The 71,041-nt window shown below is 43.0% G+C and overlaps 2 protein-coding genes, 3 long non-coding RNA genes, 8 other non-coding genes and 2 pseudogenes across 13 annotated transcripts; 8 read left to right on the top strand and 7 right to left on the bottom strand.

Annotated features, from left to right (window-relative positions):
* Nucleotides 1-6,621: 6,621 nt before the first annotated feature.
* On the top strand, nt 6,622-6,804 carry LOC120744996 (annotated as a pseudogene).
* Nucleotides 6,805-8,740: 1,936 nt separating this feature from the next.
* Nucleotides 8,741-8,904, top strand: LOC120744990. The gene has a single exon (XR_005698516.1). It is a non-coding gene; the product is annotated as a U1 spliceosomal RNA (small nuclear RNA).
* Nucleotides 8,905-9,023: 119 nt separating this feature from the next.
* Nucleotides 9,024-9,187, top strand: LOC120744994. The gene has a single exon (XR_005698520.1). It is a non-coding gene; the product is annotated as a U1 spliceosomal RNA (small nuclear RNA).
* Nucleotides 9,188-16,946: 7,759 nt separating this feature from the next.
* On the bottom strand, nt 16,947-18,566 carry LOC120744936. The gene has a single exon (XM_040049514.1). It carries the CDS (start codon nt 18,423-18,425, stop codon nt 17,292-17,294), a length of 1,134 nt encoding a protein of 377 aa, XP_039905448.1. The 5' UTR covers nt 18,426-18,566; the 3' UTR covers nt 16,947-17,291.
* A 4,682-nt stretch (nt 18,567-23,248) lies between these two features.
* LOC120744992 lies at nt 23,249-23,435 on the bottom strand. Its single transcript, XR_005698518.1, has one exon. It is a non-coding gene; the product is annotated as a U2 spliceosomal RNA (small nuclear RNA).
* Nucleotides 23,436-25,028: 1,593 nt separating this feature from the next.
* LOC120744993 lies at nt 25,029-25,141 on the top strand. Its single transcript, XR_005698519.1, has one exon. It is a non-coding gene; the product is annotated as a U5 spliceosomal RNA (small nuclear RNA).
* A 1,105-nt stretch (nt 25,142-26,246) lies between these two features.
* Nucleotides 26,247-26,428, top strand: LOC120744997. The gene has a single exon (XR_005698521.1). It is a non-coding gene; the product is annotated as a U2 spliceosomal RNA (small nuclear RNA).
* Nucleotides 26,429-31,180: 4,752 nt separating this feature from the next.
* Nucleotides 31,181-31,375, top strand: LOC120744991. The gene has a single exon (XR_005698517.1). It is a non-coding gene; the product is annotated as a U2 spliceosomal RNA (small nuclear RNA).
* A 2,572-nt stretch (nt 31,376-33,947) lies between these two features.
* Nucleotides 33,948-34,084, bottom strand: LOC120744995 (annotated as a pseudogene).
* Nucleotides 34,085-37,960: 3,876 nt separating this feature from the next.
* LOC120744961 lies at nt 37,961-51,928 on the top strand. Its single transcript, XR_005698505.1, has 4 exons — nt 37,961-37,973; nt 43,243-43,254; nt 44,512-44,516; nt 51,745-51,928. It is a non-coding gene; the product is annotated as an uncharacterized LOC120744961 (long non-coding RNA).
* Nucleotides 45,808-47,262, top strand: LOC120744959 (calponin homology domain-containing protein DDB_G0272472-like). Its single transcript, XM_040049550.1, has one exon. It carries the CDS (start codon nt 45,992-45,994, stop codon nt 46,862-46,864), a length of 873 nt encoding a protein of 290 aa, XP_039905484.1. The 5' UTR covers nt 45,808-45,991; the 3' UTR covers nt 46,865-47,262.
* trnaq-uug lies at nt 51,094-51,165 on the bottom strand. The gene has a single exon. It is a non-coding gene; the product is annotated as a tRNA-Gln (tRNA).
* A 2,147-nt stretch (nt 51,929-54,075) lies between the features above and the next one.
* Nucleotides 54,076-54,147, bottom strand: trnaq-uug. The gene has a single exon. It is a non-coding gene; the product is annotated as a tRNA-Gln (tRNA).
* Nucleotides 54,148-56,105: 1,958 nt separating this feature from the next.
* LOC120744960 lies at nt 56,106-68,304 on the bottom strand. The gene is made up of 3 exons (XR_005698504.1): nt 68,294-68,304; nt 64,132-64,136; nt 56,106-57,543 (listed from the first exon to the last, which is right to left on the bottom strand). It is a non-coding gene; the product is annotated as an uncharacterized LOC120744960 (long non-coding RNA).
* LOC120744962 lies at nt 64,251-66,746 on the bottom strand. The gene is made up of 2 exons (XR_005698506.1): nt 65,945-66,746; nt 64,251-65,730 (listed from the first exon to the last, which is right to left on the bottom strand). It is a non-coding gene; the product is annotated as an uncharacterized LOC120744962 (long non-coding RNA).
* Nucleotides 68,305-71,041: the final 2,737 nt, after the last annotated feature.

Genomic DNA, 71,041 nt, shown 5'->3' with positions numbered 1-71,041 from the left:
ACTGGCTCCACCTCACAAGAAATAGGATTCAGAGCTTTTGATATGAACAAAAAATCAGTTTGGGAAAAGGATTTCCCATTGGACCAAGTATATCCTGGGTCTTTTAAATTAAGTGACTTATAAACATCATTCAAATTACCATCAATAATTAAATTTTCTAACACATAGGAGCTCCCATCCCCTCTATCCACAGGGTTCTCACTCCATCTAGCTCTTTTTTTAGGGTACAATTAAAATCCCCCCCATTACTATATTTCTTCTACTACAAAGAAAGGGCTGCAAAGTTTGAAAAAGTGCAGTTCGTTCTTTTTTGTCAGTATATCCATAAACATTGATAATCCTAAATTTGACCCCACATCTTTCCGCATCAACAAGTAACACTCTCCAATCCATCACAGTCTCCACGTTTTCTATATTAAAGGTTCTATTATTAAATAACACCCCCACTCCAGAAAAACGGTTTTGGTTATCCCCTGACCAAACAAATTGTCCATATACCCATCGTTTCTCAAACTTTGCATAGTTGTCCATGTAGGATATTGCACACTCCTGAAGTAAAAAAATGTCACTACCAGCTTCATGTAACAAGTTAAAGACTGACTGACATTTCACAACATCATTCAGCCCTCTCGTATTTATGGTAGTAACTCGAAGTGTGTTCATTGACCCCTAAAGGAGAAATGTTAATTCTGCTGGACCTTTGCCTTTTTCTTCTTCTTCTTTTTGGATACTAACCAAACCCCGGATGTTACTTTCCCTACATTATCCCCCACTTTGGTTATCTGGGTAGTTTCCTGGGTGACTTTCGAAACTTGCTCCTCAAACTGGGGTACTGGTGAGGGGGTGGGGTGACTCGTACCATCCAATTCCACCTTTCCAGTTGAAGATTCCGTTGACGTATTTATTTGTCGTTTGAGTGAACTTGACACATCATTAGACCCAGGTTGTATTAGAAGTTCTGGGGGGGCTTGTCTTTGCTTGCATGCACAGGTAGAGGAAGAAAATCTTTACAGCATGTTTTGTTCCCTCCATAGGAAGGTCTGGGAACATAAAGTCCAACAAATCTCTACACTCTTTCGATGTTGAAGGAAGGGCGAGGTCTGGGGTTCTTAGAAAAACTTCCATCTCTTCCTGAATAGTTTCAATTCTATTGGACTCTCTAACATTTCCTGCTTGACAAGATGAGTTCCCATCAGTTCTCCAGAGTTCTCATCTCTTTTCAGATGTACATAGAAGCGATATGCTCCAGTTCAAATCCCATCTTCGTCTTTTAAATCCAATCCTCTTAACACCGAACATTTAAAGGACAGCCATGTTTTAATATCTTCGACTCTCACATACTCTGAATGCATAATCACAATAATGCTTTAGGCTCTCTGCCTGATAGTGAAGTCATCTTGATATGAGCCAGCTGGGGGCTGGATTGTCTCTTTCTATTAAAAATGTTAATACAAGACTCATACAAAGTTGTCGTGGCAAAAATCACTTCATAAATTCTTCTTCCAGGCAAGCCAAAAATGTGTCCATGTGTCTGCTCTTCTGTTGGTGTGCCCTTTGAACTGGGACAAAATGCGATGGCTTGCTCACGTCATTGGTTTCAGGCATTATGCGTGTTAGGCACCATTTGAGATGCAAGGGGATTGTGAAATGGACCGACTACAGTTCAGTAGGATTGTTATCCAGAAAGAGTTGGGATACTCGCCAATGCAGATCGACTACATCTTTGGCTTGCCGGGAAAGAAAAGTTACGAGGTGATTTTTGCCACCAGTACCTTCTACGAATCATGTCTGAGTAAGTTTAACAGACTCAAACAAACTAGACCTCAGCTGGAGAACATCAAAATGACACCGTTGTCCGGTAGAGAGACCAAAGCTGTGACAGTGATTATGCACTCTGAATACGTGAGAATGGAAGACATTAAGACCTGGTTGTCTTTCAAATGTGTGGTGAAGAGAGGTTTGGACTTAAAAGATGAAGACGGAATTAGAACTGGAGCATATCGTTTCTACGTCCACCTGCAGAGAGATGAGACCTCGGGTGATTTGATCCACCTGCCCCCAATTATCCAATTGGGAGCAATTAGAGGATATGTTTTCTACCCGGGGCAACCAAAGACATGCCGCAAATGTGGCGGTAATGACCATTTAGCCGCAGAGTGTGAGAATGTAGTCTGCAAAAACTGTAAAAGTGAAGAGCACACTACAATTGAATGTCCTGTTCCGCGGAAATGTAAACTTTGTGGGGGTGATGGACATACCTTTAGGGCATGCCCCCAATCCTACGCAAATAAAGTGAAAAAACCTCATCAACAACTAATTGAGGAGATGCCAGTCTTAATTGGAGGAAGTCTGCCAGCTGTTGAAGAGGTAATTAACAATCAAGTCAACGAGTCCCAGCAAGAAGAAGTTGAGGACCAAACGACCTTTAGCTGGGGTGGGGAACAAGTTGAAGTGCCCCCCCCCTCCCCTCCTCCCAAGTGATCACCAGTGAGGATGTAGCAACGGAGGAGAAGAAAGTATTTCAAATAGATACGGAGCCTAAGACACACGACGAGATCCACGAGGAGATGACCGTGCCTTCGGGTACCCATACCACTTCACAGCCGTCGACATCCCAAGAGTGCAGAGACATGCTTGACTACATGTTTTCTGAGATTTCAACGTTACAATCAAACAAAACTATCACTTTGGAAGAAGAAGGTTTTTCATTACCACCTTGTGACATTGAAGATAACATAACTATTTTTTTCTGAATTGCTACCACAAGTAAACGTAAGTGTAGCACCGACATCACAAAAACGACAGATAAACACTTCAACGGAATCGTCTACAGGGATTTTGGAATCAGAAAGTGGGGACCAAATAGACTCCTCGTCAATACCCGTACTGGAAGAACAAAGACTGATATCTACTCAGGGAGTTGTTCATGAAAGTCAACAGGAAGGTAATGACGTGAGCGCCCCCTTTACGGCATGGCTCCCACGGAAAAAGAAAAAGAAGAAGGTAAAAACATAGTAAGAGACTTTATTAATAAAGCCAGAGAGTTAAAGATTCCACCTATTTAGTACAAACATAAACTCCTTCTATGTATCGACAATCAACACAAGGGGGTTGAACGATGCAGTGAAGTGTCAATCTGTCTTTAACGTATTACACGAAACAGGTGGGGACATTTGTCTTCTACAAGAATGTGCCCTTCCCTTTATGGACAATTATACTAAGTTCACAAATCGATGGACATATGGCCAATCTCTTTGGTCAGGGGATAATCAAAATCGGATGTCTGGTATAGGTATTTTGATCAACAATAAAACAGTTAAGATAGAAAAAGTGGAGGTTGTGGTGGACGGAAGAGCTTTATGTATGGATGTAGAAATAAACAGGAGTAAAATCAGGATTATTAACGTCTATGGACACACAGAGTCGAAAGAACGGGCAGCATTATTTCAACTGTTACAACCATTTCTTTGTAATAGAAGACAGGTAATATTGGGTGGGGACTTTTAACTGTACACCGGAAATAAGTGGAATCCAGGGCGCGGCCCCAACAGTGAAGAAAGATTCAAGTACTTGCGCTTTAGACAACCTAATTAAAGACGGTAAATTAAAAGACGTGTTCAGAGTTCTTAACCCGTCAGACCCTGGATACACCTGGTCTAATAATAAGTCCTCTTCACGGATTGACTTTGTGTTTGCCAGTGAAAGCTTAATACCCCTATCATGTAAAGTGGAACCAGTACCTTTTTCTGATCACCATAAGGTCATGTGTGGATTCAGGATTCAATCTTCCTTTCAGTTGGCCCCAGGGCCATGGAAACTAAACCTGAATCTTTTGAAAGACGGTAAAGTGACGGGAAGATATAAACTTAAATTACAGCAATGGGTCTCCCTACAACCACTATATGAATCTGTAGAGGAATGGTGGGAGAGTATAAAGATTAGGACCCAAGTATTTTTTAGTCTTGAAGGGAAAAGGCAGGCAAAGAGGAGGCGACAATGGTTATTGAGAAAGCAAGCAAAATTACAAAGGTTCTATAACCTTCTGAATTTGGGCTTTGATGTTAGCGAAGAGATTACGAATCTGAAAAAAGAAATGATGGTTTTTTTTAAATGAGAAAAGCAAGGGAGTATTAATACGGATTAGAGTAAAACATGTGGAAGAAAATGAAAAATGCACGAGATACTTCTTTAAAAAATTGTATAAAGCTAAGCCTGCAATTGACACCCTTATAAATGAAGAAGGGAAAGAAGTGAAAAGCACTCAAGAAATTTTAAAGGTAGTACATTCCTTTTACACCAATTTGTACAAAGAACAAAGTATGGATGAGGAGACTGTAGAATCCTTTATCTCTAAGTTAACACAAAAATTAGACCCAGAAGATAGTATAATTTTAGATGAAAGTATAACATTAGAGGAAATCACAAGAGCCATGGAAAATATGCAAGATAATAAGTCACCAGGTATGGACGGCTTACCTAAGGAATACTACCAGGCCTTTTGGGAACAACTTAGCCCCTCGTTGTGTAAGGTTGATAAAGAAGCGTGGGATAAAGGCGTATGGTCAACGTCCATGAATACTGGAGTGATTTCCCTACTATGGAAAAAGGGTACCAAAAAAAATTTGAGAAACTGGAGACCACTGACATTGTTAGGGGTAGACATTAAGATTTTATCTAAAGCCCTTTTCCCCCGTCTACAGACAGTAGTATCTAAGTTAGTTGGAACGGAACAAACATGTGGGATACAAGGTCGTAAAATGACAGATAGTCTAGCGATTATAAGGGACAGTTACCTCTATAGTTTAGAGCGGAACATCCCCCTTTGTATGTTAGGTCTGGATTTAGAAAAGGCCTTTGACAATGTCAGTCACGCCTTTCTGATGAAAGTTCTTGATAGTTTAGGTTTTGGGGAAGGTTTTAGGAGATGGGTCCAGGTGTTATATACTGGATGTAGTAGTGTTGTTGTGAATGGGGTACAGACCGCTACGGTCCCAGTGAAATCAGGAGTAAGACAGGGATGTCCTTTGTCCCCTATTTTGTTTATATTGGTGATGGAGCCACTGGCATGCGCACTAAGAGCTTATGATCTAATTAAGGGGCTGATCCCACCGGGTAGCGGAGGGTTGGAAATAAAATTCTCCATGTATATGGACGATATAACTCTGCTGCTTACAGATAATAAGTCGATTGAAGCAAGTTTGGCAGTTTGTGAAGCCTTTACAAAAGCCTCAGGGATGAAAATTAATAAAGAGAAGAGTGAGGTGATTTACTTTAAGTGGCGTGAGATCAAAGAAAAAATGGGATTGCAAGAAAAATCAGAAACGTTGAAAATTTTAGGGGTGGAAATAGGAGAAAATATGAGAATTAAGAATTGGAATTCAAAATTACAAAAAATACAAGGGAAACTGTTGAACTGGAAAGATAGGGAACTCTCCTTTATAGGTAAGGTTCTGGTAATAAAAGCTGAAGTAATAGCTTCTATAGCATTTTTGGCAACGACGTTGCCAATCCCTTATGAAATATTAACTTCATTGAGGAAGGCGATGTTTCATTTCCTTTGGGGAGGTCAACATGAGAGAGCAAAGAGGGAAGTTATGTACAAACCAGTAGGGAAAGGGGGGAGAGCGGTACCAGAATTAGAGTCCAAGTGCAATGCGATGTTTATCACCCCAATTCTTAAGGCATGTTTTAGTGATCCTAAAGATAAACTTTGGCCATACTTTACTAGGTTTTGGGTGGGTCGGAAAGTTTTGCAGACGTGGGGTGTGCGCCCCCCCATTAACGTGCCCTTCTCTGAACAATATCCTGTAATCTACAAGGTAGTGTTTAGTTTGCTGAAACGCCTCCAGACTAGGATAACCCTTCAGGAGATAACGCGCGCAACTATAGAGGAGACATTGTTTCCAACAGGTAGCATGTCACCGATAGGAAAATTGCGTGAAACTCACACTAAAATGGCTTGGGGTAACGTAAATAACAAATGCCTGCTAAATCCTCATAAAGACTTAGCGTGGCAAGCCGTTCAAGAATGTTTGCCGACAAGAGCTTTTTTGAAAAAAAGGGAGTGCACGAGGAGTGCACAATGTCCAAGAAAGAGGTGTGGGGGTGACGAAACGGTTAAACATGTATTTTGGGAATGTTTTTTTGCACAAAAAGTGTGGGGCCTATTAAGACAGTGGTTGAAATATTTAAGTAAAGAAGAGTTGACATATGAACTTATAATGTATGGGATTTTGGAAAAAACCGGGGAAAAAAGGGAAATGTGTTGGTGGATAATGGTGAATTGTGTTAAAGATGCTCTGTGGAGAGCGAGAAACATTTGTGTATTTAAAAAATATGAAATATCTGAAAGAGTCGTAATCAATAGCATGAGTTGTTTGTTAAAGGATTACATTATGAGAATTTCAGTTGGAGATAATGAAGAAGACAAAAGAAAGATGTGGAAAGTACCAAGGAAGTATTTGAATATTTTGTATGTAGGATAATGTGAGAGTATTGTGCGTTTGTTTTACTTGACCTTTGTGTTTGGTTTTTTTGTTTTGTTTTTTTCCCTTTGTGGGTTTCCCCATCTTGGGTTTTGATTTCAGAGTCTTGGTTGTTTATTTGTTTTTATTTTTCTTATGAATGAACAGATGTAATTTTGATTTTGAACAATAAAACTCTTTGAAAATTGAAAATTGGTTCACCCAGGGCGAGGCTCAACCATTGCACTGCGGTTGTGCTGACCCCTGTGAATTCTCCAAATGCGGGAATCTCAACTGCATAATTTGTGGTAGTGGGGGACTGCGTTCGCGCTCTCCCCTCACTCTTGTGTCCAAAAGCAAAGATCCAGGTGTCTGCTCTTCTCTCGGTGTGCCCTTTGAACTGGGACAAAATGCGATGGCTTGCTCACGTCATTGGTTTCAGGCATTATGCGTGTTAGGCACCATCAGCCAGAGTGCTGCATGTGGAAAGGGGAGCCCTGCCTCCCACGCTGGCAACTCATACTTACTTGAAGTATGAAGTACTTGAAGAACAAAGACTGATATCTATCCAGGGAGATGTTCAGGAATGTCAGCAGGAAAGTAATGATGTGAGCGCCCCCTTTACGGCATGGCTCCCACGGAAAAAGAAGAAGAAGATAAAACCATAGTAAGAGACTTTATTAATAAAGCCAGAGAGTAAAAGATCCCCCCTATTTAGTAAAAACATAAACTCCTTTCATGTATCGACAATCAACACAAGGGGGTTGAACGATGCAGTGAAGTGTCAATCTGTCTTTAACGTATTACACGAAACAGGTGGGGACATTTGTCTTCTTCAAGAATGTGCCCTTCCCTTTATGGACAACTATACTAAGTTCACAAATCGATGGACATATGGCCAATCCCTTTGGTCAGGGGATAATCAAAATCGGATGTCTGGTGTAGGTTTTTTGATTAACAATAAAACTGTTAATATAGAAAAAGTGGAGGTAGTGGTGGACGGAAGAGCTTTATGTATAGATGTAGAAATAAATGGGAGTAAAATCAGGATTATTAATGTCTACGGACACACAGATTCGAAAGAACGGACGGCATTATTTCAAATATTACAACCATTTCTTTGTAATAGAAGACAGGTAATAATGGGTGGGGATTTTAACTGTACACCGGAAACAAGTGGAATCCAGGGCGCGGCCCCAACAGTGAAGAAAGATTCAAGTACTTGTGCATTAGACAACCTAATTAAAGACGGTAAATTAAAAGACGTGTTTAGATTTCTTAACCCGTCAGACCCTGGATATACCTGGTCTAATAATAAGTCCTTTTCACGGATTGACTTTTTGTTTGCCAGTGAAGGCTTAATACCCCTGTCATGTAAAGTGGAACCAGTACCTTTTTCTGATCACCATAAGGTCATGTGTGGATTTAGTATTCAATCTTCTTTTCAGTCGGCCCCAGGGCCATGGAAACTAAACCTGAATCTATTGAAGGACGGGAAGGTTACGGGAAGGTATAAACTTAAATTACAGCAATGTGTCCATGTGTCTGCTCGTCTCTCGGTGTGCCCTTTGAACTGGGACAAAATGTGTGTTAGGCACTGTTAGGTTTTGTATTGTTCATTGTCATTTATGCTTAGAAATATTTACTCATATATGCTTAGAAGTGTATAATCATTTGTAGATTGAAAGAATGTCTCATCCTAGGAGGTCTGTAACAACTCTGTGTAGCATGAAGAGGGGAGTGCGTTCACTCCTCTACAGAGTGTTCTGGCATAGATCACACACCTCCTAGGAGAGGTCGTATCTTCTCTTGCTGATATATGGTTTAGCAAACACACGTATATTTCTTTAAGTATAAGAGCCTTTTGTTCAGATGGAGCCCTAGACTCCTGGCACCAGCTTTGGGGAGTCTTCACAGGGTCACATCTTGACCACACACACACACACACACACAGGCAAAGTACTCTTTGTGTGTATGTAGACGTCATATGTTAATGACCCTATGCATATTCATGTAACCACAATAAAAGGAGTGCTATGGGGGACCTGGCTGAGAGTCTGACGGATGTCAAGTGGTGGAACGACACTTGGCTCCAGGCAGGTCTCCCTCATGCATGAGTAACATGAAGAACTTTGCCAACTTCGGGTCTTGCTTGCTGTGTAATTATATTGCCTTCAACGTTCCAGCGAATAGGTTCAAGCTACAAACCTATCAGGCACCATCAGCCAGAGTGCTGCATGTGGAAAGGGGAGCCCTGCCTCCCACGCTGGCAACTCATACTTACCTGGCAGGGGAGATACCATGATCACGAAGGTGGTTCACCCAGGGCGAGGCTCAGCCATTGCACTGCGGTTGTACTGACCCCTGTGAATTCTCCAAATGCGGGAATCTCAACTGCATAATTTGTGGTAGTGGGGGACTGCGTTCGCGCTCTCCCCTCACTCTTGTGTCCAAAAGCAAAGATCCATGTGTCTGCTCTTCTCTGAATGTGCACTTTGAACTGCGACAAAATGTGTGTTAGTGTGGAAAGGGGAGCCCTGTCTCCCACGCTGGCAACTCATACTTACCTGGCAGGGGAGATACCATGATCACGAAGGTGGTTCACCCAGGGCGAGGCTCAGCCATTGCACTGCGGTTGTACTGACCCCTGTGAATTCCCCAAAAGCGGGAATCTCATCTGCATAATTTGTGGTAGTCAACGAGTTCCAGCAAGAAGAAGTTGAGGATCAAACGACCTTCAGCTGGGGTGGGGAACAAGCTGAAGTGCCCCCCCCCAAGTGATTACCAATGAGGACTTAACGACGGAGGAGAAGGAAGTACTTCAAATAGAAACGGAGCCTAAGACACAGGAGGAGATGGCCGTGCTCTCAGGGACTCATACCATTTCACAGCCGTGGACATCCCAAGAGTGCAGAGGCATGCTTGATTACATGTTTTCTGAGATTTCAACGTTGCAATCAAACCAAACTATTACCCTAGAAGAGGGAGGTTTTTCAATACCAACTTGCGACATTGAAGATAACATAACCATTCTTCCCAAATTGTCACCACAAGTAAATGTAAGTGTAGCGCTGACATCACAAAAACGACAGATAAACACTTCAACAGAGTCGCTTACGGCATGGCTCCCACGGAAAAAGAAAAAGAAGAAGGTAAAACCATAGTAAGAGACTTTATTAATAAAGCCAGAGAATAAAAGATCCCCCCTATTTAGTAAAAACATAAACTCCTTTCATGTATCGACAATCAACACAAGGGGGTTGAACGATGCAGTGAAGTGTCAATCTGTCTTTAACGTATTACACGAAACAGGTGGGGACATTTGTCTTCTTCAAGAATGTGCCCTTCCCTTTATGGACAACTATACTAAGTTCACAAATCGATGGACATATGGCCAATCTCTTTGGTCAGGGGATAATCAAAATCGGATGTCTGGTGTAGGTATTTTGATCAACAATAAAACAGTTAAGATAGAAAAAGTGGAGGTTGTGGTGGACGGAAGAGCTTTATGTATGGATGTAGAAATAAATGGGAGTAAAATCAGGATTATTAACGTCTACGGACACACAGATTCGAAAGAACGGACAGCATTATTTCAAATATTACAACCATTTCTTTGTAATAGAAGACAGGTAATAATGGGTGGGGATTTTAACTGTACACCGGAAAAAAGTGGAATCCAGGGCGCGGCCCCAACAGTGAAGAAAGATTCAAGTACTTGTGCTTTAGACAATCTAATTAAAGACGGTAAATTGAAAGACGTGTTCAGAGTTCTTAACCCGGCAGACCCTGGATACACCTGGTCTAATAATAAGTCCTCTTCACGGATTGACTTTCTGTTTGCCAGTGAAAGCTTAATACCCCTATCATGTAAAGTGGAACCAGTACCTTTTTCTGATCACCATAAGGTCATGTGTGGATTCAGGATTCAATCTTCCTTTCAGTCGGCCCCAGGGCCATGGAAACTAAACCTGAATCTTTTGAAAGATGGTAAAGTGACGGGAAGGTATAAATTTAAATTACAGCAATGGGTCTCCCTACAACCACTATATGAATCTGTAGAGGAATGGTGGGAGAGTATAAAGATTAGGACCCAAGTATTTTTTAGTCTTGAAGGGAAAAGGCAGGCAAAGAGGAGGCGACAATGGTTATTGAGAAAGCAAGCAAAATTACAAAGGTTCTATAACCTTCTGAATTTGGGCTTTGATGTTAGCGAAGAGATTACGAATCTGAAAAAAGAAATGATGGTTTTTTTTAAATGAGAAAAGCAAGGGAGTATTAATACGGAGTAGAGTAAAACATGTGGAAGAAAATGAAAAATGCACGAGATACTTCTTTAAAAAATTGTATAAAGCTAAGCCCGTAATTGACACCCTTATAAATGAAGAAGGGAAAGAAGTGAAAAGCACTCAAGAAATTTTAAAGGTAGTACATTCCTTTTACACCAATTTGTACAAAGAACAAAGTATTGATGAGGAGACTGTAGAATCCTTTATCTCTAAGTTAAAACAAAAATTAGACCCAGAAGATAGTATAATTTTAGATGAAGATATAACATTAGAGGAAATCACAAGAGCCATGGAAAGTATGCAAGATAATAAGTCACCAGGTATGGACGGTTTACCTAAGAAATACTACCAGGCCTTTTGGGAACAACTTAGCCCCTCGTTGTGTAAGGTTTACAAAGAAGCGTGGGATAAAGGCGTATGGTCAACGCCCATGAATACTGGAGTGATTTCCCTACTATGGAAAAAGGGTACCAAAAAAAATTTGAGAAACTGGAGACCACTGACATTGTTAGGGGTAGATATTAAGATTTTATCTAAAGCCCTTTTTTTTCGTTTACAGACAGTAGTATCTAAGTTAGTTGGAACGGAACAAACATGTGGGATACAAGGTCGTAAAATGACAGATAGTCTAGCGATTATAAGGGACAGTTACCTCTATAGTTTAGAGCGGAACATCCCCCTTTGCATGTTAGGCCTGGATTTAGAAAAGGCCTTTGACAACGTCAGTCACGCCTTTCTGATGAAAGTTCTTGATAGTTTAGGATTTGGGGAAGGGTTCAGGAGATGGACCCAGGTGTTATATACTGGTTGTAGTAGTGTTGTGGTTGTGAATGGGGTACAGACCGCTACGGTCCCAGTGAAATCTGGAGTAAGACAGGGATGTCCCTTGTCCCCTATTTTGTTTATATTGGTGATGGAGCCACTGGCATGCGCACGAAGAGCTAATGATCTAATTAAGGGGTTGATCCCACCGGGTAGCGGAGGGTTGGAAATAAAATTCTCCATGTATATGGACGATATAACTCTGCTGCTTACAGACAATAAGTCGATTGAAGCAAGTTTGGCAGTTTGTGAAGCCTTTACAAAAGCCTCAGGGATGAAAATTAATAAAGAGAAGAGTGAGGTGATTTACTTTAAGTGGCGTGAGATTAAAGAAAAAATGGGATTGCAAGAAAAATCAGAAACGTTGAAAATTTTAGGGGTGGAAATAGGAGAAAATATGAGAATTAAGAATTGGAATTCAAAATTACAAAAAATACAAGGGAAACTGTTGAACTGGAAAGATAGGGAACTCTCCTTTATAGGTAAGGTTCTGGTAATAAAAGCTGAAGTAATAGCTTCTATAGCCTTTTTGGCAACGACGTTGCTAATCCCTTATGAAATATTAACTTCATTGAGGAAGGCGATGTTTCATTTCCTTTGGGGAGGTCAACATGAGAGAGCAAAGAGGGAAGTTATGTACAAACCAGTAGGGAAAGGGGGGAGAGCGGTACCAGAATTAGAGTCCAAGTGCAATGTGATGTTTATCACCCCAATTCTTAAGGCATGTTTTAGTGATCCTAAAGATAAACTTTGGCCATACTTTACTAGGTTTTGGGTGGGTCGGAAAGTTTTGCAGGCGTGGGGTGTGCGCCCTCCCCTTAACGTGCCCTTCTCTGAACAATATCCTGTAATCTACAAGGTAGTGTTTAGTTTGCTGAAACGTCTTCCGACTAGGATAACCCTTCAGGAGATAACGCGCGCAACTATAGAGGAGACATTGTTTCCAACAGGTAGCATGTCACTGATAGGAAAATTGCGTGAAACCCACACTAAAATGGCTTGGGGTAATGTAAATAACAAATGCCTGCTAAATCCTCATAAAGACTTAGCGTGGCAAGCTGTTCAAGAATGCTTGCCGACAAGAGCTTTTTTGAAAAAAAAGGGAGTGCACGAGGAGTGCACAATGCCCAAGAAAGAGGTGTGGGGGTGACTAAACGATTAAACATGTATTTTGGGAATGTTTCTTTGCACAAAACGTGTGGGGCCTATTAAGACAGTGGTTGAAAGAGTTAAGTAAAGAAGAGTTGACATATGAACTTATAATGTATGGGTTTTTTGAAAAAACTTGGGAGAAAAGGGAAACGTGTTGGTGGATAATGGTGAATTGTGTTAAAGATGCTCTGTGGAGAGCGAGAAACATTTGTGTATTTAAAAAATATGAAATATCTGAAAGAGTTGTAATCAATAGTATGAGTTGTTTGTTAAAGGATTACATTATGAGAATCTCAGTTGGGGATAGCGAAGAAGACAAAAGAAAGATGTGGAAAGTACCAAGGAAGTATTTGAATATTTGTATGTAGGATAATGTGAGAGTATTAGTTGTTGTTTACTTGACTTTTTTTGTGTGTGTTTTTTTCCCTTTGTGGGTTTCCCCATTTTGGGTTTTTGATTTCAGAGTCTTGGTTGCTTATTTGTTTTTCATTCTTTATGAATGAACTGATGTAATTTTGATTTTGAACAATAAAACTCTTTAGCGAAGACCTAAAAAGATACGCGGTGACCCCTTTGTACAGAAGTGATTACAGAATCTTAACTGTCCACATGTACAATCCGTGGGTATCGGAAGAGACGATAAGGTGCTTCCTGGAAAGGCACGTCAAAGTGTTTCCAGGGGTACGAATGATAAAAGATGGATTAAGCATATGGACAGGCAAGAGACAATTCCGGATACAATTACAAGAAGATTTAAACAGTGAGGACGGTCTCCGACACCCGCCTGCGGTTTTCTCTATCGGTGCCGATAGAGGATTCCTTATCTATGCGGGCCAACCCTTGAGTTGTAGGAAATGTGGTGGCAAAGGACATGACGTTGAGCACTGCAACCAGGTGAGGTGCCGAAGCTGTAATGGCATGGGCCACAGTACAAGAGATTGCACAGAACCAAAGAGGTGCCACTTATGCGGATCTGAAGAACACATGGCACGAGATTGCACGAAGCCCAGACCCTATGCGGCAGTAGTAAAGGGTTTTCTGGGGCAAGAAAAGGATAGCAGGAATGAAGCTGCGAGAGCACCTGTGGCGGATTTGGAATCACCGACAGGTGAAGAGAATAAGACTGATGAGACAGAGGAGGAGGTAGAGAAGAGGACGAAGGGCCCCCTGCTGGAGGCCGAGCGGAGACACGTGGATGGAGGGAAAGGAAAGAGTGAGGACATGGAGTCCGCAGAGCAGCCGTGGAAAGTGGTTAAGAGAACAGGGAGGAAGACTGCAAAAAGAAGGAGGAGATGGGACCCGACCACTACCCCGGAGGGGGGAGATGGGAAAGAGGTAGGAGCGGAGCCTTCGACCAGTGAGACGGAAGGGCACGCACCGAAAGGGACCCAAACTGAGTGCATGCACACTCCTTTGAACGCCACGATGAGCGAAAACGAAATGGAAGATGGAAGTGAGACCGAAGGTGTTTTGGATAATTTTATAATACGATCATTATTTTCCCAAGAAAGCTTGGGGTTGCAGTCTACACCATGAAGGGCAAAGTAGAGGGAAAGAAGGGCTGTGCTCACTCTTATTTTGTGGCGCAAGCTCCTCTGGCCCTGCGGGGTGCTATATCCTGTGACCTTAAGTCATTGTTTGGGTCAGCGAGTAAGTTTTTGGAAACTGGTCTTTCCTTGACCCTTTTATAAGCCAAATGGGTGAAATTAAAATAATGTCTATAAATGTTAGAGGATTGAGGAATTTCTGGAAAAGGAGAGCGGTATATGAATTTTTGACAGTGTGTGATTTCGATATATGTATGGTTCAGGAAGCACACTTAAGAGATGAAGGCGACGTACTCCTTTTCACTGAGGAGTGGGGAGGAGGTGAAGCAGTATGGAGCGTGGGGAGTGTATACGGATCAGGGGTGGGAGTCCTGTGCGGGAGGAAAAGTATCAAAATTATAGACACTTTTTCTGTAATTCAAGGCAGAGTATTGGTGGTGGACATCAAGAAAGCTGGACTTCAATGTCGCGTGGTCAACATTTATGCACATGCAGAACCACGGGCCCGCAGAGAACTTTTTGCTGGCCTGGACATTTGCTTTATGACAAGTAAGGTGACCTTTGTGGGAGGCGACTTAAACTGCTCGCTAGATAAGGATGGTGGATCGCCTTTGCTTAGAGATTTTATGACTAAGTATAGACTGGTGGATGCAATGGGAAAGATGTTAGGCAAACGGGTTGGTCACGCATGGGAAAATAGTCGGGGAATGAAGAGCAGATTGGACTATATATTAGTAGGAGATAAGGAAAAGGTAACGGGAGGGGGGACAATTTTTGCCCCCTTCACAGATCACAAAGCAATCTGGGCAATGGTAAGGTTTGGAGAAGCGACTTTTGGTAAGGCTTACTGGAAATTGAACAATAATATTTTGACAGAACATGAGTATAGGGAAAGATTTAGAAGAATTTTCGGAAATGGGGTGGATCTGAAAGATTTGTACGAAAACAGAGGAGGTGGTGGGAAGAAACAAAAAAGAAAATAAAAACCTTCTCAATTGCTTATAGTACGCAGAGAGCGCAGGCTTCTAAAGAGGTTTTTAAGAAGCTTCAGGAAAAGATTGCAGGGATAGAAGCTCAGAGAAATAAGGAAAAAAACTGGGAAGAGAGCGAGGAACTGAATATATTATTAAAGGAACAGGAGGTTTTGTTTCAGGAGAGGGCGAAAACAAGAATGTTTAAATTTATGCAGGAGGAGTATATGCAACAGGAGAAGTGTTCGGCCTATTTCTTTGCTCAAATGAAAAAGAAAGAGGAAAAAGGGGTAATTATGGAACTGGAAAGGGAAGGGAAACTGGTTACTGGACGGGATGCTATCATATAGTTCATTGTTTGGTGTGGAAGAAGTAGATAGAGGGGCTCAAGAAATGGTTTTAGGTTTTCTGAAAGAGAGGTTACCAGAGGACGCAAGGAAGCTTTTGGAAAGGAGCATAACAAACCACGAACTATACGAGGCGATAAAGACAATGAAGAATAACAAGGTACCTGGGATAGATGGACTCACAAAGGAGTTTTACATCACCTTTTGGGATCTCATCGGAGACCACTTGTTGGAGGTATTTGAAGAAATGTGTGAAACGGGTAGAATGCCAAAGAGTATGAGGACGGGTGTGATAAGTTTTCTACATAAGAAAGGCTCACCTGCTGTGCTTTCAAATTATAGGCCTCTTTCAATGGTCTGCGTGGACTACAAAATTTTGAGTCGAACTCTAGCAAGACGCCTGGCCCGAGTCTTGCCTGCTATTATTAATGCAGACCAGACATGCGGGGTAAAGGGCAGGCAGATTGGTTGGAACTTACAATTACATAGAGATGTGCTTACATACATCGAAGAGAGGAACTTGACAACAATATGCGTAACACTTGATCAGGAAAAAGCTTTTGATAGGGTCAATCATGATTTCTTATGGAGGGTGATGAGAAATTTTGCTATAGGAGGAAAATTTTTGAATTGGATAAGTATGATGTATACTGACTGTCAGGGACCAAGCAGTAAAGCATAAAGGACACAGGTGGTTTTAATTCAAAAAACGGGTTTTATTGACCCAAAAATATGAAAATATATTTAACAAAGCCAAAACTTAAACATGCAGACCAATAAAAGAGGTCAACTCAATAGACTAAACTCAAGATAATAATTAACAAAACCTCAAACAAACATACGATAAACTGACCTCCTGAAATGACACACAGGGGAACTTAAATACCGGTTTAGCTAAACCAAATGACACACACGGGGAAAACAAGATGGCTGCCATATAACCAACTAATACAAAACAATTAAACAAACATGAAACACTCCCCAGGCAATGAAGCATGTGGTGCAATCCAATTAGGCTGTCAGTGGTACTTCAGGTCTCCCAGCCCTTTGCCACACCTTTTGCCAGACAGGAGGAGACACCAACCCCCAGGTAACTCAAACAAAGAAAGATGTATTAATATAACATAAAACAGAACTTTGACCTTGCAAGGTTAATATGTGTGCACGCCATATAAACATTGGAAGGTGTGATGGAAAAATAAATACATTTAATAAAGAAACAATATTGAACAATAAGTAGAATATTTTAAAGTAGTGACTGTAAATTAAACTAAAGTGAATCAGCGGGTGGTGAGGTGTGGAGCTTACCATGTGTGGCATGCCATCACACTGACATAATTTGCAAGATCTTTCGAAAAATTTTATTGACACTCAAACATAAAAACCAAACACAATCATCTCATAAAATTCAAACTCCCACCCAGTTTAAAAAATTGCTTTTTATTTCCCTTCCCCCTTTTTTCTTTCTTTAAAAGGGCTTGCACAGGAGCAATATACCCCTCTTTTTTTAAAAAGAAAAACAGTTTGTAAGAGCCATCCCGTCCCTTCCCAAGCTGCTGGTGCTCAGAGGGGATCCTCGCCACCTTGCTCCTTCCCACCTACCTCTCCCGGAGAGCCGCTGCTGCTTTGACCTTTCTATATGCGGTTCCGACTCCTCCATCCGAATGGGCACAGAGGCGATTCTTCTTTGTGGCATCTCTCAAGGCTTGATGTTTGTGGCACATATCTCTTTTATTATTGCTGTTGCCATTCGGAGAGCAGCCACGGGGGGGATCTGCATGTGCTTTCTTACCAGCAAGTTTCTGGAGGTCCAGATGGCGTCCTTTATAGCAGCGAGGGCGAGCCACTGCTTTTCAAAGCCTTTTCTTTGTGCCTTTGCTCCTTGGCTCACCCCATAGAGTACTAACTGTGCTGTTAGGACCTCCCTTGCTGGTAAGTACGGGAATTGCGAGGAGCCGGCCATTTCCCACAGGTCTACGGCAGCACTGCACTCCCAGAGTAGGTGCCTCACCGTCTCTGGCGCGCCACAACCAGGTCGGGGACACATAGCTGTTGCAGACATGCCCCGGGAGTGCATGACGGCCCTGACTGGGAGGATCCCATGGGCCACCATCCAGGACAAATCCCGGAGCTTGTTTGAAAGAATGGGATGGTTCACCATACGCCACACATCTGTGGCTTCTCCAATAGAGAGGCCGCGAACTGGAGTCACAGATTCTCGCTCCTGCACAACAGAAATGAGAGACCGGTGTTTAGTTAAAATGTTCAAGTCTTCATTTTCCAAGTTAAAGGAGACTAAAAAGGACTTTAACTCAGCATAGGCTGGAGGGAGACTAAAAGAGATGGGTACTTTAAGATCCACTGGTATCAGTTTCTTCTGTCTTAAGTAGCTCCCCAACCAAAATCTGACCCACGCCTGTGTTTGGGAGTTACTAGAATGGGCCGTAGCCTGCCTCATGTGGCTGCTCGTATAGAGACTTCCTACAAACAGATACAAGTCTGGGACCCCCTTTCCTCCATTCTCCTTCATTTTCTTCATTGTCTCCCTTCTAAGTCTTTCCCATTTAGAACCCCATAAGAAGTAGAAAATGGCCCGTTCCAGTTCTAACAGCACTTTTCTGGGTGGGATAAAGACTGAGCTGACTAATAGAAGTAGGGGTAAAATCACTGCCTTGATGATTAAAACCTTGCCCCCCAAGGTCAGCGTTCTCAGTCCCCAGTACCCCAGACGTTGCTTCACTTTCCCTATAATTACAGGCCAATTCGTCTTACCTCCTCCTTCCTTATCAAACTTGATCCCTAAAATCCTCTGGTCGTTTTGTGTCACATTCATCTCAAGTCCGGTCAACTCTGTAGCCCCCCATGGTCCATAAAATTGTGCCTGAGTCTTACTCTTATTAAGCTTGGAAGCCGAGGCCTTCCCAAACCAGTCAGTCACTTCAAAAGTCCTCTTCACCGACGAAAGGTCTGTACATAAAATGGCAATAACAGAGGTCAAACGTTTACTATAGGTCTCTACCAGGTTTGCACACACAGTAGCTGGTATTTTGGCCCATTCCTCCATGCAGATCTTCTCGAGAGCAGTGATGTTTTGGGGCTGTCGCCGAGCAACACGGACTTTCAACTCCCGCCACAGATTTTCTATGGGGTTGAGGTCTGGAGACTGGCTAGGCCACTCCAGGACTTTCAAATGCTTCTTACGGAGCCACTCCTTTGTTGCCCGGGCGGTGTGTTTTGGATCATTGTCATGTTGGAAGACCCAGCCTCGTTTCATCTTCAAAGTTCTCACTGATGGAAGGAGGTTTCGGCTCAAAATCTCACGATACATGGCCCCATTCATTCTGTCCTTAACACGGATCAGTCGTCCTGTCCCCTTGGCAGAAAAACAGCCCCATAGCATGATGTTTCCACCCCCATGCTTCACAGTAGGTATGGTGTTCTTGGGATGCAACTCAGTATTCTTCTTCCTCCAAACACGACGAGTTGAGTTTATACCACAAAGTTCTACTTTGGTTTCATCTGACCACATGACATTCTCCCAATCCTCTGCTGTATCATCCATGTGCTCTCTGGCAAACTTCAGACGGGCCTGGACATGCACTGGCTTCAGCAGCGGAACACGTCTGGCACTGCGGGATTTGATTCCCTGCCATTGTAGTGTGTTACTGATGGTGACCTTTGTTACTTTGGTCCCAGCTCTCTGCAGGTCATTCACCAGGTCCCCCCGTGTGGTTCTGGGATCTTTGCTCACCGTTCTCATGATCATTTTGACCCCACGGGATGAGATCTTGCGTGGAGCCCCAGATCGAGGGAGATTATCAGTGGTCTTGTATGTCTTCCATTTTCTGATGATTGCTCCCACAGTTGATTTTTTCACACCAAGCTGCTTGCCTATTGTAGATTCACTCTTCCCAGTCTGGTGCAGGTCTACAATACTTTTCCTGGTGTCCTTCGAAAGCTCTTTGGTCTTGGCCATGGCGGAGTTTGGAGTCTGACTGTTTGAGGCTGTGGACAGGTGTCTTTTATACAGATGATGAGTTCAAACAGGTGCCATTCATACAGGTAATGAGTGGGGGACAGAAAAGCTTCTTACAGAAGACGTTACAGGTCTGTGAGAGCCAGAGATTTTCCTTGTTTGAGGTGACCAAATACTTATTTTCCACCCTAATTTACGAATAAATTCTTTACAAATCCTACCATGTGAATTCATGGATTTTTTTTTCACATTCTGTCTCTCACAGTTGAAGTGTACCTCTGGTGCAAATTACTGACCTCTGTCATCATTTTAAGTGGGGGAACTTGCACAATCGGTGGCTGACTAAATACTTTTTTGCCCCACTGTAACAGTTTCACCCAAGAGATAAACTGTTCTGGAAACCCCATTTTTTGCAGCACTCTAAAGAGATACTGATGCGAGATCCGGTCAAAAGCTTTCTCAAAGTCTAAGTTTAAGACAATTAACCGAATGTTTCTATCCCTCGCAAAACAAATGGTGTCCCTGATCAATACGAGGCTGTCTGTGATCTTCCTACCCTTAACAGCGCAGGCTTGATCCGGGTGAATTATCTGGCTTAGAACAGGTCGTATCCGTGCTGCTAAGAGTTTACTAAAAAGCTTGCAGTCGCAATTTAAGAGCGCAATTGGTCTCCAATTTTTTAAATCGGTCTTGTCTTTGCCTTTATGAACAAGAGTGACTACCCCTATTCTAAAACTGTCAGGCAGTCTGTCAAGTTGGCTAAAATCTATAAAAACAGAAAGTAGGTCCGCGGCCAAAATGTCCCAAAAGGTCAGGTAGAATTCAATCGGAAGTCCATCTATCCCTGGGGACTTCCCGCTTTTAAAACTCTTAAGACACTGATTGAGCTCGGCCAATGTAAAGCCTTGACTTAGAAAACCACTATCCTCAACAGTCTTATCAATAAACTCCAAGGTTTGTGTGATATTCTCTCCGTTAACATTTTTCTCGCCGTACAACTCTTTGTAATAATCTTCAATCACCTGCATGATATCCTCAGTATTCTCAACTTTTTGTCCAGCTTTGTTCCTTAGCTGAGAAACGAAACCAGATTTGCTCATAATTTTCTTGAAGAAATATCTTGTGCATTTTTCACCTTCTTCTCTCTCTTTCTCCCTACTTCTTAAAATGACCCCCTACTTTTTATGTCCGCAATTACCTGCATTTCCTCCTTGACCTCTTTAATTTCTTCATTAAAATCCATCCCCAATTGGTTTAAGCGATAGTACCTCTGTAATCGTTTCTGCAGCCCCATCCTGCGTCTATCCTCAGCAGCCTTCTTCCTTTTTCCCGCCTGTTTAAAAAATAACTGTGTCCTTTCTTTAACCATTTCCCACCACAATGCACGTGTTTCATAAAGGTCCTGGAGGGTCTGCCACTCACGATACCGCTCCTTGTACTGGCTGATCAGATTCTGGTCCTCCAGCAAGGAGCAGTTAAGTCTCCACAGTCCTCTCCCCGTCGTCACACCCGAAGCCAGTGTGATAGTACTGGACAGCATCGAGTGATCGGAAAAGAAAACAGGCATCAATCTAGCCTCAGTTGGTGAAACGTCTCTCACAAACAAGTAGTCAATTCGAGAGGCCCTAGCGCCATCCCCACTAAACCAGGTATAGCCCTCCTCCCTGGGGTGCACTGCTGCAAAACAGTCTGTTAGTTTAAAATCTCTAACCATCCCCTGCAATAAGAGTGACGTCTTATCGACCTTAAAATCTTGACTGGCTCGTTTCCTGTCTTTCCTGCTTAAAACACAGTTAAAATACCCCCCCAAATACTAAAGGCACCCTCCCCAACAAGTGGGGCTGCAGTGCCTCTAGGAGATCATATCTCTCGTGTTTATCATTAGACCCATAAACGTTCAAGAGGTTAAAATCCTTTTCCATATATTTCAAATTGACTAAAAGCGCTCTTCCTTCTCTCACCACAGTGCTCCCCTTTACCAGCACGAGGGGGTTTTTAACCAAGACGGCCACTCCATCATTTTTATTCCCGTTTGATCCACTCCATATTGACGATTGCGGCCACATATCCTGCCACTGATTGTATGCTTTTAAGAAAGGTATTGCACATTCCTGAATTAAAATCACATCTGACGTTACACTATTCAGAAAGGATAACACACTTTGGGCTCTCACTTTGGTCCTAACACTTCTAACATTTATAGATGAGAAGGTCAGAGCCATAAGGAGTAAAACAAGAGGCAAGCTAGTCATTATAAAACTAAAGGGAGTTTGTTCTCCTCAAGAAAGGCTCAGCCCAAGCTTCGAGGATCCTAACGTCAATTTATTTCTAGTGAAAGGAGCTCTTCCTTCACCTCACATGGTTCAGGAGGGAGGACTGTCGCTCTATTCCCTTTACAGACTCTAGGTGACGGCCTTTGTCGCAAAGCTGCATTCGCCATACGATCCTTGGGAGTTGACTGTAAAACTATGTTAAGGAAGGAAACCTCGTTTGGTGAGTCAGAGGGGAAGACCCTGGAGTCCTCCCCTGAGGAACTCCCTGACGGTGTTTCAAGCCTACCCCTCTTCCCTGAAACAATTGTTCCAGAAGACAATTCTGCTGCAGTCCTCTTTGCCAACTGGGTGTCGGGGGGGGAGTGATCTTGGGCATTGTCACTTGCACCGCTTTCCCCTTCTTGAGCTCCACTCTCCACCTGCCCGCCCATCCCCTCCTCTGAGGTTTCTGGTTGGGCCGGCCTTCCATGCTCCTCCCCATTTCCCGCCTCTCCCTGTTCCTCACCTCCATTCACGGGTTCTGGCGGCAAGTTCAAATTATCAGGCCCAGCTGCATCAATCAAGACAACCTCATTGCCTATTGCACTCAGGTTTTGCTCGTTAAACAGGTTTTTCCCCTTAAGTTTATTTGCAAATGACCTCGGGCAGTCCCTGAAGAGATGCCCTTCTCCTCCACACAGATTGCACTTACGGTCATTTTTGCATTCAGCATACGTATGCCCTCTTTCCTTACATTTCCCACAAATGATTTCCTCGCACGCCTCTATCAGATGCCCATGCTCCCCACACCTCCGGCAGAGCTTTGGTTGGCCCTGGTAATGAATGTAACCTCTATTATCCCCCCAAAACTATCATGGATGGGAGGTGTTTCAGGCCCCAGAACCCACGGGGGTCTTCCCATTGCTGTATGGGGACCTTCCATGCACAGTTCCATATTCCATCCACATCCCTCACCTTCCTCGCCTGGCCCTTCACCGTGCAGTATCTCCCCAGCCACACACAAATATCTTGAGCATTAACCGTTTCATTAAACATTCTGACAATCACCGTTTTCAAGGTATTGTCCGTCAGTTTCTCAACATTGAAAATGCTTCAAATTGTGGTCTCACATTCTCGTACCTCATCCAAAACTCCTCCAACAATGCGCTTGAGCAAAAACTTACGTCAAAACCCCTGTTGAAAGGGAGAGTCAGGATACAGTTCAAGTCGTTTGGTGAAAATCCCAACACCTGTTGAATCATCTTCCTGGAAAAATCCAACCTGGACATCTTTGGCAATTCTCCAACATTTTCAGTTAAGCTAAAACGCACACTGTGGTGCCTCCGCAAGCTGGCATGGTTGGCCGCCATGACGGAGGCACCACAAAGCTAACAGACGCCTTTGAAACAATGAAAGACAAGACACAACAAGGAATGCTTTCAAAAAGGGCAAATAGTAACGACACTTACCTTCAAAGTGGAGGGAATACCAAAGTTTTTTAGTTGACCAGGCACCCAAAGGAGACGATCGCAGTCTTAGCCAAGGCCGAGAAGCAAGTGCAGTCTGATAAGAACAGATACTACACTTGATCTTAGCCAAAAGGCCGAGGAGCGAAAAAGGGGCAATTATGGAAGTGGAAAGGGAAGGGAAATCGGTTACTGGACGGGATAATATTTTGAAGATGGTAGAGGAGTACTACAGTTCATTGTTTGGTGTGGAAGAAGTAGATAGAGGGGCTCAAGAAATGGTTTTAGGTTTTCTGAAAGAGAGGTTACCAGAGGACGCAAGGAAGCTTTTGGAAAGGAGCATAACAAACCACGAACTATACGAGGCGATAAAGACAATGAAGAATAACAAGGTACCTGGGATAGATGGACTCACAAAGGAGTTTTACATCACCTTTTGGGATCTCATCGGAGACCACTTGTTGGAGGTATTTGAAGAAATGTGTGAAACGGGTAGAATGCCAAAGAGTATGAGGACGGGTGTGATAAGTTTTCAAATTATAGGCCTCTTTCAATGGTCTGCGTAGACTACAAAATTTTGAGTCGAACTCTAGCAAGACGCCTGGCCCGAGTCTTGGCTGCTATTATTAATGCAGACCAGACATGCGGGGTAAAGGGCAGGCAGATTGGTTGGAACTTACAATTACATAGAGATGTGCTTACATACATCGAAAAGAGGAACTTGACAACAATATGCGTAACACTTGATCAGGAAAAAGCTTTTGATAGGGTCAATCATGATTTCTTATGGAGGGTGATGAGAAATTTTGATATAGGAGGAAAATTTTTGAATTGGATAAGTATGATGTATACTGACATAATTTGCAAGATAAAGATAAATGGACACTTAACAGAGGAAGTACAACAAACGAGAGGGCTACGGCAGGGTTGTCCCCTGTCCGCCCTACTCTATGTTATATATGTAGAACCTTTGGCATGTGCAATAAGAGGAAACGAGAAAATTAGAGGAGTGCCCTTGCCAGGGGGGGAGGTGTTGAAGATCTCCCAGTACGCTGACGACACAGTTCTTTACTTGGAAGATGATGGAAGTGTGAGGGAGATGATACGAACAATACAGACCTTTGAGAGCGCTGCGGGGTCAAAGGTCAATGAGGAGAAATCAAAATATAAATTTTTGGGACGATGGGCAGGTAGGAGACAGACGCTTTGCGGGCTTTCTTTGTGTGAAGGGCCCATGCAGGTCCTGGGCATTGATTTTGGAAATCCAGCAAATTACAACTGGGATTTGAAGATAGCGAAGATCTTAAAGAAATTGGGGATGTGGTCAAAAAGAAAGCTCACTATAACTGGCAAAGTTTTGGCCGTAAAAGCTGACATCTTACCTGCCCTACTCCATTTGGCATATGTCTTTCCAATGCCACAGACTCATAGGAAGGTGCTAACACGGGGAATTTTTAAATTAATATGGGGGGGGGGGTATGAATATGTAAAAGAACAACTATGTATCAGACAATATCAAAAGGTGGGAGGGATGTCCCATACATCCCTTTGAAATTGGATGTGATGTATTACAGTAACATATGTGCTCCTCTCCAGTCACCCCTTTCCTGTCAAAGTGGAACTCTGGAGCAGAGCAGGCGGGGCCTGAGATCTGCCCCTTCAGCCAAGCAAACAGGGCCTACCGTGACGCCGGAAGCCGGGACGAGGAGTCACTGCGGCTTCCTGCGAGGCCAAAGAAACACACACTCTGGCTTCTCTTCAAAACGTACAAGTCTTTCGCCTTTTACTAAAGACTTCCGTGAAGAGGGAGGTTAAGGAGTCGCACCTATTTTTGGCAGGGTCTGCCGTCTGGCTGGCCCCTCTCCTCGTTGTTCAAAAGAAGAACTAGAAGAAAGCGCGTGTAGCAGATTTCAAATGGTTGACTGCGTTGTGACGACAGACACAGACTGGCTGGAAACTGGATTTATTTCTAAAAGACAAAGTGCAGCAGCAAAATCAGTGTCACACAGCAACAGCAGGCTTCTCCTCATCCCAGTGTGGAGTCCATGCAGCTCTGCTTACAATATATAAAAGAAAATACAATCTATCAAAACAACGATTCTCCCAACAGCCACTTTAAAGTCAAATGTTATAGTGGGGTAAAACAGAGACAAATATGAAGCCACTAATAATAACTTGTAATATTTAAATCCCCACTAAGATGGATCAATTACACAATACATATTCAAACAACTTTAACTTTTCTCAACATGGCTGAAAATACTATGCAGTGTGCAGCCTCAGGTGATGAACTCATTATACACATAAAACATAACCTATACATTTACACATACCTAAAAGACAAAGTGCAGCAGCAAAATCAGTGTCACACAGCAACAGCAGGCCTCTCCTCATCCCTGTTTAGCACAAGTAAGGACCACATAAACGGATGGTGTAACAGATAAAACGCAGTTCCAATTACTATTTTTCTCGTTCAAAGCAATCAAAAACACTTTGGGAGCTTTTAGCCATGAGAACTAATACTTAGCAAAGAAAAATACACCAAATTTAAATGTATAATTTAGTACAGGGAGAGGAGCTACAGAAAGTGTGCCTCACCAGTGTGGAGTCCATGCAGCTCTGGCTGGGAAACCCCACACACGCAACATGTTTACAAGTGGCGTCACACTGATTAATGCCCCACTTCAACAGTGACACGTGGAACCTTAGTTTTACATAAATTAAATTTACACAATAAAAAATAAATAAACTATATACAATACAGTTTTGAGAATGTTCACACTCAGTATATTATATCTCAGCTACACGCACAGTTCCAGGAAGCTCCGCAGGCCTCTGAGGTACTGTAGGTGGGCGGAGATTTGAAGCGGCTCCCTCCCTGTGAGCCAAGTGAAAGAGCGCACCGTCACAAGCGAGAAGTGTCCCGAGAAGGCGGCTCAGCCAGGAACCTGCGGGAGGCCATTGCTTCTCGGCCTTTTGGCTAAGATCAAGTGTAGAATCTGTTCTTATCAGTTTAATATCTGATACGCCCCCGATTTGGGGGCAACGTATTAAACGCATTTTTAGAACAGGGAGCCGAATAAGGGGTTCGCTCCACGCATCGACCTGGTATTGCAGCGCCTCTGGGAACGGTGCCCCCTTTGCTGACTTTGTGCAAAAGCAAGAAAGCCAAAAAAAGTAAGGTCTGCCAAAACAAGAGCCAGAAAGCAGCCGCAAGCGGCGAAGAGTGCAGGGATAGAAGCTCAGAGAAATAAGGAAAAGAACTGGGAAGAGAGCGAGGAACTGAATATATTATTAAAGGAACAGGAGGTTTTGTTTCAGGAGAGGGCGAAAACAAGAATGTTTAAATTTATGCAGGAGGAGTATATGCAACAGAAGTGCTCGGCCTATTTTAGCTAGGGCCTCTCGAATTGACTACTTGTTTGTGAGAGACGTTTCACCAACTGAGGCTAGATTGATGCCTGTCTTCTTTTCTGATCACCTGATGCTGTCCACTACTATCTCATTTGTTTCGGGTGTGACGATGGGGAGAGGAGTGTGGAGACTTAACTGCTCCTTGCTGGAGGACCAGAATCTGGTCAGCCAGTACAGGGAGCAGTATAATGAATGGCAGACCCTCCAGGACCTTTATGAAACACGGGCTTTGTGGTGGGAAATGGTGAAGGGAAGGACACAGTTATTTTTTTAAACAGGCTGGAAAAAAGAAGAAGGCCGCGGAGGACAGACGCATGAGGGGGTTGCAGAAACGACTACAGAGGTACTATCTCTTAAATCAATGGGGGATTGAATTTAATGAAGAAATTAAAGAGGTCAAAAGGGAAATGCAGGGGATTGCGGACATAAAAAGTAAGGGAGTCATATTAAGAAGTAGAGAGAAAGAGAGAGAAGAAGGTGAAAAATGTACAAGATTTTTTAAAAAAAAATTATGAGTAAACCTGGTGTTGTTTCTCAATTAAGGAACAAAGCTGGACAAAAAGTTGAGAATACTGGGGATATCATGCAGGTGATTGAAGATTATTACAAAGAGTTGTATGGGGAGAAAAATGTGGACGGAGAAGTCATTACACAAACCTTGGAGTTTATTGATAAGACTGTTGAGGCTAGTGGTATTCTAGGGCAAGCTTTCACATTGTCCGAGCTCAACCAGTGTCTTAAGAGTTTTAAAACTGGAAAGTCCCCTGGGATAGATGGACTGTCGATTGAATTTTATCTGACATTTTGGGACATTTTGGCTGTGGACCTACTTTCAGTGTTTACAGATTTTAGCAAATTGGACAGATTGCCTGACAGTTTTAGAATAGGTTTAGTCACGCTTATTCACAAAGGCAAAGATAAGACTGATTTGAGAAATTGGAGACCAATTACGCTCCTAAATTGCGATTGCAAGCTATTTAGTAAGCTCTTAGCAGTAAGGATAAGACCGGTTCTTAGTCAGATAATCCACCAGGACCAAGCCTGCGCTGTAAAGGGCAGGAAGATCGCGGATAGCCTTGTGTTGATCAGGGATACCATTTACTTTGCAAGGGATAGAAACAAGCGATTAATCGTCTTGAATTTGGATTTTGAGAAAGCTTTTGACCGAATATCACATCAGTATCTCTTTAGAGTGCTGCAGAAAATGGGCTTTCCAGAACGACTTATTTCTTGGGTGAAGCTGCTATATAATGGGATCGGGAGTAGAATTGTTGTCAATGGGACCCTGACCAGTGAGGTGGGGGTACACTGTGGTGTACGGCAGGGATGCCCTTTGTCTGCTCTCTTATATGTTATTTGTATTGAACCCCTGGCACAGATCTTGAGGAAAGATAAAGGAATAAAGGGGATGGAAATACCTGGGAGTGGTGGACAAACAGCAAAGTGCGTTCTGTACATGGATGATATTAACATTTTATGTACAGACCTTCCATCGGTGAAGAGGACCTTTGAGGCTACTGACTGGTTTGGGAAGGCCTCAGCTTCCAAGCTCAACAAGAGTAAGACTCAGGCACAATTTTATGGACCATGGGGGACTACTGAGCTGACTGGACTTGAGATGAACGTGGCACAAAATGACCAGAGGATTTTAGGGATTAGATTTGACAAGGAAGGAGGAGGTAAGACAAATTGGCCTGAAATTATAGGGAAAGTAAAGCAACGACTGGGGTTCTGGGGACTGAGAACGCTGACTCTTGGGGGGAAGGTTTTAGTCATTAAGGCAGTGATTTTACCCTTGCTTCTACTAGTTAGCACAGTTTTTCTGCTACCCAGAAATGTGCTGCTAGAACTGGAACGGGCCATATTCTACTTCCTATGGAGTTCTAAATGGGAAAGACTCAGAAGGGAGATAATGAAGAAGTTAAAGGAGGATGGAGGCAAGGGAGTCCCAGATCTGTATTTATTCATGGGTAGCCTCTATACAAGTAGCCACATGAGACAGGCTACGGGCCATAGTAGCAACCCCCAAACACAGGCATGGGTCAGATTTTGGTTAGGTAGCTACCTAAGACAAAAGAAACTCATACCAGTAGATCTTAGAGTACCCGTCTCTTTTACTCTTCCTTCAGCCTATGCTGAGTTAAAATCCTTTTTAGTCTCTTTTAATTTGGAGAATCAAGGCTTGGACATTTTAACGAAACATCGCTCTCTCATTTCTGTTGTGCAGGAGCGGGCAGTTGTGATACCAGTTAGAGGCCTCTCTATTGGAGAGGCCACAGAAGTGTGGCGTATGGTGAATCATCCCATTCTTTCAAGCATGTAGGAAATGCGGGAGTGTTGGACATAATGCGGAACAATGCGACCAGGTGAGGTGTAGGAGTTGCGGCAAGCTTGGACATATCACGAGGGACTGCAAGGAGCCCAGAAGATGTCACTTATGTGACTCGGATGCGCACATGGCGAGAGATTGTACTAAGCCACGGCCTTATTCAGCCGTGGTAAAGACTGGACTTATTGGGGAAGAACGTAGTGAAGAGGAAATAGACTCTGGTGTAGGAGCAAGGCCACAGGAGCCGCTACCAGCTGCTGGAAATCAGGCTAACGAGGACAAAGTGGAAAGTGTGGAGGAGGGGACGTGCGACGTGAGGAGAAGGGAGAGAGGAGTCTTGAGCAAGATGGCGAGAAAGTACAGCAGGGGGAGGAACCCCAAAAATGTTGGGAAGTGGTCGGAAAACCACGGAGAAAGTCTGCAAAAAGGAGGAGAAAGGTGAGTCCAGCTGCTTTCTCTGAAGATGGTAAGCTAAGAGATCAGGATGTTAGGGAGGAGGTTTTGGAGGAAGGTGGAAATGTGGAGGGGTATGTGTTGAGGGGAACACAGACTGAGTGCATGCATACCCCTCTAAGTGATGTGACAAGCGATGGAGATATGGAAGAGGGAGGCGAGAGCGAAGAAAAGTCAGAGGACTCTTTCATAAAAGACCTTTTGTTACATGTCAATATGGATAGTTAGAGAATCCAAGAGAGGAGGTAAAATATACCAAGAGACTCATTGTAATTTTTTTTCTCTTTATTTATTTATTTTTTTGCCCTTAGTGCTCCACTTGCTTTTTGTTTATGGTATGGGGAAAATACGGATAATTACCCTGAATGTTAGGGGGTTAAAAAGTGCCCAAAAGAGAAAAATTGTTTATGAATTTTTATTGAGCTACAATTTCGATGTTTGTTTGGTCCAGGAAGCTCATCTGAGAGATGAGAGGGATGTTGCTTTGTTTACTGAGGAATGGAGGGGAGGGGAAGCTTCTTGGAGCATTGGGGGGGTACATGGGACTGGAGTTGGGGTGTTATGTGGGGATAAGGATATTCAGATAATTGAGAGCTTTACTGTAATACAAGGAAGGGTAATGGTGGTGGATATTGATAAAAATGGGACTCAATGCCAGATAATAAATGTATATGCACAGGTGGAGCACGGGCTACGTAAGGACCTTTTCCAAAAAATGGATACTTGTTTTTTGACTAGGAAAGATATTATTGTGGGAGGGGATTTTAATTGCTCTTTGGAAAGGGAAAAGTTTTCCCTCCCCTTTAGGACCTTCATTAAGAAATATGGATTAATTGACGTAATGGGGAAGTTACTGGGAAAGCAAGTGGGGTATACTTGGAAGAACACAAGGGGGGTGAAGAGTAGGTTAGATTACATTTTAGTAGAAAAAAAGTGCAAAATAATAGAGGGAAAAACAATACCAGCCCTCTTCACAGATCATCAAGCAGTTGATGTGGAGCTCGAGATAGTAGGGCCAGACTTTGGAAAAGGGTATTGGAAGTTTAACAACGACGTCCTCGCAGAGAAAGCCTATAGGGAAGGCTTCATGAAAATCTTCCCGATATGGGCCGAGATGAAAAGCTTATACAGTAACAACGTGGTTTGGTGGGAGGACATAAAGGAAAAAATCAAAAAGTTTACGGTCGAATATTGTACAGAGAGGGCAAAAGTCCTCTCTGTCCGCCCTGAAATCACTTCGTTTGGGGTTAAAGGAGTGGGGAAAGAACAAAACAAAATAATTTGTATGCTGATATCAATTGTAAAACTTAAATTATGGAAAGCAAGGCAGGGACATATAACTGGAGTGTATAAATGGGGAGAGATAGGAACAGTTAAGGCAATAGAGTAAGAATTTGAAAGTATATACTGGCACGAATTAGAAAAGTGGGGAAGTGATACAATTAAGGATAGGTGGAAAATCACCTTTTTAAAACCACCAAAAAAAAGGTGGTAAGTGATAAGGAGCGAGATAATAGAAATGCGATTGTTTCTTCGGTTTCTGGTCTTTCATTTTGTGGGATTTTCTTGTTGATCAACTTCTCTTTTCTTTCTGTAGAATGTTTATTTAGGTGTAAAGAAATGAAGGTATGACAATGATTTGGAAAGTAATATGTTAAGATATATGAGAAATGTCAAATGTAAATGTAAAGTATGGAAATGTTTTGGAAAGCAAATTTAAAAAAAAAATGAAAAAAAAATCTGTTCTTATCAGTTTAATATCTGATACGCCCCCGATTCGGGGGCAACATATTAAACACATTTTCAGAATAGAGAGCCGAATAAGGGGCTCACTCTGTTCGCTCCACGCATCGACCCGGTATTGCAGCGCCTCCGGGAATAGTTGTCGCTGGCCGCTGACCGTCGCAAGGAGCGGCATGACCACAGTGTCCACCCTGTTCCTTTAAAGGTCGGTCAGCTGGTGTATCTTTGAGATGGTCAGAACTCAAATGTTCATCACTTGCAACGTCCTGTTGAATCTGCACCAGTCGCTAATGCTCAGCTTGCCGTATTCAGGCCATGGTGTTAGGTTCCTTGAGTTATTGTCGGGGCGCCAATACAAAAAAAGGGGGGGGGGGTAGATGTAGCCAAATGGGCTACTCGCCTTTCTTTTTCTCTCTCTCTCTCTCCTGCGCTTGTTCTCTTCGCTGCGCAACTAGGTTAATTGGGAACCCACCTGCATCTTGATTGCAGGGTGGCATTAGCCCGTATAAAGCTAATCCGGTGTTTTTGTTGGATCATTCCTGCCGTGCATTCAGCGCAAAGCAGCAGTAAATGCTGGCACACTGCGACGGACTGATCAGCAAGAGCAGATCCTATGACAGCTACAGGTATGCTCTCGCTTAACCTCAGATTCCCTCCGAGTACTGGAATTTGTGTTAATATAGTTTTTGCGTCCTGTTTTAGCGCGGCAGTTTGTTCGTTGCGGAGAGAGGTGCTCGTGTTATCCCCACCAGTGAGAGTATAGTGCCTCCGGTCCTGGGGTAAGCCGTTAAAACTGCCGTATTTCCAGGACTACAAAGCGCACCTGAATATTAGCCGCACAAGCTAAAATCAGGGGAAAATCCTGTTTTGTACATACATTAGCTGCACCTGACCAAAAGCCGCAGGTGTTTCAATGTTGACTTATCATATGTAAGAGAATATGCACAAAGGGAATTGTCAGGAAAGAGATGGCTGTTTGGAGACACACCCCTTTTATTAATATTTTGAAAAACAAGTTATGGGTACATATTTGCACATGTAGTACATAACAGTAACCTACAGCACACCAGAAAAATAGATTCGGACTACCTTTTAGGCTCAGGTGCAGTGACACAGCTTTAACAAGAAGAAAAGTCAGTCATTCACCACCATCTTTCTCTTCTTCCTGCGCACTAAAACCACCAAAGTCCTCTTCTCCAGTGTCGGATACAAACAGGCTCAGGATGGCTTCGTCATCCACTCTCCGCTTCTCTCCTTCGTTGTCACTTTCAAAACCAAAGAAATCCTCATTGTCAGTGTCGGAGTCCTCCTCTCCATCATGCAGCAGTCCAGCCCTTCAAAATCCGTTGTTGATCGTGGATGTTTTCACACTTTTCCACGCTGTCAGAATCCACCGGTGGAGTTGGGCATAACTTGCTTTTCGCAAGTTTATCGCCGCTCATCATCCACGCCTCCCGCTGAACGCGTAGCGCTACTTTGAAGTTTGTTTTTCGCGCTACTTCGTACGGCACTACGTTGCCTGGCGGACGGACATGTGACTAACATACCACTCTTGAACCCCGATCCTTCCGCCAGGCAACGTAGTGCCGTACAACAGCGGAACAAACAAAACAAATCGTCTTACGATATGACAAAAATCATGGACAATCCATAGAAAAGCCGCACCTGACTAAAAGCCGCAGGGTTCAAAGCTTGTGCAAAAAGTAGCGGCTTATAGCCCGACAATTACGATACTTTTATTAGCATTCATAGCTATAAGAGTCTAAGGTTACATTTATCTGTTGTTTTAGGGTTTGACTGCTGTATTCCCTTCTCCGTGGCAAATCGCCCAACCTAAATCGGAAGAGTAAAACGCCTTCCCAGCCGCTGTTGTGAGGACTCCTCCTCGGTGGAGCCTGCTGTCTTGTCTTATCTTGTCTTGTTTTTAGCTTGTCTTATCTTGTTTTTATTAAGTAGGCTTACCTTTTTCTGGTTCACCTGGTTTTATTCTATTTTATTCTGGACTGTTGCTCGTACCCACGCTTCTGTGATCGGGCTGAAGCGACCCTCTGCCCGAGTGTCGTACTGGGACTTTAAATCTCCTTGGTTGCCGGTCTCAGCCGGTGGGGAGCCAGACCGGCTTGCAATTGAGAATAACTACTACCAGCACGAGTGGTAGTTTGACCCGTGGGGTATAAGCTTTCCTGCGTGTGTGTGATCTCTTTTATTAAAGTTATTAAAGTGTAATTTAGTTTTTTATGATCTGTAGCGAGCGAAAAGTGTCCTTTTATTCTTTTAACATATTTTTATGTGTTTTATTTCAGTGAACGGAGGACGTGCCAGTGGCCCTGGGACCTTAGGTGGTGGGTCGTTTTCACACTTTCTTTTGTACAGCACCGGGTGGGCTGCAGTGATTTTCATTTTGTGATTTTCTTTTGGTTCCACGGCTGCTGGTAAGTCCGAGTTCCATGATTGTTTTATTTTCACTTTAGGACACAGTCAACAATGACGCTACATCTTGGTTTTTAATATTTTATTTATTTTTACTATAAATAAAACTGTTTTAATATTGGAGCCAGCCTGCCTCAGTGTGCATCCTTAAATCTGTGCGGCCTCCTTTTCTTCCTTTTATCTATTTTTCTTAAATATATTTCCTGGGGGTGAAATTCCCCTAGGTGGCGTTGTCATTTTATTACTTCCTTTTATTTAACCCCGACGACCACTTGGTCACAGACACAAGACTGTGGGGAGAGCACGAACGCAGTCCCCCACTACCACAAATTATGCAGTTGAGATTCCCGCATTTGGGGAATTCACAGGGGTCAGTACAACCGCAGTGCAATGGCTGAGCCTCGCCCTGGGTGAACCAATTTCAATTTTCAAAGAGTTTTATTGTTCAAAAACCAAAATTACATCAGTTCATTCATAAAAAAATAAAACAAATAAACAATGAAACATCGGAAATCAAAAACCCAAATGGGGAAACCCACAAAGGAAAAAAAACAACAAAAGGGGTCAAAACCACGACTATTAGTCTCACATTATTCTACATACAAATGTTCAAATACTTCTTTGGTACTTTCCACATCTTTCTTTTGTCCTCTTCACTTTCCCCAAAGGGGATTCTTATAATGTAATCCTTCAACAAACGAATCGTGCTGTTGATTACAACTCTTTCCGATATTTCATATTTTTTAAATACACAGATGTTTCTTGCTCTCCACAAAGCATCTTTTACACAATTCACCATTATCCACCAACATGTTTCCCCTTTCTCCCAAGTTGTTTTCAAAAAACCATACATTATAATTTCATATGTCAACTCTTCTTTACTTAGATCTTTCAACCACTGTCTTAATAGGCCCCACACTTTTTGTGCAAAAAAACATTCCCAAAATAAATGTTTAACCGTTTCGTCACCCCCACACCGCTTTCTTGGGCATTGTGCACTCCTCGTGCACGCCCTTTTTTTCAAAAAGGCTCTTGTTGGCAGACATTCTTGGGCAGCTTGCCACGCTAAGTCTTTATGAGAATTTAGCAGAAATGTATTATTTACATTACCCCAAGCCATTTTAGTGTGGATTTCACGTAATTTTCCTATCGGTGACATACTAACTGTTGGAAACAATGTCTCCTCTATAGTTGCACGAGTTATCTCCTGAAATGTTATCTTAGTCGGAAAACGTTTCAACAAACAAATCACTACCTTGTAAATTACAGGATATTGTTCAGAGAAGGGCACGTTAAGGGGGGGGGGCGCACACCCCACGCCTGTAACACTTTCCAACCCACCCAAAACCTAGTAAAATATGGCCAAAGTTTATCTTTAGGGTCACTAAAACATGCCTTAAGAATTGGAGTGATAAACATCGCATTACACTTGGACTCTATTTCCGGTACTGCTCTCCCCCCTTTCCCTACTGGTTTATACATAATTTCCCTCTTTGCTCTCTCATGTTGACCTCCCCAAAGGAAATGAAACATCGCCTTCCTCAATGAAGTTAATATTTCATAAGGGATTGGCAACGTCGTTGCCAAAAAGGCTATAGAAGCTATTACTTCAGCTTTTAACACCAGAACCTTACCTATAAAGGACAGTTCCCTATCTTTCCAGTTCAACAGTTTCCCTTGTATTTTTTGTAATTTTGAATTCCAATTCTTAATTCTCATATTTTCTCCTATTTCCACCCCTAAAATTTTCAACGTTTCTGATTTTTCTTGCAATCCCATTTTTCTTTAATCTCCCGCCACTTAAAATAAATCACCTCACTCTTCTCTTTATTCATTTTCATCCCTGAGGCTGCTGAAAAAGCTTCACAAACTGCCAAACTTACTTCAATCGACTTATTGTCTGTAAGCAGCAGAGTTATATCATCCATATACATGGAAAATTTAATTTCCAACCCTCCGCTACCCGGTGGGGTCAACCCTTTAATTAGCTCATTAGCTCGTAATGCACACGCTAATGGCTCCATCACCAATATAAATAAGGTGGGAGACAACGGGCATCCCTGCCTTACTCCAGCTTTCACTGCAACTGTAGTAGTCTGTACACCATTCACATTCACAACACTACTACAACCAGAATACAACACCTGAATCCATCTCTGAAAGACTTCTCCAAATCCTAATTTATCTAGGACTTTCATCAGAAAGGCATGACTGACATTGTCAAAGGCTTTTTCTAAATCCAAGCTTAACCCACAAAGGGGGATATTCCGCTCATGGCTATAAAGGTAACTGTCCCTTATAACCGCTAAACTATCTGTCATCCTACGCCCTTGTATCCCACATGTTTGTTCCACTCCAATTAACTTAGGCACTACTGCCTGCAACCGAAAAAAAAAAGGGCTTTAGCTAAAATCTTGATGTCTAGACCTAACAATGTCAGGGGTCTCCAATTTCTTAAATCTTTTTTAGAGCCCTTTTTCCACAACAAGGAAATCACCCCTGTATTCATGGACGTTGACCATACACCTTTATCCCACGCTTCTTTATAAACCTTGCACAACGAAGGACTGAGTTGTTCCCAAAAGGCCTGATAATATTCCTTAGGCAAGCCATCCAAACCTGGCGTCTTGTTATCTTGCATACTTATCATAGCTCTTGTGATTTTCTCTAGTGTTATACCTTCATCTAAATTTATACCATCTTCTGGATCCAATTTTTGTGTTAACTTAGAGATAAAGGATTCTACAATCGCCTCATCAATACTTTGTTCTTTGTACAAGTTGATATAAAAGGAATGTACTACCTTTAAAATTTCTTGGGTACTTTTCACTTCTTTCCCTTCTTCATTAATCAGGCTGTCAATAGCAGGTTTAGATTTATACAATTTTTAAAAAAAATATCTCGTACATTTTTCATTTTCTTCCACATGTTTTACCCTACTCCGTATTAATACTCCCTTGCTTTTCTCATTTAAAACTACCATCATTTCTTTTTTCAGATTCGTAATCTCTTCACTAACTTCAAAGCCCAAATTCAGGAGGTTGTAAAACCTTTGTAATTTTTCTTGCTTTCTCAATAACCATTGTCGCCTCCTCTTTGCCTGCCTTTTCCCTTCAAGACTAAAAAATACTTGGGTCCTAATCTTTATACTCTCCCACCATTCCCCTACAGATTCATATAGTGGTTGTAGGGAGACCCATTGTTGTAATTTAAGTTTATACCTTCCCGTAACCTTCCCGTCCTTCAATAGATTCAGGTTTAGTTTCCATGGCCCTGGGGCCGACTGAAAAGAAGATTGAATACTAAATCCACACATTACCTTATGGTGATCAGAAAAAGGTACTGGTTCCACTTTACATGACAGTAGTGATGGGATTTCCGGCTCTTTTTAGAGATCTGGCTCTTTCGGTTCGGCTCACTAAAAAGAGCCGGCTCTTTCGGCTCCGAACCGGCTCTTCAAGTTGTTTTGTTGCTTTAATTAATTTATTATTAACAATAATATAAAATTATGCACAAAAGGAATTACTAACGTAAAAAAAAGTGGTTTTATTTGTATATGTTTATATATAAATATATGCGGTGGCCCCTAGAGACAAAACACGTACAAACTCCAAAACACATTTCTAGCATGAACTGAACTTCCAAATCAGAGCTACTAGATCACTTAAATTACACAATTGAAAGCATGTGTGTATTGTTTGTGTATTTATACACAGGCACTCATATATATTCAAATAATTTTTAAAAAAAAGTTCATTTACCTGTTACTACCACACACCAAATCCGGTCGTTGGTACTTGCTGGCTTGTGTAGCCACTAGGTAACAAAAGCTCAACACTGCGCCCAGCATCCTGGAGCACTTCTGTTATCTTTTGTACGTGTTTTGAGTTTTTATGTGCTTCTGAGTTTTTTGTACGTGTTTTGGAGTTTTTACGTGTTTTGGAGTTTGTACGTGCTTCAGAGTTCGTACGTGATTTGAAGTTTGTATGTGCTTTGTCTGTAGGGGCCACTGTAAATATACTTTTATTTTTTCACTCAACATAAAATGTAATAAATAAATCATATAATACAAAAATCAACTATTCACATTTCAACTTTTAACTATTTAAATTTTCAGCTTTTTCCTTTTACAAATTTAAAGTGAAAACAACACAAAACACTGCAAACCACAACACAATCAAATATAAATTATAATATGAAAACAAAAAGAACATGCATATTCTCTGTCATATGGGCCTGCATGAATAAACTTTCTGAATCCTTTATCATCTGCAACCGAAAATAGTTGTGGATGATTACTATACCTTTCTAATGTGACGTTGTTGTCCCTGGCTCTCTTTCTCTCTCTCTCCCTCTGGCTCTGTTCCTATGCTACTGAGTGTAACTACCGCCCCTCCCCCCTCTGCCCAGCATAAAGCACAAGGCTCAGGTGCGAAGTGAAGCGGAAAAAAAGTGCGAGAGAGAGAGAGAGGGGGAGAGAAAGAAAAAAAAAAAACCCACGTGACGGCTCGCGATAAGGAGCCGGCTCGCGTCGTTCACGTCAAAGACCCGGCTCTAAGAGCCATTTCGTTCGCGAACGACCCATCACTACATGACAGGGGTATTAAGCCTTCACTGGCAAACAAAAAATCAATCCGTGAAGAGGACTTATTATTAGACCAGGTATATCCAGGGTCTGACGGGTTAAGAAATCTAAACACGTCTTTCAAATTACCGTCTTTAATCAAATTATCTAATGCACAAGTACTTGAATCTTTCTTCACTGTTGAAGCCGCCCCCTGGATTCCACTTGTTTCTGGTGTACAGTTAAAATCCCCACCCATTATTATCGGTCTTCTATTACAAAGAAATGGTTGTAATATTTGAAATAATGCCGTCCGTTCTTTCAACTCTGTATGTCCATTAGTGATGGGATTTCCGGCTCTTTTTAGAGATCCGGCTCTTTCGGTTTGGCTCACTAAAAAGAGCCGGCTCTTTCGGCTCCGAACCGGCTCTTCAGGTTGTTTTGTTGCTTTAATTAATTTATTATTAACAATAATATAAAATTATGCACAAAAGGAATTACTAACGTAAAAAAAAGTGGTTTTATTTATATATGTTTATATATAAATATATGCGGTGGCCCCTAGAGACAAAACACGTACAAACTCCAAAACACATTTCTAGCATGAACTGAACTTCCAAAGCAGAGCTACTAGATCACTTAAATTACACAATTGAAAGCATGTGTGTATTGTTTGTGTATTTATACACAGGCACTCATATATATTCAAATAATTTTAAAAAAAGTTCATTTACCTGTTACTACCACACACCAAATCCGGTCGTTGGTACTTGCTGGCTTGTGTAGCCACTAGGTAACAAAAGCTCAACACTGCGCCCAGCATCCTCTCTCTAGGGGCCACCGTAAATATACTTTTATTTATTTACTCCACATACAATGTAATAAATAAATCATATAATACAAAAATCAGCTATTCACATTTCAACTTTTAACTATTTAAATTTTCAGCTTTTTCCTTTTACAAATTTAAAGTGAAACAACACAAAACACTGCAAACCACAACACAATTAAATATAAATTATAATATGAAAACAAAAAGAAGATGCATATTCTCTGTCATATGGTCCTATACCTTTCTAATGTGACGTTGTTGTCCCTGGCTCTCTTTCTCTGTCTCTCCCTCTGGCTCTGTTCCTGTGCTACTGAGTGTAACTACCGCCCCTCCCCCCTCTGCCCAGCGTAAAGCACAAGGCTCGCGTGCAGAGTGAAGCGGAAAAAAAGTGCGAGAGAGAGGGTGAGAGAAAGAAAAAAAAAAACCCACGTGACGGCTCGCGATAAGGAGCCGGCTCGCGTCGTTCACGTCAAAGAGTCGGCTCTAAGAGCCATTTCGTTCGCGAACGACCCATCACTAATGTCCATAGACATTAATAATCCTGAGTTTACTCCCATTTTTTTCTACATCTATACATAAAGCTCTTCCGTCCACCACTACTTCCACTTTTTCTATATTAACAGTTTTATTGTTAATCAAAATACCTACACCAGACATCCGATTTTGGTTATCCCCTGACCAAAGGGATTGGCCATATGTCCATCGTTTTGCAAACTTCGTGTAGTTGTTGTTACGAGTTCAAAATTGGGGATGGATACAAGAGGAAAAACCACAATAACAACACTGGTCCGGCCGGGTTAAGTCAAACGATGATTTTAATAGTCACACGCGTGGGAGATGGACACTGTATGCAGACAGCCTCAGATCTCAAAATGGTGGAGCATTGATCAAACTCTTATAGCCTCTGGTGTCCCCACCTTATCATAAAAGCCTAAACATTCACATGCTTTCTCTCACACGGCGCCTAAGCTACGACCTTGGCTCCCTGTTTATCTGCTCCTGCTGAGATGGGGCAGAAAACTCCAGCATGTTCCGTTCTCTTCTAATCAGACAAATAAGGCGATGACTTTCTGCGAACAGTATTTCTTATAACATCATAAAACAATATCATTCATCCACAATAAATCAGCAGTCTAATGTAATGCAAATCAGTTTAACAAATGCAATAGTTATCAGCTTCTTCTAATTCAGGAGAATAATGCAAACTAAAACTACATAATAATTCACAACCTTTAATTAGGGGTCTAACATGGCATAAAATAATATTATAATCTAACATTGTCCATAAAGGGAAGGGCACATTCTTGAAGAAGACAAATGTCCCCACCCGTTTCATGTAATACATTAAAGACAGATTGACACTTCACTGCATCGTTCAACCGTCTTGTATTGATTGTCGATACATGAAAAGAGTTTATGTTATTACTAAATAGGGGGAATCTTTACACTCTGGCTTTTATTAATAAAGTCTCTTGCTATGGTTTTACCTTCTTCTTTTTCTTTTTCCGTGGGAGCCATACCGTAAACGGAGCGCTCACATCATTACTTTCCTGCTGACTTTCCTGAACAACTCCCTGGGTAGATATCAGTCTTTGTTCTTCAAGTACGGGTATTGACGAGGAGTCTATTTGGTCCTGACTTTCTGAATCCAAATTCCCTGTAGACGACTCGGTTGAAGTGTTTATCTGTCGTTTTTGTGATGTCAGCGCTACACTTACGTTTACTTGTGGTGACAATTCGGGAAGAATTGTTATGTTATCTTCAATGTCGCAAGTTGGTTGTTATGGAATTTTTACTGTTTTATTTGATTATGCTTCAAATGTTATGTTATACTTATGTTCACATATTTCACCAGACACAGCTTTCTGTAGAAACAGGAAGCTGACCCTGTGACACTGTGACATTTACCGCAAGAGATCAGTACAGAAATACACATCCGCAGAAGTTGACTTGCATTATCTTATTCTTAGAAATTGACTTGTAGCACACACACACACTTTGTGACACACACACACACACAGCTTACACACAGACAGCATCAGGACCTGCGTAACAGGAAATGTGATTATATTTGCATATTGACGATGTAACCTATAAAAATAAACGAATACTGCAGTACGGTGTGTCTCTCTGTCTGAGATTCACCCGTGCCGCACGTTATCAGTAACAAGTGTCTCAGTGTTGTTTACTCACCTGACTGTTTGTTAACTGTAAATCTCTGACATTTAATTGGTCCTTCGAAGCCGTTAATGGACTGGTATTAATAATAATATTATGCTCCATTTCGCAGTGGTATCCTTCCTCAAGTCCCGACGCCGTGACCAACCTGCATTGAAGCCTCTGCAGAACGCCCTCCAGGAAGGGTTGAAAGTCCAGGGACGTTAAAATTCGGGTCCTGGCCAACGTCTTATACAGGTCCATGGCGGTGGGGCTTGAAGGACGACGCCTGACCAACCGGCAACAGCGAAGCCAGGTGATTATTCCACACTTGACACATTTCGCGTAAAACGATAGGCTGGGACAGTCTGTCTGGTCTAAGTATATTAAAATAGGAAGTGACCTATTCGCTAACAAAAGTCTATAGAAAGACTGATTTTGTCCGCTTGCCTGAAATAGCGGCTCGAAGCCCGACAAATTGTCCGCTCGCCTGAAAAAGTGGTTTGAAGCCCGACAAGTTATCCGCTCGCCTGAAATAGGGCTGGTAGCAGTATAACGGTTAGCAGCTCGCCTGAAAGAGGGCTGGTAGCTGATACTAAAGAGACACCCAGACTGTCCAGCATAAATTTTGCGCGCATAAACTGTTTTTACTGTTTTGTTGGTGGAGTAAGTTGATTTAACAGCACATTAAGGTGGCTGAACTACTCCACTGAATTGTTTACCATTGATAGCTCACGTACTGGCTGAATGAGAAAAAAAGTTGTGCGTCATCACGTAAAATCGACAACCGCTTTCAAGAATAGCTTGAAAGTAGAAGCCTGTTGTTGATAACTTATCTCGTTCTTCGTGCCAGTGACAGCTTCACGGGTCTGACTGTATATTTAACTCAATAAAATACATTGTAAACAAACCTTCTATAAAACGAAACAAAATGGGTAATAACGAAACTAAACTCACGGCAGATGAACAGTGGTTAGACAGAAAATATCCCGGCGCCAGCCGAATAAGTGCCGATAGGTGGAGAAATCCAAAGAAACTAAATTGTCCTGCGTGGGAGGGGAAATGCAGTCCCTCTGCAGTAACTATTTTAAGAGGAACCTTACAAACAGAACTAAACAATGAAATATAGTTGGCATGACAATCATGCCCAGATTGTATAAAATAAATAAAAGGAAATCATTCACATGAAAACCTTTTCTATAAAAAAAGAGAGATGCATAAGGTAGATTAAGGCTGTGTCATTGTTCAGCCAAGGAAAGTGTGTGAAAAGGTAAATGTCTCCAGCATCGCTACCTTATCGTGGTGGAGGGATTTGTGTGTCCCAGGGATCCCAGGGGCTATGTTGTCTGGGGGCTTTGCCCCCTGGTAGGGTCTCCCATGGCAAATTGGCCCTGGGTGAGGGACCAGACAAAGAGCGATTCAGAAGACCCTTATGAAAAGGATACCGAGGGAACAGTTTACCCTGCCCGGGATAGGGTTACCGGGGCCCCGCCCTGGAGCCAGGCCCGGGGAGGGTGCCTGAGGGCGAGCGTCTGGTGGCCGGGCCTTAGTCCATGGGGCCCGGCCGGGCACAGCCCGAAGAGGAGACATGGGCCCATCCTCCCGCAGGCCCACCACCCGCAGGATGCGCCATAGGGGTCGGGTGCATTGTGTGCCGGGTGGCGGCCAGGAGCGGAGGCCCTGGCGGACTGACCCCCTGCTGCCAAGACTGGCATTAGGGACATGGAATGTCACCTCTCTGGTGGGGAAGGAGCCTGAGTTAGTGCGTGAGGTTGAGAGGTACCGGCTAGATATAGTCGGGCTCACCTCTACACATGGCTTGGGCTCTGGAACCAGTCTCCTGGAGAGGGGCTGGACTCTGTCTCAGTCTGGAGTTGCCCCTGGTGAGAGGCGACGGGCTGGGGTGGGTATTCTAATATCCCCTCGGCTTGCTGCCGGTACGTTGGGGTTTTTCCCGGTGGACGAGAGGGTTTGTTCCCTGCGCCTTAGGGTCGGGGAACGGGTCCTGACTGTCATCTGCGCTTATGCGCCGAGTGGCAGTTCAGAGTACCCAGCCTTCTTAGAGTCCCTGGGGGGGGGGGGGGTGCTGGAGGGTGCTCCACCTGGAGACTCTGTTGTCCTGCTGGTAGACTTCAATGCTCATGTGGGTAACGACAGCGAGACCTGGAGGGGCGTGATTGGGAGGAACGGCCTCCCTGATCTGAACCCGAGCGGTGCTTTGTTATTGGACTTCTGTGCTAATCACAGTTTGGCCATAACAAACACCCTGTTCGAACATAAGAGTGTCCATAAGTGCACGTGGCACCAGGACGCTCTAGGCCGTAGGCCGATGATCGATTTTGTAATCGTATCAGCAGACCTGCGACCATATGTTCTGGACACTCGGGTAAAGAGAGGGGCTGAGCTGTCAACTGATCACCACCTGGTGGTGAGTTGGATCAGGTGGCGGGGGAGGACGCTGGACAGACCTGGTGCACCTAAACGCGTAGTGAGGGTGTGCTGGGAACGTCTAGCAGAGGCCCCAGTCCGCGAGATCTTCAACGCACACCTCCGGCAGAGCTTCAACAGCATTCCGAGGGAGACTGGGGACATTGAGTCCGAATGGACCATGTTCAGCGTCTCCATTGCCGAAGCTGCTGCATTGAGCTGCGGCCGCAAGGTGGTTGGTGCCTGCCGTGGTGGTAATCCCCGAACCAAATGGTGGACACCAGAGGTGAAGGGAGCCACCAGGCTGAAGAAGGAGTCCTATCGGGCTTGGTTAGCCTGTGGGACTCTGGAGGCAGCCGACAGGTATCGACAGGCCAAGCGGAATGCGGCTCGGGCAGTGGCTGAAGCAAAAACGAGGGTGTGGGAGGAGTTCGGAGAGGCCATGGAAAAAGACTTTCGGACTGCCTCGAAGAGATTCTGGCAAACCGTCAGGCGTCTCAGGAGGGGAAAGCGGTGCTCTACCTGCACTGTGTATAGTGCTGGCGGAGCGCTGCTGACGTCGACTGAGAAAATTGTCGGGCGGTGGAAGGAATACTTCGAGGGCCTCCTTAATCCCACTGAGGAGGAAGCAGAGTCTGGGGATGAGGGGAATGACCCGCCAATTTCCGGGGGCGAGGTCACTGAGGCAGTTAAACAACTCCTTGGTGGCAGAGCCCCTGGTGTTGATGAGGTCCGCCCCGAGTTCCTGAAGGCTCTGGACGTTGTAGGGCTGTCCTGGTTGACACGCCTCTGCAATGTTGCGTGGAGATCAGGGGCAGTACCTGTGGACTGGCAGACCGGGGTGGTGGTCCCCATCTTTGAGAAGGGGGACCAGAGGGTGTGTTCCAACTACAGGGGGATCACACTCCTCAGCCTCCCTGGGAAAGTCTATGCCAGGGTGCTGGAAAGGAGAGTTCGTCCGCTAGTCGAACCTCGGATACAGGAGGAACAATGCGGTTTTCGTCCTGGTTGCGGAACACTGGACCAGCTCTTTATCCTCTCCAGGATACTTGAGGGTGCATGGGAGTTTGCCCAACCAGTCTACATGTGTTTTGTGGACTTGGAGAAGGCATTCGACCGTGTCCCTCGGGGTGTCCTGTGGGAGGTGTTGCGGGAGTATGGGGTGTCTGGCCCATTGCTATGGGCCATTCGATCCCTATACAACTGTTGCAAGAGCTTGATTCGCATTGCCGGCAATAAGTCGGACTCGTTCCCGGTGGGTGATGGGCTCCGCCAGGGCTGCCCTTTGTCTCCGGTTCTGTTCATAATTTTTATGGACAGGATTTCTAGGCGCAGCCAAGTGGCGGAGGGCTTTCGCTTTGGTGGCCTCAGAATCTCATCTCTGATTTTTGCAGATGATGTGGTTCTGTTGGCTTCTTCGGGTGAGGGCCTCCAGCTCGAACTGGAATGGTTCGCAGCCGAGTGTGAAGCAGCGGGAATGAGGATCAGCACCTCCAAATCTGAGGCCATGGTTCTCAGCCGGAAAAGGGTGGAGTGCCCACTCCGGGTCGGGGATGAGTTCCTGCCCCAAGTGGAGGAGTTCAAGTATCTCGGGGTCTTGTTCGCGAGTGATGGGAGAAGGGAGCCGGAGATCGACAGACGGATTGAGGCTGCAGCTGCAGTAATGCAGACGCTACACCGGTCCGTCGTGGTGAAGAGGGAGCTGAGTGTAAAAGCGAAGCTCTCAATTTACCGGTCGATCTACGTCCCTACCCTCACCTATGGCCACGAGCTGTGGGTAGTGACCAAAAGAACGAGATCGCGGATACAAGCGGCAGAAATGAGCTTCCTCCGAAGGGTGGCTGGCCTCTCCCTTAGAGATAGGGTGAGAAGTTCGGCCATCCGGGAGGGGCTCAGAGTAGAGCAGCTGCTGCTCCACATCGAAAGGAGCCAGCTGAGGTGGTTCGGGCATCTGACAAGGATGCCCCCTGGGCGCCTCCTGGGTGAAGTATTCCAGGCATGTCCCACCGGGAGGAGGCCCCGGGGCAGACCCAGGACACGCTGGAGAGATTATATCTCTCGGCTGGCCTGGGAACGCCTTGGTATTCCCCCGGATAAGCTGGAGGAGGTGGCTGGGGAGAGGGAGGTCTGGGCCTCTTTGCTTAGGCTGCTGCCCCCGCGACCCGGCCCCGGATAAAGCGGATGAAGATGGATGGATGGAATTATCCTCATTCAAAAGTCATGTAAGAACCTCATTGGTTTACGGAATTCTGATGTCACAGGCTTCTAAAGCTTTGATGCTTTGAAGCTTTGATCCTCATGAATCCTTAAGTAGGGGTGAGGAGGTACAACTTTTAGTCCGTTATTTGCAGCACTTATGTTAGCAGCATTCAAACGTTCACCAGTAAAGCATTTTCAAACATTTGGATCCTTTTCGTACTCATGGTATACAGACTCCAACATGTCTCAGAAAGAGCAAGAAAGACAAGAAGCTGACCGCAGCTCTATTCCATGGTATGAGTCCCTAGACCCTTACATCAGCTCTCTTCCTCGGGACAAACACGTAGAATTAGATGAAAAGCGATTGGAAGAAATGGAGAAGGAAAATCTCATGAACAGAGAAAAGATTAAGATCCTGACAGAAGAAAATGAGAGAAAGAGTGCTGAATTAGAAAAATTATCCTACCAGCTTCAGGAAAGGGAAGGTATTATTGAGGAGAAACAATGGGCTCTCCAAGATAAGAAGAATCACGAGCTCCAAGAAAAGCTTGATGAAGCTCTGGAAAAAATTAAAGATCTGCTCCAAAAGGAGAAAAAAGAGAGCATTAAAGGGGATAAAATGCTCAAGAAGAATCAGGAGCTCCAAGAAAAGCTTGATGGAGCTCTGGAAAAAAATAAAGATCTGCTCCAAAAGGAGAAAAAAGAGAGCATAAAACAGGACAACGTGGTCAAGAAGAATCAGGAGCTCCAAGAGAAGCTTGACGATGCTCTGGAAAAACTGAAAGAAATCCACCAAGAAGAGAAGCAACAGTCCACACAGCAGAGAGACCTGCAGAGCAAACTCCAAGCCATGGAGGAAAAATACAAAGCTCTGCAGGTGAAACATGACAAAACTCTGCACAAAAGTCAACAGTTTCTTCAAGACAAGAAGAAAATGGAAACGAAACAGAAGGAAATGGACTCCAAGCTTGACGAGATGGAGGAAAAACACAGATTGCTCCAAATCAAGCTTGATAAAACAGTGCACTGAAATAAAGAGTTCATTCAAGAGAGAGAGGAACAAGAAATGCTCGAGAAAGAAACGGACTCCAAGCTTGAAGTCTTGGGAGAAGAACTGAAAATGCTCCAAATAACTCTTGAGGAAACACTGCTCAAAAACAAAGAGTTGCTTCACGAGAAAGACCAACAGAAAATACAAAAGGAAGAAATGGATTGCAAGCTGAGGCACATCAAGAAACAGAATGAAGGCTTGCAAGTGATGCTTGATGAAGCTCTGGAGAGAAATAAAGAGTTGCTTCACGAGAAAGACCAACAGAAAATACAAAAGGAAGAAATGGATTGCAAGCTGAGGAACATCGAGAAACAAAATGAAGGCTTGCAAGTAATACTCAATGAAGCTCTGGAGAGAAATAAAGAGATCCTCCAAGACAGGAAACAAGAGCCCGTAGAGCAGAGAGACCTGCAGAGCAAACTCCAAGCCATGGAGGAAAAATACAAAGCGCTGCAGGTGAAACATGACAAAACTCTGCACAAAAGTCAACAGTTGCTTCAAGACAAGAAGAAAATGGAAATGAAACAGAAGGAAATGGACTCCAAGCTTGACAAGATGGAGGAAAAACACAGATTGCTCCAAATCAGGCTTGATAAAAAAAGCGCATGGAAATAAAGAGCTGCTTCAAGAAAAAGACCAACAGAAAATACAACAGGAAGAAGAAAGACTTAATCTCCAGAGGAAAAATCAAGCACTCCAAGAATTGTATAACGAAACGAAGTACAAAACAACTGTACTGGAAGAAGAAAAGAAAAAACTGGAAAAACAATGCTCAGCGATGCAGAGTAGCATCAATGAGAGTCTGAGAAAAAATACCGAACTTGAGGAACTTTCTAAGACCTTGAAGTACAAAAACACTGAAATCCAGGCGCAAAAGCAAGAACAACAGAAAACACATAAAGACCTGCAGTGTAGACTTCAAGAAACCCAGAAGAGAAAGCAGCAGCTGGAAGACATGCACACAGATGTGCACAAGGCAAAGCGAATAGAGGAGGCAACAGTTAAAGAACTGAAAGACAAGCTTAAAGAAAAACAAGAACAATTAGAAGACATGGTGAAAAGATGCAACAAACGAGAAAGAAAACGCAGAAACAATCAATGAGCTGAAAACCCTCATCATTGAAAAAAAAGTGCTCGTGGAAGAGTATTTGAAAAAGAAGAAAAAACGCTTCCACTGGTTCTGGAGGAGGGGCACTGCTGCTTCTCACCTGATGTAACCTCGTCTTCCTCCACCTCTATTCCATCTTCATTTCCCCCCTTCCCCTCCCTCCTTTTACTTTTTTCACCCTCACCCCCCGACCAGTCCCGGCAGTTGACTGCCCCCTCCTGAGCCTGGTTCTGCCATAGGTTTCTCCTTTAGGTTTCTTTCACTTTAAAATGAGTTTTTCCTATCCACTGTCGCCTGGTGCTTGCTCAGAGGGGATTGTTGGGGTTTTCTCTCATCTCTCTCTTTCATTCTTTCTATCCCCCCATTCCCCCCCCCCCCCCCTTCTGCCTTTTCCTTTACCCAATAAACACAATTGCGCACATTTTACATGTGTTTGAAAAATGTCTTCATTCAACAATAATTCATCCTAGGTATAAAAACAAGAAATAGGTAATAGCTGCATGTGTGTTTGTGTGTGTGCATAATATACATACTTGTTTCCCAGAAAGAATTAATACTAGATGGATAGAGACAGGTTTTAAAGACTAGAAATGAAAACATGTGAGTCCTGTCTTTAAATAAAAATTTATAATTCCCTATATTCCTATCTATTCCAAACAACGGTAATAAGTAACAAAGTTTCAAATTTGCTTTGGTTGCAATCAGATTGCCATAGTCATCTGCAGTTTGCATGTTGGATGCCAACTACTCACAAAGCGGTGGGAAAAGTTTGGTTTGGTTTAGTTTGGCTTTCATCTTTACTTTTGCGTCCTTTCTAAAAACACTAACATATAGGTCTGGTCTACCTGGACTGGCAGCATGCTCGAGGTGTCCCAGTCTCGTCTGTTTGGTGACGCAGTAGATGAGCTCGCCCGGCTCGCTGTCCTGGTCGCTGGCTGACAGCTGCAGCGTGGTCAGCTTCTGAAAAATTACATTTTCTTATGTTGCAAGTCTCAAATCTTGATTGCCTGGATCCATTTAGTGTTTTATCATATGTGCTTTAAGCAGTAAATCTCAGGTAAAATGAACTGTTCTATCTGCCAGGAAGGACACAAACACAGACCCAAGATAAACAAAGACTGGATGCAGTCTTTACATTATCTGCATGTCGTTTGAAATCTACAAGACATGCTGACTCCATGTCTGTGTAGGTTCCTAGTCAATCAGGTCATGTTTGTCTTAAGAGAGGCAGCTGGACTCCTTTAAAACATTTCACTTCTCATCCAAGAGGTTTGTTCAGCTTGAAAAACAAAAAGGTGAAGAGTCCCAGCTATTTAAACCCTAATGGAGGTTGTTCTGTATGGAGGTGGTAGCTGACCTACCTACTATTAATCATGAGCTAAGGTTTGAAAAACCGCATTTGTCATTACCAACAGGGGTTCCAAGTAAAACCACTGGCATCATGGGAGAGTGTCTGCATCTAAATTTCACTCTTTCATGGATGCCAGCATATGCTTGTCAAATAAAGCCTGACTTTAGTTTAGTTTTCCTTCTATAAATAGAGATATTTCTAAACTGGAAATGTTCAAACTTCAAACTGGCGCAGAAAAACAATTCAAAGGGTATTGAGTGTCTGATGGTTCAAATTACCTTGAAGGACGATCATTGCAGTATACTGTAAAATGAAACACTGCATATACATATTATACTAGAGAGTACCTGTGTGAAGTATGAATAACATAACCACCGCACCAGAGGTGTAAGCACCTTTTGCAAGGCACTCAAGGAAACCAGCGAACAGCCTCAAAAATAAATGAACAGGTGGAGATGCAGACTGTATTTGCAGATTACAGCTCCACCACAAATCAAACTTCCATATTACAGCGAGACTGCTCAGCAAGGAAAAATAGTCAATCTCAGTAAGACTGAATGAAGACAGACTAAAAATTAATGGCATCTGCTCACACATTACTCAGCTGTAAGGTTTTCTAAGTACTCAGATGTAACATTGTGGAGGAAAACCCAAAGAAATGGCAAACAGAAGTTCATTCTAATAAATTGGAAATGTGGGTCAAGTCCATCAAAACATTTTAATTAAATCATTAATAAAACAGATAAAAATAGCAATGACATGTAAATAATGCACAGTGTGTGTGTGTGTGTGTGTGTAAAGACCTGGTAAAATCTGTGAGTCTTCAGTATTAAAGGAAAAATGTAACTTTTGATGCCTAAAGTGGGGGTCTGGGTGCTTGACTTTATCCTTTTAGAGGGAACCATCATTTTAAAGTAGTGTACGATTTTTTTTTTCTGATCAATCACCTCTTCAAGGTGAATTTAACATTTACAACGAAGAGAGTGAAAATAATGTAAGATGACAGTGCCATCGGTGGGTCGCGTCCAACAGGGCAGAGAAGGATTTGGTCTTGGCAACCTCGGTGGCAACAGGCATCTGTAACCGAACGTCAAAAAGTGGTGGTGGAGGAGGATGTGTCGAAAGGAGGAAACAGTAAGACACGCCAGAGCCATAGCGCTGGCCAAGCAGGGTCACTGGATGAATTGGGAGAGTTTTGAAAAGAGGAAACTCTTATGGAGTGAAATCTGGTGAAATCGGTGGGACCTGATTTTTGGGGGGTGAAACCATACTGCATGTCTTCTCTGGCACATTGAATTTCTGTATGACTTGTGTTTTCTGTGAGAGCTTTATAAAATCAAGCAGCTAACCATGACGTCTGCCTTTACAAAACACTTGTCAATCACTAAAGAGTTCCTTCACTTGTCAGTCACTATGTGGTACTAAAAAGCTGTCTGAAATTCAGTTACAACCCACACAAAGTTACAGATTGGAGTATCCGAGTGCTGAGGTGCGCTTGTGCGCAAAAGTCACAAACACTCTGCTGACTCACTAACTGTACAGCTCCAAACCTCTTCCGACCTCAAAGTCAGCACAGAAAGTGGGCGCCACGAGCTTCGTAGTATGTGTTTACATGGCTGAACAGCTGCTATATTCGAACAAACGCCTTTAGAGGAGACTGCGACTTGAAAGCAGTGCCTTAGACCGCTTGGCGACCAAAAACAAGTTATCACTATGTGACATGCAGTATGGTTTCACCTCCCAATAAGCAGGTCCCACCGAGATTTGAACACGGATCGCTGGAGTCAAAGTCCAGAGTGCTAACCATTACACCATGGAACCGATGTGAAACTGTGTGAACTGTCATGTCATGGCAACCTGCCTAAAAGTATTCAGCCAAATGATCAGGATGGATGACATTGTAGATTATTCGCACTACGTTTCCATGGCTGAACAGCTGCTATATGTGTTATGAGAAGGATAATGTGTGTTTCTTCCAAAGTATCTAACAGTGGTAACCTCCACCAAACTGGCACTGCAATGTCAGAATGGCTGAGCGGTCTAAGGCGCTGCGTTCAGGTTGCAGTCTCCCTTGGAGGTGTGGCTTTGAATCCCACTTCTGACATTGAAGCTTTACTCTTCTTGATATTGTGACAAAATACTCTTGGGTTAACCACGAGCTTTCTAAAAACTTGCATATAACAATTGTGCACCATTCATTCCTCATCTTTGCTGCCCATCATTACAACTTTGCTAATGATGGGCAGCAGGTTAGTGTCATGATGTTACCTCAGACATGGTTAAAAGCCCTGTTAACGTAAGTACTTCTCGCCGGGTGCGGTGGCGCGTACCTGTAATCCAAGCTGCCGGGAGGCTGAGGTTTGAGGATCGTTTGAGCTCAGGAGCTCTGAGCTGCAGAAGGCTATGTCGATCGGGTGTCCGCATTGCGTTCGGCATTGATATGGTGATCCTGGGGGAGCCTGGGACCACCAGGTCACCTAAGGAGGGGTGCACCGGCCCAGGTCGGAGACGGAGCAGGTCAAAGCCCCCGTGTCGCTCAGTAGTGGGATCGCACCTGTGAATAGATGCTGTAGCGCAGCCTGAGCAATACAGCTAGACCCAATCCTTATACTTGTCTCTAGATCACACAGCAGCCTCATCAGCATGTCTTGGTCTTTTTAATTCAAGTCCAAAACACTCACAAATCTGCTGCTCTGCTTGTCCTGCACCACCTCCACCTGCAGGACAGCTGCAACTACATCCTCCACTCTAAACACGCCACCGCCCAGCAGGTGGAGACAAACTCAAAGTAGGACATTTCCTTGGTGAGGAGAGAGGATGGAACCAAAAATGCATTTATCCCCGTGTTCTGTGTTGATGAAAATCACCCAACAGGAAAGCAGCTGGGCATTCATTTGAAACCAGTTCACAGGTTGGGCTGTGGTTCCCCCTCTAGCGTGTCTGCTTGAACTTTCAACTGTGAACCTCTTAGATCCAAGCTTCCCAACTGCTCATCTCGCAAAAGACAAAATAGAAGAACCCAGAATGTCTTTTTATACCTGCTCACGCTTTTTCACGCTTCCCTCACAGGACGTCACATTTCACACTTTGGCCATCCAATCAAGTTGTTGACATCTAATCATTCCTGTCCACCACACCTGATCTTTCTATTTCGATCTGACTTACAACATTTAACACAAACTTTTAAATCAATATATTTTCTTAGTAATTATTTTTATTTGTTTATTACATGCACTTAACATACAAGTATGTCGAATGGAAATCAGCAACTGCGTGGGATTATTCAACTAGTCGACTGTTGCAATGTGTCAGGATGGCCGAGCGGTCTAAGGCGCTGCGTTCAGGTAGCAGTCTCCCCTGGAGGCGTGGGTTCAAATCCCACTTCTGACAATTGTATCTTGGCACTTCTTTCTTGGTACTCATGGGTCTTTGATCAGTGGTTGTTGATCAATGGTCATGAGAATTTGCATAATCACGATGAAGCAACTGACCTCCAAGCCCACTGTTCCTTCAGGGGGCTGCTTTCAGTCATTATGCAAATATACTGTTTATAAGATTGGGGAAACCTGCAGTTAGCTGAGACTGAAGAAGTCACTTGGATGAGTGACGAGACGTTTTTCCCACTGAAAACGCTACATTCAGATGAACAGAATCAACCTTTGGAGACTTCTTACTGTTGTGACACTTGAAACTGGCAATTCTATATCAGTGGAGAACCAATTCCAACAGTCTAAGAGATGTCCATCAAGAGCCTGGGACGGTGGTATAATGTAGACCTCAATGATACCTGGCAACTTGACAAACGAAGGCAAAACTTGGCTAATGACCTCATGCGGATTAACAACACTGCACTCCTTGAGTGAGGCTTGAGATGTCACTCAAGGACTCCCGGGACCCTATAGTGAGGGGCGCTGCTCCCACCCTAGCAACAGGGAGGAAGTGGACCCCAGCCACGTCTGTGCTACAGGCCAAATCGGCTCTGAGCCATAATGACATGGTGGGTTGCGTCCAACAGGGCAGAGAAGGATTTGGTCTTGGCAACCTCGGTGGCAACAGGCATCTGTAACCAAACGTCAAAAAATGGTGGTGGAGGAGGTGTGTCGAAAGGAGGAAACAGTAAGACACGCCAGAGCCATAGCGCTGGCCAAGCAGGGTCACTGGATGAATTGGGAGAGTTTTGAAAAGAGGAAACTCTTATGGAGTGAAATCTGGTGAAATCGGTGGGACCTGATTTTTGGGGGGTGAAACCATACTGCATGTCTTCTCTGGCACATTGAATTTCTGTATAACTTGTGTTTTCTGTGAGAGCTTTATAAAATCAAGCAGCTAACCATGACGTCTGCCTTTACAAAACACTTGTCAATCACTAAAGAGTTCCTTCACTTGTCAGTCACTATGTGGTACTAAAGAGCTGTCTGAAATTCAGTTACAACCCACACAAAGTTACAGATTGGAGTATCCGAGTGCTGAGGTGCGCTTGTGCGCAAAAGTCACAAACACTCTGCTGACTCACTAACTGTACAGCTCCAAACCTCTTCCGACCTCAAAGTCAGCACAGAAAGTGGGCGCCACGAGCTTCGTAGTATGTGTTTACATGGCTGAACAGCTGCTATATTCGAACAAACGCCTTCAGAGGAGACTGCGACCTGAACGCAGTGCCTTAGACCGCTTGGCGACCAAAAACAAGTTACCATTATGTGACATGCAGTATGGTTTCACCTCCCAATAAGCAGGTCCCACCGAGATTTGAACACGGATCGCTGGAGTCAAAGTCCAGAGTGCTAACCATTACACCATGGAACCGATGTGAAACTGTGTGAACTGTCATGTCATGGCAACCTGCCTAAAAGTATTCAGCCAAATGATCAGTATGGATGACATTGTAGATTATTCGCACTACGTTTCTGAAAGAAATCTCCGTCCCGGGTCATCCGTGGATCGGGTTTCCTCCGAGGCGTAGGCACCTATAAGCAGAGTTTTGTCTTTACCCTATAAGATTCAAAATTATTCAAAGTAACACTCAGGTATGCCGTTCAGCAGGTTAGTTACGACGTCGGGAGTAGCTTGGGAGAACAAGGAAACACAGACTGCTTCAGGTTGCCTTCCCAAACCAACTCAAAGGTTTATTCATCATACAACAGTTTATATAGAGGAAAAAGGTTCGTGTGTCAGCAGATTCTCAGTTCAAACCGGTACAGACCAAATAAGGAAGCGTCTTCCTGCCCTCTGAGCAAAGAAGTATCCTTTGTATAGTTTATCAGTTCAGCTACAATTTATGATTATCCCAGCGAAATACACTCCTAGACATAGAATACAGAGTTCTTTCATTAGTGAATTCTGAAACAAACCACCTGGCCTTTAACAAACCCTTTTCTAAGAGATAAAGAAGGGAGGATGGGAGTAAGGAAGTGATCTCTGTGGTATTTTCGACCTTGAGGTACCAGCCTGTGATTCTTACACATTAATTCTTGGGTCACAGAGAAAGAGAAAAACAACTAGTAAATGGGCCTTATTGAGTAACAGTTTTCCTGTATAATATCACTATAAAACAATATCCTGTAAATGCTACCATGGTATCAAAATATCACAACAGTTCTCTCCTTTTATCATAAAATGATAACATAGTATAAAGACAGAATGTAATAACATAATCTAAAGACAAATCATAAACGTAAAACAAATCATAAATGTAACTGGTCCTTCGAGCAAGCTTAATATCAAAAATTCTGAGAGCGTATACATGGTATCACACAACAGACAATAATCATCAAAAACAAAATAATACATGCTGCAACGGTTACAAAGGCTACAATTAGTTCCTTCCATTTTCCAAACGTGTCCTGTAGCCACTTGTCTAGCCACTGACCGTGACCTGCATTGGCTCTTAGTTCTATCTGCAATGCTTCAAGTCTATTCATAGCTTGTGTGAATGAACCGTTAGGGGCGGTATTATTGGGAATGAAAGTACAGCATACATCTCTAAACCTCACGCAAACACTTCCCTTCTCAGCTAACAGCATGTCTAAGGCCATTCTATTTTGCATGGTCATTAAAGAGATAGCAGACATCTGTTCTCCTAGGGCTTTAAGGGCCGTATTGGTCAGATTGGTATGTCTTTGCTGATGGTAATAAACATAATTGATCCAGGCTACATTTTTGTTTACCTGTATCCACGGTAGTATTGAGGCAAACCCTTCTGATATTTCTCCTTGTGCCTTTAATTCCTTTGGTATCCCGCATGGAACTCCTATAGCATCTATGTAAACGTTATGTGAGTAAGCGGAGCGTTTTGTACGTCTGCTGGATACAGGCAGATCAGAGGTTTGTTGTATTAGTAGTTCTTGGGCTAAAGTTACTAGACCACAGGTACCGGTCCAATTAACAGGTAAGGCTAATCTGAGAGTATTATTGCACAACCAATAACCGTTAGGGATTGCTCTAGTTAGGCGCGTGACCATGTGTGATTTAACTAACTCCCCCCAGTCAGTATCATTTAGTACACCCTCTGGGGAAACAATGATCGATTCTCCGCTCGAACTTGAACTGTGTGTGTGTTCCTCCAGATATGATAAAACTTCAGCCACAGAGACAGCTAGCCATGTCTCATTACAGCGTGCACCTGGGGAGTCAGAGAAGAATGTATAGTTATCCTTTGTATAATCTATGTGGGTGTCTGGGCCAGTTAACTTTAGTCTGCGCAGACATATCATACTAGTATTAAAATGGAAAGGGATCTGTCCTAGGGGTAGTGAGGGCTTTAACCTATTCTTAGGGCGTTTCATTGGGGCGCAGGTCCCTGCGGTGTCATTAGATAACTTCAATAATTCGCCTAATGGAGTCTCAGGGTTAGTTGGTGTGTGTGTGTGTCTAAGTAAGCAGTCGAGAGGGCTCAGAGTCAACTGTAAAGTGTCTTTAAGGAGAGCATTATCTCCGCCGATTTTCTCTAGTCCCTCAGTGAGGGGGAAACCGGATATGGGGTATCCTACTATTACCTGTTCTGGATTACCCTTTGAACAGACATAACAGTTACTGTTTCCTAAATCACGAGCAGCTGTTCTAGCATTTTCATACCAGGAGTTAACTCCTGCTCTAGAGGGCGCATAAAATGGTTTATTAGGGGCGTCTATGTTGCCATTTACTGATTTTAGGGAACGTGAGGAGCGTATTAAGTAGGTGTCTCGTAAACTAGAGCATGAGGTATTGTCAGCAAAATATGACCTGCAGAAATGTGTACATGGTTGCAGTCTACAATACAAAATAGCAAAGAAAAATCCTAAGGTTAATGCGATAAATATGATAAATAACCTAAATATATAAGAAAATATATAAGAAAAACAGTTTTCTTCAGTTGTCTCCTGGCCTGGTCCCAGGTTCGAGAGACATAGAATAAACGTCGTATGATGACAATGGGCATTTCATTTTCTCCATGATCAGGATGGAATGAGTCTATCTTTATCAAGTTAGACATCATGTGGTACTCTCGGCTTTCTGTTCCTACTGGATGTTCGAGTACCTTGTTGTTGTTCAGGTGAAGCATCAAAGAGCTCTCTGAGTCTTGGCTCTTTCAGGCGTTGTGTGTTAATCAGTGATTGCGTGTGTGTAGGTGTATTGGATCCGGGCGCTGGCTCGCCTGAGTCGTCGTCTACCTGTGTGTGTTTATTTGTTCTGGTTCCCGGCGCTGGCTCGCCTGAGTCGTCGTCTACTTGATCCAACACCTGAGGTGGTCTGGTTGGGCTGGTCTTAACCCTGCTGGCATGAATCCACTGAGGTTGTCCGTCTGTGAGGATGCTGGTTCTCGTCACTGCAAGCACAGTCTGGGGGCTGGAAAACGCGGCCTCCCCGAGTGTCCTTGGTTTTAGCGACTTCACCAACACCGCGTCTCCTGGTCTCCACTGGTGAGTTGGAACTGTGGAGGGGAGAGGCTGAGAGAGACAAACTTTCTGATAGTTACTATTCAGTGTTTCTACCAGATTGTGAACATAGTCGGACAATGCAGTGTCTATGTCCCCTTCCAATAGCGGTGCCCCTCTGGAGGCTGACCATGGTGTTGGAAATGGTCTTCCCATGATTATTTCAAATGGAGATAATTTGGTTGCTGCGGATGGAGTCATAATGTATGAAATGGAAAATCTGGTTGTGATAAATGCTGATGTTTTGCTTTTGGTCTCCCTACATTAGTTCGTGCACATGTTAGACAGGCTGCTAATATGCTTTTTACTGCATGTAATGTTTTCTCAATTACAAATCTTGATTTTATTGCCCCTATTACCCCTCCCTGTCCGACATGACTCACACCGTGAAAATGTCGGACAAGGACTGGCAGCAGGGAAGATGGGAGGGCGATCAAACCCTCAAGATTTTTGTATAGGCCATCTCTGTCATCTAAGGTACAGTCATTATCCTCCCAATAGGTGTAATCAGATGCAGAGGCCTGCTCTTGTATAAATTTTAAATCAACATTTGTTTCTAAATAGTCTGAGAGTGTAACAAGTGGCAGCTGTAGGGGCACAGATAATACTTCCTGTGGAGGTGGGAGCTGTGATGCAGCTGCAGCTTTGGCAGTCACGTCTGCTAGGGCATCACCTGCTGCTTCGTCTGTGTCAGCTGTACTGTGTCCTTTCGTTTTAACGACTGCAACGGCCGATGTTAGCTGTATAGCCTGAAAAAGTCTTTGAACAAAATCAGAATTTAGCAATTGATTTTCCGTCAGCAGATCTAAATCCTCTTTGTCTCCACAATGTGCCAAAGTCATGTACGACGCCAAACGCATAACGGCTGTCCGTGTAAATTGTCACACGCTTATCCACATGTAACTCACAGGCGCGTATTAAAGCCATGAGCTCTGCTTTTTGTGCTGAGTGAAATGGTAATGAGTGAGCCTCTAGTATGATGTCAGGCAATGTCACCACTGAATAGCCACAAAGAAATGAGTTGTCATTCGGCCTTGAACAGGACCCGTCCACATAAACCGTGGCTGAGTCTGGAATAGGTGTTTGCTCTAAATCTGGACGTGGTGCTGTGGATTCCTGTATACGCGTCATGCAGTCATGAACGTCAAGCCCGTCTGAGCCATCCTGTCGGTCAGGGGAACACAGCATACGGCTCAATAAATGTGCTGGCGAATTGGGTGTGCTGCTTGCTTTTATAGTGAGATTTGCTGTTGACCTGAGCGACGTTGTGCGGTCATATGTTGTGTAGTTATGTTTGCTAGAATGGTCGTGACCTGGTGATTGGTGTGTAGAATAGTGTCATGTGAGAGTGTGAGCTTCTCGCAGTCCCTTATCATGATAGAGCAAGCTGCTACTGCCCTCAGGCAGGCCGGCATCCCCTGAACAACCACAGGCAGCACCTTTGAATAGAAGGCTACTGGACGGTAGCCACTGCCATGCTCTTGGGCCAATACACCCGTACATGTTGTGCCGTTCTCTGTAACGTACAGATGGAATGGTAAGTGGTAGTCAGGCAGACCCAAACAAGGGGTGGAAGTCAGCGCTCCTTTTAATGCATTGAAAGAGGCAGTCATTTCTGTGGACCACAGTATTCGAGGAGGCTTGTCTTTTTTACAACAGTCACGCAGAATGTGGTCATGAAAAGAACAGTCTGGTATCCACTGTCTGCAATAGTTCACCATGCCTAGGAAGGACAGCATTTCCTTCTGTGTAGTGGGCCGAGGGACAGAGGTCACAGCTTTGACCCTGTCTGCAGTCATGGAACGTTTTCCGTGAGACAGTGTGAATCCCAAATATTGAACAGAAGTCTGACAGTACTGCATTTTCTTTGCCGATGCTTTGTGGCCAGTCTGTTGGAGGTGCTGGAGAAGCATGTGTGTAGCAGTTTGACATAGTTCCTCACTCGGAGCACAGAGGAGGAGGTCATCCACGTACTGTATCAGGGTACAGCCCTCCGGAGGAGTGAAGCTATCCAGGGTAGCACGGACCACCATTGAGAAAGCAGCAGGGCTATCTACCATGCCTTGGGGCAGACGAGTCCAGGTGTACTGCTTATTTCTATGTGTAAATGCAAATATCGGCTGTGTGTCTTCATGCACAGGCACTGAGAAAAAAGCGGAACACAGGTCCACCACGGTAAAATGTGTAGCTGTGGATGGAATGGATGTCAATATGCTGGGAACGTCTGGGACGAGAGGTGGCAGAGGCATAATGACTGCATTAATTTGCCTTAAGTCTTGTGTGAAACGCCATACGCCAGGTTTGTTAGGCTTTGGCACAGGATTGACAGGAGTGTTATATGGAGATACTGTGGGCTTTATTACTCCAACTGTCAATAAATCTCCTATGATGACATCTAGGGCTGCGGCTTTTTCGGCAGAAATGGGATATTGCTTGACATATACTGGCTTGTTGTGTTTCAGCTGTGCGTGATAAGGTGTACAGTCAATAAATCCTACATCATTCTCACCTTTTGACCATAATGTCATATTCTAGTATTCAGCTGGCAACGTAACTGCAGAAATAGTACAGTGGATAGGGTAGGTTAGATCTATGTGTCGACATGGTGTAGTTATGTCATAACCTATGTCTGAGTTATATGACAAGACCACTGTTTTGACCTTCACTAGTGTGAGCAGTTATCATGTTGTTGAACAGTGTGAGAGAGACAAAAATGTGGCTCCTAGGTGTGGGATTACCTGGTAGTGGTGTCTGTACACGTGTTTGGCACAGTGTGTGACATGGAGTACCGGACAAAAAGATGTTGAGTTCATTCTCTGCTGAGGCGTCCAGCTGACACAGAGGCTGTTCCTTCTCCATGGTGTCGGTGCATAGGGCAGAAAAAACATAAGCTGTTATCAGTGTCAGCAAACATTTCACCCTTTGTGTTAAATGAAATACACAAATTCATTTTTGCTCTGGGTGTCTGCGGCTGCTGGAAAACGGAGCTAAATTTGTTGTTGCCAGTTACCTTGACTGGAAGAGCTCTGCTGCCGCCTAGTGGCAGGAGCTTGTCCTGCGTTTTGTGGTTGAGGCGCGCATGCTCTATTGGAAGCTGCAAATTTGCATTCCCTAAACCAATGTCCTATCTTTCCACAGCAAAAACACACATCTCTACTCTTATCTTTCCGCCCTCTGAAACCTCCCTGCTGTGCTGGGGCAGGTGGTACTCCTGCATACATTAGTTTCTCACTTTCTTCTGGATCTGCAACATCAAAATTCAGCATCATTTTAACATAGACTTTATATTTTATTTTTTTTCGGTTTTACAGTTTAATTTCGATTTTTCCTCGGACCTGTCTGAGGTCTTTGAATTATTCTGACCCATGTTCAGTGATTTCCAGAGGGGTTTACACGCTTGAAGGATTTATGTTAGTATTTTTGCTGTGGCACAGCTGAGGTTACTTTCAATTTATTGCTAGCAATTTTATCTTTTCTTTTGTTTTTTTGGTGAGCAACTTCTCACTTAACGAGCAACTTCTCGCAAAACAACAGGCAACTTCCTGTGTCTCTCTGCTTTTAATTTACTTTATTCGGGGACTAAGGAAGATTCGTCAGTGTATCCCATTTATCTGGGCCACTAAGGAAAACTTCGTCAGCATATCCCGTTTCTTTATGGGTCACTGAGAAAGGTATAACACAGTCTTTATAAATAAAAAAGACACGTATTTACCTTCGTCAGCGGATCCCACTTCTGACACCAAGTTGAAAGAAATCTCCGTCCCGGGTCATCCGTAGATCGGGTTTCCTCCGAGGCGTAAGCACCTATAAGCAGAGTTTTGTCTTTACCCTATAAGATTCAAAATTATTCAAAGTAACACTCAGGTATGCCGTTCAGCAGGTTAGTTACGACGTCGGGAGTAGCTTGGGAGAACAAGGAAACACAGACTGCTTCAGGTTGCCTTCCCAAACCAACTCAAAGGTTTATTCATCGTACAACAGTTTATATAGAGGAAAAAGGTTCGTGTGTCAGCAGATTCTCAGTTCAAACCGGTACAGACCAAATAAGGAAGCGTCTTCCTGCCCTCTGAGCAAAGAAGTATCCTTTGTATAGTTTATCAGTTCAGCTACAATTTATGATTATCCCAGCGAAATACACTCCTAGACATAGAATACAGAGTTCTTTCATTAGTGAATTCTGAAACAAACCGCCTGGCCTTTAACAAACCCTTTTCTAAGAGATAAAGAAGGGAGGATGGGAGTAAGGAAGTGATCTCTGTGGTATTTTCGACCTTGAGGTACCAGCCTGTGATTCTTACACATTAATTCTTGGGTCACAGAGAAAGAGAAAAACAACTAGTAAATGGGCCTTATTGAGTAACAGTTTTCCTGTATAATATCACTATAAAACAATATCCTGTAAATGCTACCATGGTATCAAAATATCACAACAGTTTCCATGGCTGAACAGCTGCTATATGTGTTATGAGAAGGATAATGTGTGTTTCTTCCAAAGTATCTAACAGTGGTAACCTCCACCAAACTGACACTGCAATGTCAGAATGGCTGAGCGGTCTAAGGCGCTGCGTTCAGATTGCAGTCTCCCCTGGAGGTGTGGCTTTGAATCCCACTTCTGACATTGAAGCTTTACTCTTCTTGATATTGTGACAAAATACTCTTGGGTTAACCACGAGCTTTCTAAAAACTTGCATATAACAATTGTGCACCATTCATTCCTCATCTTTGCTGCCCATCATTACAACTTTGCTAATGATGGGCACCAGGTTAGTGTCATGATGTTACCTCAGACATGGTTAAAAGCCCTGTTAACGTAAGTGCTTCTCGCCGGGTGCGGTGGCGCGTGCCTGTAATCCAAGCTACCGGGAGGCTGAGGTTTGAGGATCGTTTGAGCTCAGGAGCTCTGAACTGCAGCAGGCTATGTCGATCGGGTGTCCGCATTACGTTCGGCATTGATATGGTGATCCTGGGGGAGCCTGGGACCACCAGGTCACCTAAGGAGGGGTGCACCGGCCCAGGTCGGAGACGGAGCAGGTCAAAGCCCCCGTGTCGCTCAGTAGTGGGATCGCACCTGTGAATAGATGCTGTAGCGCAGCCTGAGCAATACAGCTAGACCCAATCTTTATACACATCCTTATACTTGTCTCTAGATCACACAGCATCCTCATCAGCATGTCTTGGTCTTTTTAATTCAAGTCCAAAACACTCACAAATCTGCTGCTCTGCTTGTCCTGCACCACCTCCACCTGCAGGACAGCTGCAACTACATCCTCCACTCTAAACACGCCACCGCCCAGCAGGTGGAGACAAATTCAAAGTAGGACATTTCCTTGGTGAGGAGAGAGGATGGAACCAAAAATGCATTTATCCCCGTGTTCTGTGTTGATGAAAATCACCCAACAGGAAAGCAGCTGGGCATTCATTTGAAACCAGTTCACAGGTTGGGCTGTGGTTCCCCCTCTAGCGTGTCTGCTTGAACTTTCAACTGTGAACCTCTTAGATCCAACCTTCCCAACTGCTCATCTCGCAAAAGACAAAATAGAAGAACCCAGAATGTCTTTTTATACCTGCTCACGCTTTTTCACGCTTCCCTCACAGGGCGTCACATTTCACACTTTGGCCATCCAATCAAGTTGTTGACATCTAATCATTCCTGTCCACTACACCTGATCTTTCTATTTCGATCTGACTTACAACATTTAACACAAACTTTTAAATCAATATATTTACTTAGTAATTATTTTTATTTGTTTATTACATGCACTTAACATACAAGTATGTCGAATGGAAATCAGCAACTGCGTGGGATTATTCAACTAGTTGGCTGTTGCAATGTGTCAGGATGGCCGAGTGGTCTAAGGGGCTGCGTTCAGGTCGCAATCTCCCCTGGAGGCGTGGGTTCGAATCCCACTTCTGACAATTGTATCTTGGCACTTCTTTCTTACTGGTACTCATGGGTCTTTGATCAGTGGTTGTTGATCAATGGTCATGAGAATTTGCATAATCGTGATGAAGGAACTGACCTCCAAGCCCACTGTTCCTTCAGGGGGCTGCTTTCAGTCATTATGCAAATATACTGTTTATAAGATTGGGGAAACCTGCAGTTAGCTGAGACTGAAGAAGTCACTTGGATGAGTGACGAGACGTTTTTCCCACTGAAAACGCTACATTCAGATGAACAGAATCAACCTTTGGAGACTTCTTACTGTTGTGACAAAATACACTTGAAACTGGCAATTCTATATCAGTGGAGAACCAATTCCAACAGTCTAAGAGATGTCCATCAAGAGCCTGGGACGGTGGTATAATGTAGACCTCAATGATACCTGGCAACTTGACAAACGAAGGCAAAACTTGGCTAATGACCTCATGCGGATTAACAACACTGCACTCCTTGAGTGAGGCTTGAGATGTCACTCAAGGACTCCCGGGACCCCATAGTGAGGGGCGCTGCTCCCACCCTAGCAACAGGGAGGAAGTGGACCCCAGCCACGTCTGTGCTACAGGCCAAATCGGCTCTGAGCCATAATGACATGGTGGGTCGCGTCCAACAGGGCAGAGAAGGATTTGGTCTTGGCAACCTCGGTGGCAACAGGCATCTGTAACCGAACGTCAAAAAATGGTGGTGGAGGAGGTGTGTCGAAAGGAGGAAACAGTAAGACACGCCAGAGCCATAGCGCTGGCCAAGCAGGGTCACTGGATGAATTGGGAGAGTTTTGAAAAGAGGAAACTCTTATGGAGTGAAATCTGGTGAAATCGGTGGGACCTGATTTTTGGGGGGTGAAACCATACTGCATGTCTTCTCTGGCACATTGAATTTCTGTATGACTTGTGTTTTCTGTGAGAGCTTGTGAAGAGAAATTGTAGAAGGCAAAGGAACTCAGACTCAAGATATCTTAATACATGTGCACACATGGACGACCCCCCCTCATGGCCCCATCCATCCCGCACTAGATGTGTGCAGGACAAATGTGAGTGAGAGGGAAGACCGCCCAGGGCATCCAGAACTTGCTTTATTTATACAAGTTTTCAAGGAAGTAGGAGTGGCAAAAACATTTCCATAAAAGGAAAAAGAGACCGTTAGCTTGTCAGTAGCTGAAACAAAGGAGGTAGTATGTATAGAAATGCAGACATTCCATAAAAGGGAAGAGAGAGAGAGGGGGAGCGCCAGTCTGTCTGTTTAAAACCGGATGTCACCACATTCCTCTAAACATATGGCTTCAATCTCTCTCTCTCTCTGTTGGCTCCAATTCACAAACTCCTCTTCTTTAATGAAGCTACAACTAAGCATAATTCACAAAATTAAAAAATCTTTCATCATTCCCTCCTGTTTGTAGCTGAAATTAAAGAAAATACATCAATGTGTTTCAGACACAGACCCTACATTGTGAGTGCTTTCGGTCTGGTCGTCTTAAAATGTGTATCATTCAAACATAATCATTCATCACATTAGCTTCATACTCATCGTCTTCTCCTTCTTCCTCATCTGGCACAGTGACATATGCAACAAGAGATTAGGATATCATTCTTGATACCATTCCTCTTACACAGGGAATACCACATTTAGTAAAGATACAAAACATGATAAGTATTAGGCCAATAAACATCAAAACCTTAAACATCAATGTTCTCCATGAGCCGCTCAATCGGTTACCTGTGCCTGTTGAACATTTCTAAGTAATTGTAGAGCATTTGTCATATTATCAGAATGCACATTGTCTGAAATATATGTACAACAAGTTGTATCGAACAAAACACACAGTCCTCCCTTTCCCGCCAAGATCATGTCCAGGGCGACTCTGTGTTGCATAACAGTCATTCTTATGGCATCAATTTCCTGATTTTGCCCTTTGTTGATGGTGGTCGATGCGTTTAAAAAACAGCTCAAAACGATAGTCCAATAGTCAGGGGGTCGCTGTGGTTTAGGACAATTCCTGAATATTGATAATCTAGATTGGCAAAGCTTGCTGCGCATGTCACTTGAGTCATATTCATAGGTCTGCCATATAATATAGCATGCTGTGTTGTAGTAAACATGTGTGAACATATATATCTGTATCAGGCATTGTTCATCCAGAGATGGATGTGGTCCTGTGTCACTTCGACCAGGTGTGAATTGTCATATGTCCATGTCCTTCTATGCAAGTTGGCTTCTTGATCCTTTAAGTGCATCAGAGTCCATGCTGTAACCAGCAGGGCCAAGGTGGTGAACAGAATAATCTTCATGATGACCAGACACACCGATTCACTCTGGTGAGTAGACTACCAGCGAAGTGGAGAGGCGGGATATACCCAATCAGCCCTTCCTCCACCGGTAGATCACCAAAGAGTCGGGGTGGTGGTGTCTTTAAGTTGTGCTGTCACCCACTTCCACCTTTTTGCAATGGCTCTGGTGGATCCAAAAAGGCTTCTCAGCGATTTTGCAAGCTGTTGGTGTCGTTAGGAGTACTTGGCACGGACCTTATCGCCTGGTTTTAATCTGCAAGAGACTTGAGAAGCGTCGCATAACAGTTCAAAACAATATCCCTATTTTCTACTAAAGTTGTCTCTCTAACAGATTTATCTATTAGTTCACTTGTATCAATTCATGCATCTTTTCACTGAGGTCTGATTCAAACTCTTACTTCTGATTCTTTCCAAAAATAATTTCACATGTAACAATTTATATATGTGTGTTTTCTATTTTTATTTACCTCTTTGTCGCGATCTGGTGGACATCTCTAAACACCATCATGAGTTCAGGCTTCAATTTCAACCCAATTATACTCCTCTGGGCTTCACCTTCCCACTGGCCCCTGTACCCTTCTCAAAGTGTCCTTTGTTGTCTTAAATCTCCAGCAAACACAATCTGTTTCTTCTCCGTTTCCTTTCAGTATTTTCCTTGTAGATTAAGTCCCAGCCAGGCAAATATCACATTCAGTGCCTTTAAACAGTTATGTCACACTGTTCTTACCAGCCTGCTGTTAATTCTTCAGGTTCACGATGTTCTGTTGGTCTTCATCAGGAGATTAATTGTCCTTTGAGCTTCTTCTCAGGATCGGGACAAGTGGGAGGTCAAGCTGTAAAATTTTAAGCCAAACTTTGGCCTGTTTCTCCCAATTATGTTAATCTATGATTTTGCCGCTACACTCGAAATTCTAGGTTGAGAAAAGTCCACCTTTATCTATTTGTGGCCTATATTAACACACTAAACCATACCATTAATATCATTTTCATGTCTTTTCTTAAAGCCTCCAATTGCTTCATCTGGCTAAAGTCTGTCTCTTCTGTTTTTTTCTCTCTGGGTGCTCACTCCTTATATGGGCATGCAACGGTCCTGTCACACACACACTTCCTGTTACTCTCTTTTGTGTTTCTGCAGGCTAATCAAACTCATTTTGTATTTACAATCTACAAACCCTTTGTAATTCTACTAACTTTTACATTTTTGTCTATTTTAGGCATTTTCTAAGTCTCTGTTTTATGGTGCTGTTAGTTCTCTCTACTAACCCTGCATAGGTGATAAGCACAATAATTTCTTATGCTGAATCTTAGTGCTTCAGAGACCTTACTGATCATATCATTGACAAAATGTGTCCCATTGTCTGATCTTGTCACAGAAGGGATACCATATGTTGGAATAAAAATGATTACATACCATTTTGCAATGGAGATTGCCTCTGCTTTTTACTGGATATATCTCTGGTCAGTTTGAAAACACATCTATGATCACTAAGGCATATTTTGATCTTTGACATTCATTCAATTCAATAAAATCCATGTGGATGGTGTGGAGAACTTGGCCTCTCTTAGGTCTTAAGTTTCCTTGTGAGTTGTTGTTTTTGACAGAATAGGCATGTTCTTACAAATTTTTTTGCTAAAGTTTCAAAATTTATAGTGTAAAAGTGTGTATTGTCTTGTTTATCTATACTATACTTCCCTCCTGTTGACACATGTATTACATCATGTGTCACTACAACCGCTGTCCTGTGTAACGACTCTGGTAGTATTGGTTTTCCATCACAGACCATTAAGTCATCTTTCAGTTGTGCTCCACATTTCAGCCACTTGTTCTGTTCAGTGATTGTTGCAGCTTTTTGTTCGGTTTTTAGTACATCAAGTGGTATTTGTGAGCAGTAGTTGATTACTAGTAGCTCTGCCGATTGTTGTGCAGCCTGTTTTGCTGCCTGATCTGCAAAATTATTTCCTTTTGTGACAATAAAATTGTCTTTTGATATACTGCACATTTGCAAAGTGCCAATTGTTTTGGCAAGGTGATCACTTCTAATAAGATTTTCAAAAAGCTGCCGTGTTTCACTGGGTTACCCATAGAGGTGACCATACCTCTATTATGCCAAATTTTTGCAAAGTGGTGCACTGCTGAAAGAACAGACTGGCTGTCAGTGTATATATTTATATTTTGGCCTGTGTGCAATTCATATGCACATATGACTGCATACGTGCAGCTGACTCTTTACTGCCTCTGCTGCGGCTACACAGGCTTGAACATGCAGGCCTAACGCAACAGAGTCTAATTTACACGAGTCTAAATTTCACCAGGAATGTTAACGAGCATTGTTTTCCTCCAAACGCCTGTGTTATCACAGCTTTCATATAACCTGCTCCTCTATCTACTCGTAAGTAGAAAGGCTTATCATAGTCAGGCAATGCTAAAACTGTATCTGTCTGTAATGCCTATTTTTAAATGACTGAATGCTTCTTCTTTTTTCTTCTCTATAGATGCAACATTACATTTTCACTTTAAGACATTTTTAGATGATTTCTAGTTTTTCAAAGAATTCACACATCTCACACATCTTACATATTTCAAACTTTGAAGTTAGGAGTTTTTATATATATATATATATATGTATGTTTTTAAACTTTGAATTGCTCACAGTTCTAAAACTGGGCATTTGTAAATCATATGCCTAATCATATGTATCACTGCGATCCACAAGTATGGTCACAAATTCGCTTCCAAACCAACAAAATAAAATAATCAAACAAAACAAAAACATACATGAGTCCGGACACAAAAAGAAAAATGCTGCTACTGAAACAGAGCAGACGTGTGAGGGAAAACTGAGCTCACAGACAGCTGCATGTGTTGGCTTTTATGCAGCTTCTGCTCTAAAAACAAATAAATAAAAAATAAAAGAAAATGTGTAACATGCTCATCAACTTAGCGGTGTCCACATATTTAATTCAGCTTCTCAATTCCTGTAACTTTAGCTGTTGTCTACAGGGTTTGGCTTATTAGTTGTTATTATAGATGTGCTCTATATCTCAGTAATATTTTAACTAGGATAAATGACAGGTTTTCAAGCAGGTTAAGTGCCTCTATGCACCTAATTCGTTTAGATATTCCTTTATTTTCTTCATCTCATATGTCATTATACTGAGTTTGAGCAAACCTTAAGCTTGATGCAGACTACTTCATAACAATCGTCCACCTCACATCATAACTGACTAGGTTGCTTCTTATATTAATATTATCATCTTTTTCTTTTCTATATAATAACAATAGTATATTACAATATTTTATTAGTGTATATCACTACACTACTGAGCCAATTTAATAGTAGGATCATCTTACCTCGGCAAACAGATAATTTAGAATTCATCCAATCTGTACAAATTGGCTTTTTCTCTGAACAGGTTTGTGCCTACTTTTTAAACTGGTCTTCTGTTTGCCTCATCTCAGATCCAACCTTCAGTCACCTTCATTCTCTCTGTTGCATGTCGAACCAAGTAATTTATTATTATATATTTTATATTTATTTTGTATCCATCAAGGGCTTCGGGTGATCTGCAGTTTCACCCTTTCCCAAGCTGGAGACATTTACCTTTTCACACACTTTCCTTGGCTGAACAATGACACAGCCTTAATGTACCTTATGCATCTCTCTATTTTATTTAAAAGGTTTTTGTGTGAATATTTTCCTTTTATTCATTTTATACATTCTGGGCATGGCCGTCATGCCAACTATGTTTCATTGTTAATATCAGTTTACAGGTTGTTATCCTTCCTATTATTAGTTTCAATACGTTAAAAATAAGTTCTAATGTAATTTTGTCTTTATTTATTTTATTTTTGTACTTCTTATATTTATATCTATTCAGTGGGGTCTGTTTCCAACCTTTTTAAACTACTTTAAACTACATTGATCTCTAGTTTTCACTTAATAAGGGTTTTGTCAGTCACTGCACTGTAGTGTGACCTGATGCTGATTTTACTATTAAAGTATCTTCTGAGAATTGTACTTCCTATGGTTTTTTGTTCGAAAACGGTTTTACATACTCCTGTATCACATAACATCCGCACTGGTTTGCCATTTACTTCAGAAAACTAATTGATAGACATTAAATACTTCTGCGTCACTTTTGTCATTTTTACTTGGCTTTTTCTCATTTATTCATTCATTTAAATATTGCCGTTTGTCTGTTTTATATCTGCAATCTCTGGCAAAATGCCCTTCCTTACCACAATTCCAGCACATATTATCTCTTTCTTCACTTCTTTCACGTAAGTCTATCTGTCCTACATATCTCTGGCCCTTTCCTCTAAATTCCTCCTGTCTGTTACTTTCTAAATCCTCCTAAAAGTGCGATAAACTCTGTTTCTGGATCTAATGGGAAAGTACCTGTGCTTGCAGTTTTTATTTATATTACACGGAGCGCGTGCTCGGCATTTTGCAATGCGTCGGCTAGTGGTCATTCATTGTGACCTAATGTTTTTTTTTCCAACGTGGATTTCACTGCGGATAGCAGGCCATTCAGGAACGCATTCATTATACCTTCATTATAATCCATTCCTGAATGTTGCCTAAAAACCGGACGCAGGCGATCTAAAAAAATCGGACGCTGTTTCATTCTTCTTTTTGTTTTTACTTCGCCAATTTTGCCTATCTTTTCGTGACCACGGCAAGAACACGAATATATTTGGGTTATTATCACGTTGTGCCTCTGCATAAGACCAGACTGAGGTCTAAACAGATCACAGGATAGTTTAAGGGGGGTCGCAGCAGCGGAAGTGGGGGTTGGCTTCACAGCAGCAGGGGTGGGGGTTGGCTACCTCTGCCTTTTTCATTTTTCTTTTTTCTTTAAATCTTTTGTTTCTCCTACTTTCAGTAATAATGCAGATGGGCTACATTTTTTTCTTCTAAATACTGTTCATCAACAGTAAACTTAGTGGGCTTATTACCCATTAAAACAAAAGTGCAGAGCCTTCTCTGGTATTAGACTTAAAGAGTGGTTATTGACTACGCCCTTCAACTCCAGCTATTCTGGAGCGGTGTCAATTTTATGAGATGAAACTCAACCGTTCTCTTTTGTCACCAGTACTTCAGCTACTGACAGGAAAATAAAATGACAATAACAATGAGAGTGATTCAGCAGCGTACTGTGCTGTCAATCAATTCACTCTCAACACACAAGAAAACACAAACATTTATGTACAGACATTTTACAACAGTCGCGCAGACCTTTTCGGGCAGGTCAGTCCTAAAAAATTCCCAATTTAATCCTTAAAGCCTTTATTGTCGAAAATCCTTTCGGCGGATTAGTCCTTAAGCTTTTATTTTTGAAAATCCTTTAGGCGGATTAGTCCTCTTATTTTTACACGTGAACCCTTTCAGCGGGTCAGTCTTAAGCTTTTATTTTACAGATCCGTGCAGTGGATCAAACTCATTCAATCCGTTCGGTGGATTACTCCTAAAGCTTTATTTTAACATGTGGACCCTTTTCGGCGGGTCAATCCGAAGGCTTTTATTTTGAAAATCCGTGCAGTGGATTAGACTAATTACATA

This window comes from Simochromis diagramma, unplaced genomic scaffold, assembly GCF_900408965.1.
Source record: "Simochromis diagramma unplaced genomic scaffold, fSimDia1.1 OVJJ01000611.1, whole genome shotgun sequence".
Lineage (NCBI taxonomy): Eukaryota > Metazoa > Chordata > Actinopteri > Cichliformes > Cichlidae > Simochromis > Simochromis diagramma.
The sequence above is the reverse complement of the archived record's forward strand: the minus strand, read 5'-3'. Positions and strand labels throughout refer to the sequence as shown.

Excerpts from the sequence above, each read along its gene's own strand:
- LOC120744936 (XM_040049514.1), bottom strand. The coding sequence starts at position 18,425 with ATGAATGTGACACAAAACGACCAGAGGATTTTAGGGATCAAGTTTGAT.
- LOC120744959 (XM_040049550.1), top strand. The coding sequence starts at position 45,992 with ATGTTAGCAGCATTCAAACGTTCACCAGTAAAGCATTTTCAAACATTT.